General features: G+C 44.8%; 6 protein-coding genes across 7 annotated transcripts in view; 4 read left to right on the plus strand and 2 right to left on the minus strand.

Annotated features, from left to right (window-relative positions):
• Positions 1 to 334: 334 nt before the first annotated feature.
• Positions 335 to 12356, plus strand: slc6a4b (solute carrier family 6 member 4b; the record flags this gene model as incomplete). The annotated part of the gene is made up of 13 exons (XM_084457431.1): positions 335 to 557; positions 1377 to 1511; positions 1878 to 2097; positions 2365 to 2503; positions 2610 to 2744; positions 4299 to 4402; positions 9497 to 9624; positions 10234 to 10346; positions 10480 to 10611; positions 10764 to 10863; positions 10961 to 11061; positions 11641 to 11808; positions 12276 to 12356. 13 exons carry the CDS (start codon positions 335 to 337, stop codon positions 12354 to 12356), a joined length of 1779 nt encoding a protein of 592 aa, XP_084313557.1.
• A 7100-nt stretch (positions 12357 to 19456) lies between these two features.
• Positions 19457 to 26881, minus strand: ankrd13a (ankyrin repeat domain 13A). The gene is made up of 15 exons (XM_084456977.1): positions 26622 to 26881; positions 25688 to 25823; positions 24767 to 24891; positions 24306 to 24351; positions 24046 to 24189; positions 23768 to 23957; positions 23583 to 23649; positions 23392 to 23473; positions 23197 to 23258; positions 22937 to 23067; positions 22642 to 22799; positions 22405 to 22539; positions 21537 to 21697; positions 21368 to 21435; positions 19457 to 21272 (listed from the first exon to the last, which is right to left on the minus strand). Exons 1-15 carry the CDS (start codon positions 26718 to 26720, stop codon positions 21074 to 21076), a joined length of 1803 nt encoding a protein of 600 aa, XP_084313103.1. The 5' UTR covers positions 26721 to 26881; the 3' UTR covers positions 19457 to 21073.
• Positions 26882 to 27772: 891 nt separating this feature from the next.
• On the plus strand, positions 27773 to 43029 carry git2a (G protein-coupled receptor kinase interacting ArfGAP 2a). 2 transcript variants are annotated; one of them, XM_084457202.1, is made up of 21 exons: positions 27773 to 28049; positions 30520 to 30653; positions 31145 to 31257; positions 31533 to 31638; positions 31732 to 31818; positions 31904 to 32034; positions 32222 to 32316; positions 32448 to 32493; positions 32916 to 32967; positions 33059 to 33131; positions 33464 to 33561; positions 33713 to 33824; positions 33941 to 34083; positions 34410 to 34559; positions 36354 to 36602; positions 37499 to 37588; positions 39865 to 39947; positions 40114 to 40305; positions 40688 to 40822; positions 41426 to 41489; positions 41637 to 43029. In XM_084457202.1, the coding sequence occupies exons 1-21, from the start codon at positions 27998 to 28000 to the stop codon at positions 41847 to 41849; spliced, it is 2418 nt and encodes an 805-aa protein (XP_084313328.1). In that variant the 5' UTR covers positions 27773 to 27997; the 3' UTR covers positions 41850 to 43029. The 2 variants fall into 2 exon arrangements, with proteins under 2 accessions (XP_084313328.1, XP_084313329.1); XM_084457203.1 differs by lacking the exon at positions 40688 to 40822.
• A 311-nt stretch (positions 43030 to 43340) lies between these two features.
• Positions 43341 to 51228, minus strand: tchp (trichoplein, keratin filament binding). The gene is made up of 13 exons (XM_084457194.1): positions 51173 to 51228; positions 50762 to 50956; positions 50150 to 50360; positions 49193 to 49249; positions 48763 to 48831; positions 48019 to 48192; positions 47443 to 47555; positions 47270 to 47336; positions 46398 to 46570; positions 46195 to 46276; positions 45764 to 45949; positions 43891 to 44034; positions 43341 to 43702 (listed from the first exon to the last, which is right to left on the minus strand). The coding sequence occupies exons 2-13, from the start codon at positions 50950 to 50952 to the stop codon at positions 43670 to 43672; spliced, it is 1500 nt and encodes a 499-aa protein (XP_084313320.1). The 5' UTR covers positions 50953 to 50956; positions 51173 to 51228; the 3' UTR covers positions 43341 to 43669.
• A 443-nt stretch (positions 51229 to 51671) lies between these two features.
• Positions 51672 to 54701, plus strand: gltpa (glycolipid transfer protein a). Its single transcript, XM_084457201.1, has 5 exons — positions 51672 to 51798; positions 53345 to 53403; positions 53487 to 53620; positions 53735 to 53885; positions 54083 to 54701. The coding sequence occupies exons 1-5, from the start codon at positions 51696 to 51698 to the stop codon at positions 54263 to 54265; spliced, it is 630 nt and encodes a 209-aa protein (XP_084313327.1). The 5' UTR covers positions 51672 to 51695; the 3' UTR covers positions 54266 to 54701.
• A 2177-nt stretch (positions 54702 to 56878) lies between these two features.
• The window catches only part of trpv4 (transient receptor potential cation channel, subfamily V, member 4), a 14279-nt gene continuing 1676 nt past the window's right edge, over positions 56879 to 69481 (plus strand). The window contains exons 1-15 of the mRNA XM_084457192.1: positions 56879 to 57054; positions 58911 to 58992; positions 59210 to 59670; positions 60778 to 60953; positions 61851 to 62003; positions 64340 to 64480; positions 66000 to 66298; positions 66461 to 66640; positions 66855 to 67013; positions 67122 to 67214; positions 67473 to 67546; positions 68012 to 68177; positions 68289 to 68355; positions 68474 to 68784; positions 69272 to 69399. Of these exons, the coding sequence (XP_084313318.1) occupies positions 58984 to 58992; positions 59210 to 59670; positions 60778 to 60953; positions 61851 to 62003; positions 64340 to 64480; positions 66000 to 66298; positions 66461 to 66640; positions 66855 to 67013; positions 67122 to 67214; positions 67473 to 67546; positions 68012 to 68177; positions 68289 to 68355; positions 68474 to 68784; positions 69272 to 69399 (2417 nt within the window). The 5' untranslated portion in view covers positions 56879 to 57054; positions 58911 to 58983. The remainder of the gene's footprint in view (positions 57055 to 58910; positions 58993 to 59209; positions 59671 to 60777; positions 60954 to 61850; positions 62004 to 64339; positions 64481 to 65999; positions 66299 to 66460; positions 66641 to 66854; positions 67014 to 67121; positions 67215 to 67472; positions 67547 to 68011; positions 68178 to 68288; positions 68356 to 68473; positions 68785 to 69271; positions 69400 to 69481) is intronic.

Consider the following 69481-nt stretch of genomic DNA (forward strand, 5'->3'; position numbering starts at 1 on the left):
CCAAGGGTGCCTGTTGATTGGCCAGGTGGTAACATATGACGAGGAAATTATTTTATTATTTCACTAAAATTGTGAGTTATTTCAATGAAATTATATTTGAACCACAGCTTAGTCGGTATTGGCCGGAATTAGGCTACGTTATTAGTGGGTCTAGAATGAGTTTGTAGCCCACTGACACACTATGAAGTAGTCAGTGCTTCCAGTGCCTACTACTCCTCCCACTCCGACCTGTCATCGCCCTCTTTTACCAGAATAGTCTCTCCCTCTGAAGCTTTCTAGTTTTTTCAAACTTACTTCTACAGGCGGCGGACTGACTTTTGATTGTCCGCCAACCATGCCCCGCCAAGACGCAACGGCCCCAGCGGGTAGCCTCTGTGCCCAGGGGCCTCCAAACCCCGGGTACAACACCAACAACGCGCCCGGGACAGTCATCACTCAAACGGATTCAAGGGACAAATGGAGCAAAAAGATGGATTTCCTCTTATCTGTCATTGGTTTCGCAGTGGATTTGGGAAACGTTTGGAGATTTCCATACATATGTTATCAAAACGGAGGAGGTAAGAGTTTTTAATAGGCTACTGCTTTTTGCTGACCTTATTCGTTTGGTTTAAGATTAAAATTATATGTGATATTGGTAGGCTGCATTTTCAAGATACAATAGCCTAGATACCTTCATGTATCTCGACCGAAATGAACAAACGTCTGCATGGAGCGGTCAATGAGGAGCTGTCCATGGTGTTGAATAGTCAGACAGAAGTTACTGAACAATGTTGTGCACCGTTTATCGTTGGAATTAAAGGGTAAATTGTATTCTAAATAAATAAACAATTGGCCTATTTTCTGCTCAATTGAATGATATTGAGACATAATGTTTTAGTGCGATGAGCATCTGTAAAGTCAGAATAACTGCAAAGCGAGTTTCCCATGAATGATGCAGTTACAAGAGAGATGAATAGACCGTTTGAAAAAAAACAACAACAACTCTAAAATGGAATGTTCTAGGCCTATTTCTATCGATGAGTGAAGAAAGTGGCTACTCATATCATTTAGCCTGTCTTGTTTGCAAGACATTCAGACAATTTCTTCACTTGTTGGTCATTAATTTGCTGCTGCTCCACAAAAAATCGAATTCTTGCATTTTCTTTGGCAATTTTAATTTCAGAGGCCAAGTTAATCAATCAATAGCTTGAAGAGATATTGTGGTTGTTAGCTGATCAGGCTACCTGCACTTTATACTTATTGTGCTTTTAAAAAAAACTGTTAAATTGTGTTGTAACTTTTCTCTTTCAGGCTATCATTAGGCTATGTTATGAAAACGTCTATAGTTTACTTTTATAGAGATGAGACCTTAAATTACCCCCTGTGTCTATATGCAGGTGCTTTCCTTATACCCTACATTTTGATGGCAATCTTTGGAGGGGTGCCACTGTTTTACATGGAGCTGGCACTGGGTCAGTTCCACAGAACTGGCGCTATATCCATATGGAAACACATCTGTCCCATTTTCAAAGGTAGGCTTGGTCCATTGAACTATGTGTGTCCTTGACCCAGTTCACACCCAGTTCACATCCCAGTTCATATCCTACACCTGGGTAAGTTGTAATGGCCCGACACACCTTACAGTCATCAAATGTTCTTTCCAGGGGGTTCTCCCACAAAGCCAACAAAAGAACCCTTTATGGTTCCTGATGGCACCTAGAACTACAGTCGCACATATGCTACAACGTTCACAATGGCACACATAACAGTCGGTTTCTTAACAGAGAGAATTCTCTCTGTAAAGAAACCAACTATTAGCCTAACAGTATGTATCCAGGGCATTCATTGGCCTCTCACAACCCGAGACACCTGACTGACGCTTGTGTCCGTGCGTTCAGGCATCGGGTACGCCATCTGCATCATCGCCCTGTACGTGTCCTTCTACTACAACACCATCATCGCCTGGGCGCTCTTCTACTTCTACTCCTCCTTCGCCAGCACCCTGCCCTGGACCAACTGTGACAATGTGTGGAACACGGACAACTGCACCAACTACTTCGGCAGAGACAACGTCACCTGGACTAACTACTCCAGGTCACCGGCGGAGGAGTTTTACACGTAAGTGCACGTAAGTGAGAGTGCAGGAAAAATAACGGCAGAGAGACGTAAGACGCATTGTTTTACGCCGCTGCGTTGAGATTTGCGCGTGACGTATTTACTTGTGCTGCCTGAGAGCACGCTGCCCCAGATAGCAAGCGGATCTGGGCCATATACAGGCCAGATCTGGCCCTTGTGGCTTAGTTTCCGGCCCATATATGGCCCAGAATCATTACACATCCGCTTGCTATCTGGGTGTGATCTTTGTTTTTGTTTTTGCCACCACAGGAGGAATGTTCTTGAGATTCACAAGTCCCCTGGGCTACACAACGTGGGGGGCATACGCTGGCAGCTAATGCTCTGCCTCTTCCTCATCTTCACCATCGTCTACTTCAGCCTCTGGAAGGGGGTGAAGACGTCAGGCAAGGTAATACTGCGGGGTGCTGGAGCGCAATACCGCATAGTCGGTCCATTAACAGGGCCGTTGCGTAACGTCCAGTCTGGTGCCCCTCGCCCCCCTCTCTCCCTGTCAGGTGGTGTGGGTGACGGCCACCTTGCCCTACGTGGTGCTCTTCATCCTGCTGATCCGCGGCGCCACCCTGCCGGGGGCCTGGAGGGGGGTCGTCTTCTACCTCAAGCCCAAGTGGGAGAAGCTGCTGGAGACCAGCGTGAGTTCATGTGTTACATATAGGACAGATTTTCTTCCCACGTCGCAACACTGACCCTTGACCATCACTATGGAGGACGGTACTGCAATACTGAGTCTCAATGCAGACTAGTGGATGTTGGGGTTTGGGATCAGTCTGGTCCCCTGTGTCTGCTCTCTACCTTCAGTACTGTTGTCGGCTATGTGTGAGTGTGGGCTTTGGTTCAAGGGAATATGGATGAGATGAGATGCATAAATAAGCCACAGATCAGGATAATGAGATGCATAATTGGTTTAGTTTTTTTTTTTTTTTCCATTAACAAAGCCCTCCCGTTCTCTCTCACTCTCCCATACACACTCCCGTTCTCTCACTCTCCTTTTTCACTGCCAAATGCATGCTCCTCTTCAGATCTCGCTCTCTGAGTACAGCTGTGTGGCAACTGGGTTTCTATGAGGCCACCACGACCTTGCAACCTGACCACTGTCTGTCTGTATGTAGGCCATATTGATACATTAGAAAGCATTTTTGTTTTGTGCATATTACTTTAGACTATAGCCAAGTGAACTTGTTTTCTTGCTCAAATTTGATGAATATAAAAGAGACCAAAATCTGATTAGACTAGCAATCTTTGATTACCCCCACCCCAGTGACAGCGCAGGGCGAGAGATAATGTTTTTGGTGTCGTGTGTTTGTGCGTGCGTTTATCTGTTCATCAGGATTACGCAAAGACTACTAGATTGATTTTCACAAAACTCGGTGGAAGGGTGTAGCATGGTCCAATTTACAACCTCTTCAATTTTGGAGCAGATCTGAAACACGAGCCAGATCCACGAATGAAAACAAAACTTTGAACAAAGCCAGCTCCCTGTGTGGGGGTGCTAGAGACACAGGGTTTGGACTGGGGTGTGCGGGGAAGAGGCCGGAGTTCCCCCTGCCGGCTGTGACCTGAGGGGTGCGCCACAGGGAGCTGCCATCCATTCACCTCCAGTCATTTTTGGATTAGGATTACACAAAATGAAAACCAAACCTAGAAGGAAGCCAGCTACCTGTGTGAGAGTGCTAGAGACACAGGGTTTGGACTGGGGTGGGAGGTGCACCACACTGCCCCACGCTGGCTGTGAACCGAGGGGGGCGCCACAGAGCCGGCCAAATACAGCCACCCATTCACCTCCAGTCATTTTTACCTCCACCCCAGAGAATCACGGGGCAGGTCCATGAGCTGCTCAAACACGGCCCGGACGGCCATTCACTTCCATTCATATTTTGGACTAGGATTACGCAAAAACTACCAGACTGCTTTTCATGAAACTTGGTGGAGGGGTGTAGCATGGGACAATATAGAACCCATTCAATTTTGGTGTGCACAGAGCTACGAAATACATTCAGGAGCAGAGGTCTGTTCTCACTGAGCACCATTTCTAGTTTATCTCTGTGCAAGTAGTTAGACCTTAATGTGCGTTCTTGTGCTACGGACAATTCCAGTAATGTTGTACAAAAATAAATAATGCTATACGGAATTGCACCACAGGTCTGGTTGTTGTAATGTAATCCCTGTGTTCATGCTGTGCCCTGTAGGTGTGGGTAGATGCTGCTGCCCAGATCTTCTTCTCTCTGGGACCAGGGTTCGGGGTTCTCCTGGCTCTCTCCAGCTATAACCCCTTCACTAACAACTGCTATCGGTAAGAACCCAGCTCTTCAATCTCTACCCAGGGGTACTCAAATACAAATCCTAAGGGTCCACATCCCCCCCCCAATAATACAAAGGTCCATCTGTTAAGAAAACAATTTGAATACAAATCACTCCCCCAACCAGTTCACACACACACACACACACACACACACACACACACACACACACACACACACACACACACACACACACACACACACACACACACACACACACCCAACAAAGGTGAATCAAAGCACTTCAAGTCTTGTCTCCTCCTCTCCTATCTCCTCTCCTCTTGTCTCTTTCCTCTCCTCCTGTCTCCTCTCCTCACCCCCTGTCTTATCTCCTCACCTTGTAATAGAGAGGAATTCAAATCTATTTTTATTATTTCATGTGTGACCTCAGAACCTATGTGGATGTGGGTTTGTAAGAGCATTTATTAACACTCTTCCTATCCTCTCAACCTCCTCACCTCCTGTCTTATCTCCTCTTGTCTCCTCTCCTGTCTCCTATTCTCTCCTCACCTTCTGTATCCTCCTCTCCTCTTCTCTCCTCTCCTGTCTCCTATCTTCTCCTCCTGTCTCCTCTCCTTACCTCCTGTCTCATCTCCTCACCTCCTGTCTTATCTCCTCACCTCCTGTATCCTCTCCTCACCTCCTGTCTACTCACCTCCTGTCTTATTTCCTCACCTCCTGTCCAATCTTTTTCTGGAAAGTTCGCTTCAAAATTACTGTTTGTTTCATGGTGGCGTTTCAAACTGCCACTTCACAAGAGCTACCGTTTGTTGGCATATTGGTGCTCGTTGGAGGGAGGATGAAGGCATATTTTTTTGCTCCATTAATCTGAATTGTCTATTTTCACTGTCAACTTTTATTTTTGCCACCTTTGAACATGCCAGCTACACTAGAAATAACTAAAGAATAAATAATAAACTAATGTCAGAGTCTGGACTTTGAGGATGGATGCTCCTACCTTACTTCAACATCCAGTACAGCCCGTGAGAACATACAAAAACTAGCATCAAACATATGACACTGAAAAGTATTTATTGATTTAATAGGTGTGGCATACAATATTCTTATTAAAGCAGAGGGTAATGAAGAATTGCAACAAAATATATATAATACATGGAATATAGATCTCAGCATAGCCTAGATGTGGGGGAAAAGTGGAAGGAATGTTTAGGACTCACAATTAAAGTAGGCTAAGCAAGAACGAAAATCTACGTCTTATACAATATAAATTAATGACAAGAATATATTACCTGTCTAGTAGAGACACAATATATAAGTTTGATACTAGCTCCTGATAGATGTTTAAAATGCAGCATGCAAAGTGACTCCCTCATACATGGCTTTTGGTACTGTGAGAAAGTTAGAGAGATTTGGGAAAACATTGAGAGATGGATATCAAGAACTCGTAATTGTAAAGTTCCCATTTCACCATTGATTTGCCTCTTTCAAAATATCGAAAGCCTAAGATACCCGACCGGTTGGCAAATTCTATTCTCATGATCAGGCGCGGATCTATGGGTGGGCCTGGGTGGGCCTAGGCCCGCCCAGATTGACAGCTGGCCCACCCAGTCAGATTCATGAAAATACATATTTTTAAAAAATAAAAAATAAAATATTTTTAAAGTTTAATTTTCACTAACTACCTTGAATGTGAATAGTTTTGTCTTGGAAATGATTAAAAGTATGTATTAATACTAATAATATTCAACTTCCTCTCTTACGTTTACATTGCGTCAACCGTCTTTTTCGTACTGCGTAAGTTAACGTTACCTGATTGGCGCCGGCGGGCAGTTGTTCAGTGCGCGCGCTATGACGGCTAAACAGCTAACATTGACCCGCTTTCTTAAAAAGCCACGTCTGGAAGAGAATGAAAGTTTGGACCAGGCCTTGTCCAAAGACAGAGTGGAGGATCGTGGGGAGATGTGTGCGGGCTCTGGGGATGAAGAAGGAGAAACGGCCACAGCTTCAACATCTCGTGAGTGTAATGCTAACGTGAGCATACAAGCTGAAGCTCCACCGAAGCGACCCTCATTGCCACCGGCTTCTGACCCAGCAAACACGCAACGTCAGGGAGACGTTCATATCATGTCTTAATAACGTCCGTTGGTCCAGAACCCCATTTGTACGTCTGCTGGACCCCTCAATATTCAAACGTCTGGCTTGGACCCCTCTAAGACGTCTGTGGACGTGCAAAACGGGTCCAATATCTGAACGTTAAAAAAAACATTCACTCTGGCTCCTAATTGGATGTCTTTGGACGTCCGAAAAAGTCAAAAAAGACATCTAAAAGACGTCTTTTAGACGTGTCTTTGCTCAGTGGGGAAGAGGAAGTTCCACCGAAGCGACCTTCACTGCCACCGGCTTCTGAAGAGCTAACTGGTAGGCCTGCACCGTCAGAGACTTTTCCCCGCAACAAACCGGATCAAGACACGCCTGAGATCATCAATGTTGACTGGACGCTTAAACAACCTGACGCTCCTGTCGTTTGAAAGAGAACTAACAGAGACATTGGATCAGGACCACATCATCAGTCTCTTCAATTCAAAACCCAGACGACTCCGCCTTGTATAACCAACCGATAAGGTAGGCCATGGTTTCATATTTGAGTCTGGCCCGCTGTGGCTATGTTTATGATTGCAGGCACCCTCTGTGAGCGAGGGACTTCTGAATTGTGACAGGCTACTGTAGGCTATTGGCTATTTAATTTGTGTTTGTATGATTACAGCCCGCCGTGGCATGCACGTTTATGATTAGGAAGCCTCTGATAAGCGAGGGAGTTATTTAATTGTGGTTGTATCCCTGTCAGTGCACTAACGAGGGTTATGCAACATTTGTTATTATCGCGAGATGTTCCATCCATTCATCTGGCTGCTCATACATAGGTCTAAAACGTGCGGTGATGAGTTTCACTCAGGCCTACCCAGATTTTTCCAGGCCTACCCATCAGCCACTTTCTGTATCCGCCACTGCTCATGATTTGTGTTTAAGAAGTTAATTTTGCAAAATTGGAAAACTAAAGAAGCTCCATCTTTAGAAAAAAGGAAAACACTAATGAAATATTATTAGAGCATAGAAGGGACAAAGGACAGCAACAAAGAGAAAGAGTTTTATTAAGTATGGAACACAATCTATAAGCTTAATAAGGAGTGGAGTCGCGAAATTGGACAGCACTCATGGGAGTTTAGCGGTGTGTGTGGCTCGGAGTGTGTGTGTGTGTGTGTGTGTGTGTGTGTGTGTGTGTGTGTGTGTGTGTGTGTGTGTGAGCTCAGTCTATGTGTGTGTGGACGTGTGTGTGTGTGTGTGTGTGGGGTGTATGTGCTGTGATGTGGGGGGATATATGTTAGGGTGGGAGGTGAAAGTATATCACTGACAGGCCATGAAATTAACAGGCTGTTATATAATTATGGAAAATGTGATCAGCAAATTTGTTTATATTTGATTTGTTTAACAGCGACTGTACAGTACTGTAAACCCCCACACAATAAAATAATTATTAAATTATTATCAAATGATTGATCTCTGACATGTTTTAACTCTCACTCTCTGGTTGAAAGTCTCCTGCAATTCACATCCACTCTTCAACCTCAGGCTAACTATAGCGCTCACACTTAACATGCATTTTGAAGAGAGGGAGAGAACACCAACACACTCTGCAGAGTTGACCGTGGATATGTTGAGTGAATGACCTAATCCGGATGTCCCACGAACCGTTTCAGACAATGTGATTAAGGCAGGGAGTGGTGAGTCTTGTGTGGAGGAGACAAATGGGTGACAAGATCTCCTGAAGAAGAAATTGAATTGTAAGCTCCCTGTAAGACTACTGGCGTGTGCGTGGATAATGTCATTAGCAGAGCACAGTGGCACGTGAGGAACCAGTGTGGCACTGCTTCGCTAAGACATCATTGAATCACACTTAGGCAGCGTGAACAGTCCTCCCTGGGGTCAGGAGGTCAAAACGTTTTATCTCGATCAGATCCCATATTTTGTGATCCAGGATCAGACAAGTCAGCCAAATTTTGTTCCAGTTTTTCAAAGCAATATTCAGGATAGGATCACCTTGATCCAGATTCAGTCTTGTCAAGATGACCAGATCCTGTTTATCATGCCAACCTGTGGATTTTTCTCTAGGATAAATGAGAGACTCAGTGGTCGTGGAATGACAGATGCCATTGTCAACTACTTTTGAAGTTTAAGTTGATCACATGATGGAGTAGATAATTATTTGATGATTCAAAGTGTAATTTATGATTGATATAATATTTGTACAGTTTGTGATTGTAAACGTATTATTTGGTTGAATGTTTTGAGAGGTAGGCTAGAGGCCACTGTAAATGTAACGATGTAATGAAAAAGTAAACAAACATTTTCCAAACATTGAGCCTGCAAACAATATTATTTTAATTTACAAACTCTTATCACCTTTTTTTTTTTTAGATTGAAATGTATTTTGAAATGAATTGTATACTATATTGTATTGTGTAATCCACTCTAAATCCACCCTTGTACTGGAATCAAGGTAGTCCTGTTTTTTATATCAAAATTATCCCAATCCTATGTTAAAGTTTTGAACTACGCATTCAGGATGATGCGAACTAGTATTATCCTCATGAGGGATACTGCTCTACTGCTTGTTGCATCTTCATTGAGATCGTTATCACTGACATGGGGGCAGGACCACGCCACAGGGGAAGGTCTTTTCAGTGCAATATGTCTTGGTCCAGCACTATCATGTGTTATTACATAGATAGATATATACTTTAATCATCCCTGTGGGGGGAAATTTGCACTCTTTTTGTCAGGGTTGTCTTCAAATATCAAAGCTGAGGATATGAAGACTGTCCGAAAGGCTTTCATAACCAGGGGTTAAATTGGGTTAAGAAATAAGTGGAAATGAGTTATAAATCCATTAGATATAGTAGTCAGCTTTCAAATAGATTTATTGTGGATGAAAAATAACAACTGCGAAGTAACCTGTTTTGGGGATAGTTCAATTATCTCTAACCTCTTGCTGTCTGAGATTACAACAGAGCATGCTGTGTTTATTAAGTTTCTTTCAAGCACCAATGTATTCACATTATTGTCCACAGTGACGCCATAGTGACCAGCCTGGTGAACTGCCTGACCAGCTTTGTGTCAGGGTTTGTGATCTTCACTGTGCTGGGTTACATGGCTGAGAAGAGAAAGGTGGAGGTGGAGGATGTTGCTAGAGATAAAGGTTAGTGGCTGAGCCTCTTCTATTGTAATTAAATAGGGATGCACCGATTGCAAAATTCTGGGCCGATGCCGATGTTTAAAATAACAATCCGGCCGATGACCGATGCCGATGGCCGATGTTTATTTTATTAAATTTTTATTCCCCCTTTTGTGCCATGGAAACAAAGAAATGAAGTGTTTGGTTCCAAAACGTCAATTTTTATTTCACTTTAATTTGAAAGCAAACTACACGTGCGTTTGCGGTGTTACTTCTCCGAATCTGCAGCTGGGTAGGCTACGTTTTGCAACAAAAAAAGGCGTAATTGTTGCGACATAACATCGGCCACTACCATCGGTGAATGTCATTTTATTTGCCGATGGGCCGATGGCAGTCAACAAGGCCAACATCGGCCGATACCGATGTTCGGCCGATGCATCGGTGCATCCCTATAATTAAACTATACTGCACATGTACACTGTACGGGAATGATCATGTGATATTCGCTTTCATGGCGCTTTAGTATGGATGGAGGATATTTCTGAAACAGTGCGATAAAGCTTGTGTGGGCAGAGATTGTTTTTGTTTTAAAAAGGCTTGTATTCTCCTACCTCCCTTTCCTGTCTATCCCAGGTCCAAGCCTACTATTCATCACCTACCCTGAAGCTATTGCCAACATGATGGGCTCAACATTCTTTGCCATCATCTTCTTTGTGATGATGATCACTCTTGGGCTTGACAGCACGGTATGAATTAACTTTTAAGTGAACATATTCTCTAACATTTGGATCTTTACCATGACAATTATATAGTATGTGATGTGATGATCACTGAGCTCATATTGTATGCTTTCATATCCATCTTTGTATGCTGTGTCAGTTTGGAGGGCTTGAAGCAATCATCACTGCTGTGTTGGATGAATACCCAGAGTATTTGTCCCAAAGACGGGAGCTTTTTGTACTGGGCTTGGTAGTTGTGTGCTTTTTGGGCTCCCTCAGCACCCTTACTCATGTGAGTTACCCCTACAGCCATGCTATTTTCATTTTACAAAAAACTATACCTTTATTCAATTACACTGATTACAGTTTCTTGTTTCCTTGTCTTGTATTTATATTATGGATAGATGAGTTACTGTATCTGACTTGATATGTGTTTATTGGCAGGGTGGGGCCTATGTGGTCAAACTACTGGAGGAATTTGGTGTGGGCTCCTCCATCATTGCTGTTGGTTTCCTGGAAGCCATCGCTGTTTCCTGGTTCTATGGTAAGTAGCAGATTAGTGATAATTAAATTGATTTTTTTTTTTCTTCTATCACACGGCGCAGATCTGGTAGTAAACTCGCTCTTCTTCTTTATCGCAGGTATCCAGAGATTCAGTAATGACATCCAGTCCATGCTGGGCTATGCTCCTGGATTATTCTGGAAGGTGTGCTGGGTGGCTATTAGTCCAGCTTTTCTAGCGGTAAGGAAAACATGGAGGACAACCATTCATATTCCAATCAGTAGAAACATTAAGCTACACTGTGGGATCAACTGAAACTGCTTTTGTCTGGACTACACACCCATTTTAATGCAGGCTTTGTAACTTTTCCAACTTTTGTTTCTGTACTGTCTACAAATCTCTCACTCTTTGCCCATGTAACATAATCATCTTCTTGAATATGTAAATTCCATTCACCTGCATAACTCAATATCCCTGGCTCCAGTTGGCCTACAGTACATCTCTGTCTCTCCTGGCCTTACAGAGTTGACATTTTCAATGCCAGCTTCCTGTCTTCTCCCCTCTCTTCTTTATGAGATTGTCGAAGCTCTTCTATCTTATCTCTTATCTCCCCTGACAGTTTGTCATTATGCAAGAAAAAGAGTCAATGCATTTATACTTTATATTGAAATGGATTTTCCAATTCAGTGAAAATGGGCATTCATAAATGCAGGTTGCACACCACCATGACAGTGAGTGAGAAATTGAGAAGTGCACTATTGTAGCAGAGGTGGATTGAATGTGAGACTTTATATCATGGTCTGTTTCCTCTGCTCTCAGTATATCATCGTCAGCTCCCTGCTGAAGCCGCCCTCACTCACATTGTTTGACTACAAGTACCCAGACTGGAGCATCACGGTGGGCTACTTCATTGCATTCTCCTCCTTCATGTGGATCCCAATCTACATGGTCTATAAGCTGGTGTGGACCCCCGGATCCCTCAAACAGGTCAGACCAGCAAACAGGATTAAGGCATTCATGGATTCACATAGAATGATTTGAGGGACACACTTTGGGTTAAACGATAGATATGAAATGATAGCAGCTATTTATGACAGAAACACCTGTAACTAATAACAATGGTATTGTTGTAAAAGTTGGATGGGGGGCGCATTATAAATGAAATATAATATATAATATAATATCATATAATATCATATAATATCATATATCATATATCATATATCATATATCATATCATATCATATCATATCATATCATATATCATATCATATCATATATCATATATCATATCATATCATATATCATATCATATATCATATCATATATCATATCATATATCATATATCATATCATATCATATCATATATCATATATCATATATCATATCATATCATATCATGGCTCTATCATAAAGGTTTGGTGAACTAAATGTTCCATGTTGTTGCCCATAGCGCCTGGCAGTGTGTCTGAGACCGGAGAGGACGGTCCCAGACATCCACACAGACAACCTCAACATGACGCCCGTCCTGTAGGACAAACGCTGCCATCGCCAAGGACCCCCGGCTAGACATGTGATGTCACCACACGCTTCTGAACAAGAACACAAGCTCAGCAGATTCACATCAACATCATGGAGCATTCTTCCCTTGTAGCTCAATGGGTTCCATATAATGCTCAAATTATTTCTAAGAGGAAATATGATCAAGTGTGTTATGAGTTTATACTTTTGTAAGCATCTGAAAGGATCAGTAACATACAGTGAATACACAGATAATTCTGAACATAATACAAACTGAAAATAATCACAAAGACTTAGAGTATAAAGGTAGTAATATAACATATATAGCCAACAAATATACTTCGATAAGGCATTGAGACTCCAATACAAATTGCAGGCAGCTGATTGTTGCTTTCCTAAAGCAGCTATAACAGTAGGAATCTCATGATTATACCTGTATGCTTGATCACCATGCCAAGGATTTAAGACTGTAAGACTTCAACACAATGACTGCTCTTGCATGTTTTTATATGATGTACACTAAAAAAAAAGCAACCACACAACCTGCTGTTCATGAAAATTAGTAAAAAGTATGAAAGAGAAAACAGTACTATGGATAGGTTCATATCCATAGTACTGTTAATCAGTACCGCTTATGTCAACAGTTTTGTCATACAGTATACAACGTATAGCCAAATTCAATGTCATTTGTTGTGAGTGAAAACTTAAGTAAGACAAATATTCTTTGTGGTCGATGAATGGCTCATGTTCTAATATTTTTCAAACTAAATTTACTTTAAGATTACCCCAATAAAGCAGTGAAGCTGATGAGACCAAAAACGCTGCTGGAATAATACCAAGTGGGTTTCAGTGGGAAACCACAAAACAGGAAATAATGTTGCTGTGGTCTGCTTAGAATTTCATTAAAATAAATTGTAGGTCAAATAACAGGTCAATGAGGTATTCATGTCACCCTGAATTATTTTTCAGTGAATGCAAGCTGAAACAACCACTTAATAAAATATAATTATTCCTACGTGTTTGTTGAGCTGAATAACTTCCAGTGTTTTTGCCTTAAATATAATAGACATGTAAAATAACTGTATAGTCTGTATTGATATTGTGCCTCTCCAGACAAACATAAAAGTTTTAATTTTATTTTTTACTTGAAAAGACTGTTTGAATTTCATAAATAATATGATAAGAAGTAAAGCGCTGAATATTTTGAATGTTTTGTGATTCCATTTCACCATTTGACTCAAATAATTCAGAATTTTATCAGCTCCCTGTATTGGTTGGATGTGACAGCAAATGTCTCTATACTGTGCGTGTAGCTACATGTCATGAGCGCTGAACATGAAGGATATAAAGATACCGTATGTATTAAACAATGTTTTGTCTTTATTTGTTCTTCTAATAATGATAATCATGATATCAACAAATCCAAGGATATAATTCAAGATTAAAGCCACATCATACTGTATTTTGCATGATTTGCTGACGTTCCTGCAATAGGTCGACTTCACTGAAACGCTGACACTGTAAACATAGTGTAGAGAGGAAAACATGCTCACAGGCGTTATTTTTCATCCTCATGTAATTGTTATGACTGGTCTGGTGCCGTTCACCTCCCAGACATTTTAATTAACAGGCTGATTTACAATATCCAGAATCCATCAACATACAAGGGAATAGAACAGAGTCCACCTTCAAATGCTTTTAATGAAATGTTTTATTAAACAGAACAGTCCCCTCCTCCCAACCCATAGTTACCCACACAGTCCCAGAAAGCAATGCTCGATAGCATCAAGGACCTCTGGTATGAGGAGAAGAGAATATAAATGGGGACGCATGTCCTCATTTCCACCACGGGGGAGGCACATGATCAAAGCTCTTTTGTGTGGGCCACTGCAGCAGAGGTGCTGTTCTCACAGACCCCCAGGAGCATGAAAGGGAGGATGCAGCTCGGTAGCTCTTTTTTGTTTACCATCAGAGACCAACAGATTAGCAAACTTTACTGTGTACTGAGGAAAAACTGCTTTGGTTCGTAAATACAGCACTAGCTGTAACATTCTCTAAGTACATCACCCATACCCACCCGTATACTGGGCCATATACAGTATATATTTATATTTTATATATTTATATATGCTGGAACATTCTCTAAGTACATCACCTGTACCCAGATAGCAAGCGGATCTGGGCCATATACAGTATATATTTATATCTGATGTATTTACATATGCTGTAACATTCTCTAAGTACATCACCCGTATAAGCGATGACATGGAGAACTCTCTAGGCCTGTGCTCCAAACATAGAATAGTAACTGCATTAAAGGCAGAAACAGACTTCTGAAAATGGAGGAGGCCTTCTGAATGTGCAGAATGAACCATAATTACATGGAAATTGCTCATTTACAGTCAGTTCACCTCATTTCTACCATCTTGTTATATTCATCCAGTCCTTTTAACATAATCTAACTCAGAGGCTTCCTGTTCAATCTGGCACAAAACCTTTCTGACAACAAAAAAAAGAAAAAAGATTACAGTCACAGCTGGAAGAAGCCAAGAAGTCTGCACTTTCATCCAAACCTTAGCGTATCTGGTAGAGACGAGCGGGATACTCCCCAGAACCAATCATGGCTCTCGGGCTCATTATTAAGAGCAGAGAAGTGTTTGTAGTGGTGCATGTTTAATGTTCTCAACATGGTGGTGAGGGAAAGGCCACACATCAGTCATGCACAGTAATGATGTTAGGCTTTAACCCCAAGGATCTTGACCTTTATAACTATACCTTCTTTGACATTTAAGAGAGGAAGAATACTATGTGATGGGAGGAGCCAATATTAGTCTATTAAAATGTGATTTGTGTTTTGTTTTTGTTTGTAAGATGCTATTAGACCACCTGTCTGGAGATGACTTAATACCTGAGATCAGTCTCTTTTGTAAAGTAGAGCTAAGGCTGCAAAGCCTGTCATCTTGTCTAGACCTAAATGAAAAGACAAAGTAATTTCCTGTTTAAGATAAAACGCAATATATAAGGATAGGAAGATATAACATTTTAATCAAGTCAGGTGAATGAGAAACAAGTGCACAGTAAACATGTTGTCCCCCACCCATGATGTATCGCCCCATTTTGTCAATGAAGCAGTGGAGGCAAGTGTGAAAATGTAGGAGTCATTTGCAGGTTATTCTGCTGATAATACATTGATGCAAACTTCAACGGGAGCGCACAAAAAAAATCCCACAATGCTCTGGAAACATGAAGCATTAGCATCCAAAATGACATGAACAATGGAGGGCAACAATATCTCTGATGCGAGAGAAAACAAGTTACAACACCACCATTACATTTTTGCCATTTGTCTCCTCTAAGTATCAGTACCCCAATGTCACTTACCAAAAACATTTTAGAATGTTTCACATGAATGAATCATGCACAATAACTGTGTCATCGTTGTTGTTTATGAGCAGCTGGATTTGACACAGTTGGCGTTAGCTGATCGGCTAATCATTGCTAGTTCCATGACGTCCAACATCCCTTAACAGCCAAACACAACTGCATTATAAGTAAATACATTTCGCTTCTTAAAATGTAATCAATTAGCAACACTCAGAAAGCAAGTTCCAAGCATGAGAGAATTTGGTTCATTTAAATGTTTAGGCTTAGGCCTAGTACAATGTAAGCGCAAGTTTGTTTTTTGTTTTTTTACATAGCCTACTTTTAAATTGCGAATTTGAGCTCTTTTTAGTTTTCATGTTATCTTTATAAGTAAATGTTTATTTTACATTTATTTGCCTACATAGCATAAATCCAAATTTAAAATCACTTCCGATTTCTACGGGTAATCCCGGGAAACCTAGGAAATGGTCTGAAAAATCCCGGGATTTATAATCAGATAAATCCAGGAAATTCAGCAACCCAAGTCCAGACTGATCTGCAAGAGAAATGGAATGTGAGCATGATCACGTGATCAAGATGGTCTCACGAGGCTAACAATCGACTGATTTATTTCTGAACGCTGGAGGCTTTAGGACCCAGGAATACCACTAGGACCCGCCTCAAACTCCATCATTGTCCTTCCCCTGTACTCGATTTAATCCTATGATCATGTTTTATCGTCGCCTAAATTTTATTTTGTGTTTTCTATCCGTTGGTACATTTGTAAACGGTCAACCGCGTGACGCAAAACTGAAGGAAAGAGCCTATGTGGTCCTCCAGAATCAGAATTTGGGTAAGGTTTACGAATGACGATGTAAACAATTGCCAGGCCCGTGTTGATACAACGCGCACCTGCCGATGCCGAATAGGCTACTACATAAAGCCTGCTGAAAATGACGATGTTTACACCTTGATGCTTTCAATATCTACAAATGTTTTTAGACTAGGCCTATAGATAAGACCATTCAGAAAGGATATTTGCCTAAGAGTATCGCATTTCTGTATGTTTGTTTCAGTTCTACTGGTGAGCGTCTTCTCTGTCATATTGCTGGTGATGATCATTATGGCAGTCTGTGTGTACAAACCATTGCATCGACGGTGATCAGCAGTGTCACCATGAACACAGAACTCATCTCTCAATCAAGGGGATGTCCAGTCCAACTCAGTCAAGAGGGTCAGGATGGTTCGACAACTCAAGGAAACAACAGAAAGACATATGTCTACATATCCAAACAGGCTTGTAGGCCTATAGAGCCATTAATCAGATAGACCTATTCTTCTATTTTGTTCTATCAGAAACTGGACTTGGTACACAAATCAGAGATTTGGTAGGTGGGTAGGCCATTTCCTGTGTCACATGTTAATTTCGTTACCAAGATGCTGTATTACTGTTATTATCATTAGGCTTTTTTTTACATACTGCACATTTAACTGAAAGTCATTGTTTAATATTTAAATATGTATCTTTTATTGCACATTATTGTAGTATTTATTTGATTATCATTAACCCTGAGATGAGAGGGATATTGCACTGATGGTTCACTACTGTTCTGGTTCAACAACGATCAGGATTAAAACCTATGATAACATTCTTCTGTATGTTATTTTCATTAATATCTGCACAAATCATTTAACAGACACAGCATATGCCTTTCTGTGTAATTTAATGTAATAGTCAGTTATGATTCTTTATGATTTTTGTGCAGGTAACACTTAAAGAAACACAGCAGCTTTCGGGGAAATTACCTTATTTGCCATCTTCCCCAAAGTCAGATAAGCACTGAGACCCGTTAGAGCCGTTAGCCTAGGCTAACTGGTGCCAATCCACTTCTACAGTAGATAGATAGACATACATACATACATACATACATACATACATACATACATACCTACATGCACACATCCACAACACTCAGGAGTGCTCAGGCACTGTTATAGAGTCTGATGGCCGCTGGCACAAAGGAACGCCTGAATCGCTCAGTTTTGCACGTGGGTAGGATGAGCCTGTGTCTGAAGGTACTCTATCTGCCACAGCTCATCATAGATGGGATGGGAGGAGTTGTCCAAAATGGACTTCAGTTTGTCCCTCATCCTCCTCTCCACCACAGCCTCCAGAGCCATGCTCACCTGTTTGATCACCTTAAAAGCTGTGTGCTTTGCTTTTGAAGCGACCACGTGTCATATTCATTACAATAAAAACAGGATCTTGTTTCCCTAATCCACAGCCATGGAAACAGAGTGCACTTCTGGAACTGGTCCCTTCTGCTGTGTTAAAGTGGCGGTAGAAGGGATGAGGCCTTGCTTTTACTCATCTCCCAAGTCAGAGGGTTTGACTCACTCATCACTCTTTTCATCCTCGAATATATGATTTCATTTATCAAGTCTTTATTTAGTCATCTTTCATATCTGTTGGCTACTTGACTCAGTATCATGACAGTAAGATGTATGTATTTACTGATCTGTTTCACTCCACCACACAGTATTTTATTTCATCTAACATAGATTAAATGTTCAATGATATCAGGTGATAACCAACATAAACTAAGGCACTGGTGAGAGTAGTTGGACAATGCTGTATAGTCCTGGAAACACTTAATACACGCATCTTCATGAAGACTGGATGGACAAAAGCTTCTGGCTTCAAAGCAAGCCACAAATAGTATTCAGAATTAGGACTCCTACCACTAGCATCTTTATTCTATATCTGCACCATATCTGTATTTCGACTGCAAAGTCAGTGAAAATATAATGTTGAATTCAGTATTATTTATTAGAAGACACAATGACAGCTCAAACAATATCTGGAGAGATTTTTTTCTTATCATGAACATGATCATTCATACGTCTCAGATGATGAGATAAAATTATATTTTATTGTTTAACAAGCCTTTCCATTCTAATTTTAGCACTGATTCCTCCTACATAACACGGTGCCAGTGTATATTCACCATCATATTCTCATGGAATCCAATTGGATTACTGTTGAGATGCTCTGGTGCAGTACTCAGTCAGGATGTCAGGATCTGAATGAGTGATGACGGCTATATATAGCAAACAACAAAACATTCACTCATAATCTAACCTCAAACAACATGACATTCACTCATAATCTAATCTCAAACAACATGACATTCACTCATAATCTAACCTCAAACAACATGACATTCACTCATAATCTAACCTCAAACAACATGACATTCCCTCAATCTAATCTCAAACAACATGACATTCACTCATAATCTAACCTCAAACAACATGACATTCACTCATAATCTAACCTCAAACAACATGACATTCACTCATAATCTAACCTCAAACAACATGACATTCACTCATAATCTAACCTTAAACAACATGACATTCACTCAATCTAATCTCAAATAACATGACATTCACTCATAATCTAACCTCAAACAACATGACATTCACTCAATATAACCTCAAACAACATAACATTCACTCCTAGTATCTAACCTCATCTGAACCACTGGTGTCAGAACGGTGAAGACATGGCATTTGAGACTATGACAAAAATCAATCAAATCAATCCATCCTTTATTAGTTTTATAATCAATGAAGGAGCAGATAATGTGCTTCTGCTTGACATGGTAAAAACAGCACGGTAGCTACAGTTATACAAGAAAATGGCAAAAAGTACATTACAACCCATTTTTAAATAAAGTGCTTTTATTTAAGAAAGAGAACATTTTAAATCCAACAACAGTTGACAAATGTTTTCTTTACATGTTAAAAAATAAGCGTTGTTGCCAGCAAATGAAGCAGTATTCCCCAAAGCCATAGCTAACCGTGGTACAGTAGACTGTTCAGCAGTTTGGCGATTTGATCATATTCGCAATGAGCTCCCCCAGAAAACCAGACAAAGCAACGAATCAGAGATGCTATCAACAGTTAGTTATCAGTGTAAATAACACATGCATGTTTCCAACAACACCCAATCAACACTTGACACTCCTTAATCTCACATGGAAGGATAAGGCATTTCAAAGGTTCTCCTGCCTTCAACAGTTAGTAATTTTGGTCAGAGTGGCATTGCACAGACCTGCCACTGCCACCACTCCCCAACCAACCATATCTGTTAATGAACACCTGGGTTGCTACACTGACCTGACTTCCATGACTCATCTTTGAGTTCTGCTGCATTATTACCACAGGTCTTCATAGTCATAAATAAGTATATAAAAGAGAGCCCTAACAAGACTACTTTCAACCCTGATGTTTTTAGGTCTAATGGCCAGTTACATTTACCAAGTAAATTAATTTTCTGAATGGATAGGCAACAATCATCAATGCTGCAGCACTGGTAGTGAGTTACCACCTCTGAACTGTATGGATTCAACTCATGCACAGGCAGGCACAGTGGCTTCCGCTATTGCTTCTTAGAACTGAGGTGCTCATGGTTGATGCTGCTACTTTAAGTGGTAATTAATGAGTTAAAACAACCCCCAACACTGGCATCCTCTGTATGTAACAGAACCAGGTACCATGTAAATAAACCAGGTAAATAAAACCCAACTTCTACATGGAGCAAGTCAGGAACATATTTTTTGCAAGTCAGATATTATGCTTTTTTATATCTCCTTTCAGAATATTAACATGCTTCAATGACAGGAATCCAAACACATTCACACAGTGCAAGAGTACTCTTGTGACATCCTCCAGACATCTGGCAACAAATTGAACAAGGCCCCACATTATATAGTAGCACAGAAATATGAAAATGGAGTAGCAAGTCATAAATGACCACTTCCATCCTGGAATAATTCCACTGGAGTTGCAAAGCACCTAGAGACTGTAGAAGAATGGAACCCTGAGATATTCAATCTTTCAATCCGATCATGAACCGATCATACCGCTGTGGTGGTAACACTGGATAGTTGTTGCCAGTACTCTGAAACTCCCCCATCTTCAGAACCTCAACCCCTGGCAACACTCCACCCAGACAAATACAGGTATATCACAGGCTTGAAACCCCATCCAAAATCATTTCAAAGGCTACATGGATAACTCCTCTGGACGGAGGATTAACTATGCATTTTGTGGATAGAAATATACAAAGTAGTATGTTTTTAGACCGAAAATAGGTACCCAGTACACAGTTAACATAAATACAGATCATCTGAATTGGCTGAGTTACATGTCAAATGATTTCAGGTTAATGATTTCAGGTTGCATAGTGGACTGTATGGGAAGGCAGGTTGGGGCGATGTGGCCTTTTGTTGGTCTGGAAAAGTTAATGCGGTTATGGCAAGGCGTGGCCTCGCTCTTTATTCCCTCTTTATTCCCCTGCTACTTCTCAGTAAGCGATAACTTCAATATCCTCTCCAGCTCCTCTTCCTCCTGCTTCCTCCTCCTCTCCTCTTCCTCCTGTGCCTGGGCAGAGAGCTCCATGGCCAGACGCAGCTCTATTTCTGGGCTGGAGGCGGAGCCTGAGCTCGCAGGGCTGGAAGTGTCTCCCAAGTCCACTAGCACCCCCTCTGGGACGCTCCTGGAACAATAGAGGAGCGGGGTTTATTATACCGTGCACAAACCCCTGATCACACCAAAGCCGGTCTAATGCTCTGTACATTTGTAGTACTGTACCTGTCACTCTGGCTATCGAGCGTGGCTTCTGTATCGTTAGCGGCATTGGCATCATCCCAGGTCAATTCCTATAGCAAAACAACCACAGGTCAAACAGGTGAACGTCTATGAGGATGAAGCTGCGTGAACACGATGGACCTAACGAGGGAGGATATATATTGCTACAGACCCTGAACGGAAGTCTGCTGGACTCCAGTAGACTCTGGTGAATGGCGTACTGCAGGAGCTCCTCGTCGTGGCTGGACACCGGGGTGTGGCGGCTGCCCCCTCGATGGCGGTAGTGTGCCGGCACCTCAAACACGGAGGGACACACCTGGAACTGAGGGGGAGCTGGGGGGGACATGGGGAGGGAACTCCGGTTAGTTTCAGGCACATTCATACAAACTCGTTGACCGTGGCTGCATGTGACGTCACCCTAAGCCAGGAAGCCAGATTCATCGCGGAAAAAAGAGTAGTTTTCACGATAGTCTGGACTTCCAGCTTCTCAGAACGATTTGAGTTTTCAGAGGAAATGGGGCACCAATCAGGAGACTGCATTTTAACTGCTGTTCTGCCCCCAGTCCCTGATTGGCTCCCGTAGATGATGATCAGAACTACAACAGGAGTCCGCTTGTAGAATGAAGCAACAAACGATAACGCTGATGTTAGAAGAATAAACACAGCCATAAGTGCAGTTATTGCAGAAATAGACTCAATAACAATTAAAGAAGAACAAGCAGAGTTTCTCAGCGGAAAATACATTTTCGGCATACTTCTGACTGGATTTGGCAACAGTTTGATCATGTTTTGTTACGCTGATTGGCTAAAGGAGTTTGTCTGTCAAGGCAAGTACTCCCGCCCCCTCAAATCATTTTGGACGGCTGGAAGTCCAGACTATTGAGAATTATTTTAGTTTTTGCGATGAGTCTGGCTTCCAGACTAACGTCACTCTGAGGGAAGTTATCTTCCACCTCTTTTATACACTTCAGCACAACATTTTGACATACAAGTATGGATGCACTCACGCCCCATTGGAACAACCCTAGCTGTACGCTTACCTGCAGCTTCTCCGTCCTCTTCGGAGGGAGTGGGTGTGGCAGCCGATGGGGGCGTGTCTATTGGTTCCCCTGTACTGCATTTGTTGACATTCCCAAAGGTAATTCGGGCGTTGAGCACATGGAACAGGGGGATTTCTGTACGAGTACCAAAAAAAAACAATTTCACCTCTACATCAGAAAACAGTCTAATGAATAACCACCAAAGTATGGATCCGGCCCCAAAATTATTTAATCTACCTATTTTTACAGGAAATCCTGGAGGGAACTTGAGGGCGACAAAATCCCGTAGTCGTGCAAAATGAGTGCTGGTCCGCGCCATGAGGTCTATGATTGGCGTCACCTGCTCCACCAGGGAGAGAGGGTGTTCCTCACTCATCCACAGCGTGCCTTTAAACCTGGGAGGATCAAACGCACAGACAACACACATGACAATATTAACATTGTCTGCTAACAATATATCCGCTAATTTTTAGATCAAGTGAGAGAATCTAAATCTAGATCTTTCTGGTGGTCTAAGGGTGTTTTTTCGTACTTCTGTGTTCGGATGGTGAGCTCAATAGGCCTGCCGATGTCTCTATCCTCAAGGTTGAAGTCTGGGTCGAAATACTCCTCGGGTGTGATGGCAGTGGGGTTGGTGGCTGTTGCATACTCCAGGGTAAGGTCCTATCAGCACAAAATCAAACTATTTGATGCGTCTCAGTAGTAGTACTAAAAGGGGTTATGTCTCACAAAAAGGAAAAAGGCGTAATTATTCCTCCTGAGGAGTAGACCTGCTTATATTGAATGTCTTACCCCTTGTGCACTTATGTGTTGCTCAACAGTCCCCAACAGAGACTCCAGAACATTCCTCTCACCTAGGAGCAAAAAGGGTAATTTACATATACTGTATATTGTCCTGTGTTCACCAATACCAAACATCTCAATATTCTATCATGTCTCAGCCACATGTTCATCATATTCAGGATACAAACGATTAATCTCACATACTTTTAATCCTGGCCTTCTCCTCATCTGTAAGATGTTCTGTCCTTGTCCGGATCACCACATTAACATTGTTCACAGTGAAAACCTGCAATGAAAACAACCCATGATCTCACAGATCACCTAGAGGGAAATCTACAGTACTACAAATCAACACGTTGCTTTACCGGCTGAAAGACATCTATAATGTTTTGTACCTTAGATTCAAATCCATTGACAACTTCTGTTTTATCAGTTCTCCATCCCCAAATCCCAGACTTATTCCTGTGTAAAAACAATTTTATATATTTGGAAATATAAACCTTGCACATGCAGGTGTTTTTTTTTCTCCAAAAAACATACAGTAGTAGATGGAATGTAGAAAATGATGATGGGGCCTTGCCTCTCAAACGCAATGAGCTTGGTGTCCAGATAGGTATTGACAATGGGAGTGGTCAGTCTTTTAGCCACTTCCTGTTCAGCAGGTTGCATGGAGTCCAGCGTCACGTCCTCCATCTCCCTGGATATGTCGAAGCGCTCCGTGTCCACCACTTCCTCGTCATGGTTCACCTCCATCAGCTCCGTACAAGTATCTGCAAATTGGGGGAAAAAACCCCAATGTAAAACATTGTAAACATTGTCAAACGTCAAAGAGCTTAACCATGTCTGAGTATATATCACCGTCTCCTCTGAAGATGTAGCTTCGTCTGCCTCTGATCCAGGTCATGTTCTCAAAGCCCAGCAGGGTGGCGTCCACGCGCAGGCTGGCCCCACTCTTCCAGATCCGGCAGACGTCGCTGGGACAAACGCGAGATACGAGGGGAACTGGAAAATAATGAACAGGGTTAGAAAAATCCACCCATCAGCATATTTGAATGATTTTAGCCTAGACATCACACACTCGTATTGGAGGGAATATAATAGCAGGAGTAATAACTTACTCCAACTTGTGAACTCCCATTTCATTTCCATGTAGAAATCTGGGGACTAGGGGGGTGAAACACGGCGTTAGTCTTTCAAATGGTAAATGGTAAATGGACTGCACTTATATAGCGCCTTTCCACCTTAGCGGCACTCAAAGCGCTTTACAATGGCCTCTCATTCACCCATTCACACACACATTCACACACCAATGGCGGCAGCTGCCATGCAAGGTGCTAACCTGCTCATTGGGAGCAATTTGGGGTTAGGTGTCTTGCTCAAGGACACTTCGACATGTGGACAGTCGGAGCTGGGATTCGAACCACTGACCCTTCGATCATTGAACGACCCACTCTACCAACTGAGCTACAGCCGCCCCAACTTTCACTTTCACATTTCTGATCTGAGCAGCATGGATGTAGTAGTGAAAACGTGGCGGGCAGGGAGGAACAGAGACAGGGGAGGTTGAGAGGAGGAGAACCTTGCGGATCTGGCTGAGCAGCTCAGGAACTCCGCTCAGGGCAGTGGAGGCTTTGAGGTAGTCTCGACGCTGAAGGACCCGCTGCACCATCTCTGGATCTCCGGTGCTCACAGCCTCCTGAAGCACTGCACAAACACCATGTATGGCAGAGTGTTGACATGAGCATGTTTTGACTGGAAGGAACTATGAACACCCTTTGTGTGAGCTAAAGGAATTATATGAAGCTCTGTCTCGCTGATGCAAGGAGAGAGACTCTTACGGATTCAAGGATAGATTATGAGTGAATTATGAGATTATGAGCATATTATGGTGTATAAGATTTTACAAGGTTTATGTGCAAATTATTTTAATTATAATATTTTTATTATATAAATAGCATAATAATTAATTACGTTATTTATTTCATTTGGGGTATTATTTCAGTATGTTCGGGACTCTCATGGCCTAAATACGAGGGCTAATGTATCTAACCTGAAACAACCCAATCTAAAAAGCAAAGTATAGAGAAGAACATTTCTCTATAGGGGGGGGGGGGGGGGGGAATAAGAGCCCAAACAGACTGGAGGTTTTGAACTTGATGCGAGCTGCTATTGGGAGCCAGTGTAGAGAACTGAGAAGGGAAGTTGTGTGGGAGAACTTGGGGTGGTCGAGCACCAGGCGAGCGGCAGCTTTCTGGACAAACTCCAGAGGTTGAATGACAATGTATACTATATACAATGTGTGTGGCGTTGTGATGTGTGTGTGCATGCAGTGCGAGCCTACAGTACTATCAGCAGTCATGTGCAAGTAGTGCAAAGCTGAGCGATAACATATCAAGACGATGCAGCCACCAAAACAGATGTATGTATCGTATATAAGTGCAGGAAACACAAAGACAATTATCTGAATGCCAGTGTGTTGACATGAAAACAGACTGCCAACCTGTCCACCTTTCGGCGTTCTCTTTGGTAACTTCTGCACCATGTCTGAGGAGCACTCTCACGGACTCCAGGTGGCCTAATGACACAGCGAGGTGGAGCGGTGTCCTGCCTCTGGGGTCCACCGCCTCCAAGTCATTCTGAGGAAAGCAAGCAGAAGTGGCAAATAAATGTCCCAATCACAATACTGGACCTGAAACAGACAGGCTGCTTAAAAGTATAAAGGTTAAAGGTATTCAGCAAGATGACGATCTTCAACACAAGCAGGAAGTTGTCCTAGGGCTGTTGATGTCATGTTTATTTCAACAGTTAGTACTAAGCACAAGGCACGTAGTTACAGACAGTAACATCAGCAGATGTTTTCATTCTATTTTTATTTCTCCTGCTAGAAGATTAGATTATGTCACCTCACATACCACAAAATCAGTAGGTATTCTATTTGTAGATATCTGGCTAACGACTAGTGATTATGTTAATGAATTTATGAATTGGAATTTTATAGGATAGCATGATGATGTTGAGATGTAGCATCTCATTTTCGAGGGGAGTTAACCTCTCAAGTTGAGACAAAGGACAACGGTTAACGTTAGTGTATGTGTGTGTGTGAGTGTGCGTGCGTGCGTGCGTGGGTGTGTGTGTGTGTGTGTGTATGTATATATATATTTCTTGTAATTTTTCCTTGTAATTTAATTTTTATCTATTTATGTTATCTATGTATATTCTGTATCTATTCCGCTGTACCTTTTCCCACTGCTGCTGTACATTTTCCACTGTTGAAACCCCAAATATTCCCACACGGGGATTATTAAAGAATATTTTATGTTACTTTAACTAGCAGGCTAGCTAATGCTAGGCAAACTGAAGCTGGCATGTATTCTAAGTGAAGAACAATAAGAAAATGGCTTGTAGCTCATACAAATACAGAAATGTTCACAAACCTGAGTTAGATCGCTCTCTAATTTCCTGTAATCATTTTCCCAGACCAAGGAATGGAGTGGAAACTTAACCCTGAAATCTTCGTTGGCTACCGACAACATGATCTTCCTTCTCGTCGAACTAACGTTAAATTTAGCAAGCTAGCTTACATTTACAGCCATAGAAAAGCAGCACTAAACTATATAATTGAACAAAGGTTCAAAAATAATAATTAATGCATTTTTAGCAATTGTATTTGGCAGATTTTATGGTACATCGTGCATGCCAACTTTCTTCAAATGAAACTTTTGCAAAACAAGGAAGTGTCAAGTTGAGTCTATTTTAATAGGGGTGTTTGGAAACGAACGATTTATTGTATAATTGCATTTTGGTTAATGATCTGAACAGACAGAGGTCTTAATTTGCGATTAAATCAAAGTATTGCAGTTAAATGTACTAAAATATGCAGTACAAATCAATATTTTCCCAAACTAAAATATTCTTTCAGAAAATGGGTCATTCCAACATGAAGACGAATCCATTAATCGCAATAGCCGAGGGGACCTAATTCCACAAAAGTACCACACATTTAGCTAATGAACACACAATACATTCTACTTTGAATATGAATGTTATAAAACGTCATCGTCAAACGTCAAATAGTATAATTGATAAACCACACAGATTTTGGCCTGACAGCTGCAACGCGCAGCACTATCTTTGGCCCTGCGAGACTTCTCTATGGTGCTACTATGGATCATTCCTTTCTATTTTGCTCTCTCGGGCAGTCCCGCGGTGTACCGGATTGCTACTTTCAGATTGTGATTTAAAAACAAGACGAGCCGGTCAGTGATTGCTAACTGTTCTTCAAAACCCGTAGGATGCCGAACGACAAAAATAATACAAGTATCCAATATGCTACTTAGTTAGTTAGTAGATAACAAAGCTCGCCTAGCTCGCTCCGAATCCGACCACTTGACGTGACGTACGGTCTTGTCCAATACAAACGAACGGACCCATAGATAAAGGCAGTGAGCTGGTTTGAGCTTGGCTAGTTGACCACATCCATGGTTCAGATAGCTTGAGTTTCTGTACTGACAACAATCTCAAAGCTCGTTGTCTTGATTCGCTATCGAGGTGATCCAGCGACGCCGCCGAGCAGCGGAATCTAGCTAGTAGCTCCCGTAACGTTGCAGGCTAACCAGCTGTCTAGATGTTGCTTATTTCGTAGTGGTAGCTAAGCTAGTCAGCTAGCTAGCCACATCCCCCCCCAAAGCCATCAGATGAATCTAGTCAGCAGTCCTAGCTACTAGTAACGCTAGAGAGTTATCTATCTAGGTAGCTTCCCGGCTGGTTATCAGTTTCCGTGACCTTTAACGGCCCCTTTTCTTGGCAAAGGATGTCTAAACGCCTCAGGAACAGTGAGGTCTGTGCGGATTGCAGTGTCCCAGGTAAGTCTGTCACAAAATGAGCTCTTGACTTGCCATGATGATGCTGTCAGATATGTAATCAACCTGAGCCAGTGTCACAGCGTGGCTTGCCAGCATCAGTTTTAGCTGCCAGCTAGTTGGCGTTTTTGTTTTGGTGCTTTTTAATTAGGAAGACATTTAATTGTGGTATAGCCGGTTCTTTAATTGAAAAATAGTGCATTCCCTGTTTGTGGTTATTCTGTGGCACCTGTCAGAGGTGTAAATTGCATCAGTGGAGTGGCTTCCTGATTGGCATGCATGGGATAGTTTGTTGGTCACACTTCCGATGCCTTTCTTTAAAGTTCAGGACAGGGAATCGGGACTGGACAGATTGAGTGGTCATTGATAAAACTCAGTGCCCCCCCATGTTTGTATGCACACCTAGTCCCTCTGACTGTAAGACATCGGCAGGTGAAAGGCAGAACCACATCCCCATGTCATTGTGAAAACTACCCTCGAAATAGCAGCCTACATCCTTGATTGATTCACTGCTGCTTTGTTGGTTGCCATTTAGTGCAATGATGCAATCATTTTCTTATGTAGAAGAATGAGGTTGTGATGTCGTCCATTGAACACAGGAAGAAAAACAGGATGTAGAGTGAACTGACTGGAAGCTGAGAATGCAGATGCGCCTTAAGCTATTGTACTGTAGTAAGTTATTGCATTTCAGACCTACGTTTGGACTAACAAAGAGTGCATTAGGATCAAATGCATAAATCCAGTAAAATTAGCAGGACATTATAGTTATCTAGGCCTTACAGGTAGGCCTATTAGCCCTCAATTGTCTTATATCATGAATGGTAGTGTACTGACATCTGACCAGCCAATTACTGACCACCAGGCTCGCTCAGGGTCCAGCCAATTACTGACCACCAGGCTCGCTCAGGGTCCCTACACCAGCTGCCCTGGTATGCCCCTCTGTGTTGCTGTTAGGCTACCAGTTGTTGTTGGCGGTCTGAATATTTTTAGCGGTCCAGACGTGGTTTTAATTTAGCACCACTTGCATTTGTTGAGTGAAGAGCAGGCTCGTCAGACAGACTCGGTAGCGCTCAGCCCTCCTGGGGGGACAGGAAGGCGGAGACGGGCGGACGTGGGGAGCTGTGCGCTATGGACCAGGTGCCGGCGTCTGGCCAGGAGCCAGGAGCACCCCGCAGCTGTTAAACACACACCTCAGCTGTTGCCAGGGCGGTGCGACAACCCCACTGTCACTCATATCGTGAAGTCAGTCAAGCCGGTTCCCCTCTGTCTATTTGTTAGTTTGCTGATCTGCTGTTTGTACTGCATGAACACTCTGATGTTTAGTGTTAGCCATTGTGTAGGCCTGGGTGACTATGACCATTACCCGCCCACGGACTGTCCGTTTCCTCCCCAGAAGCTCAACCTGAACCAGTGTTAGCTAGTATCTCTTAGCTAGTATCTCTTGGCTACTCTCTTTGATGCTTTCAGTGGCCGTAGACAAATGCTCAGTGCTTCTGTCATTATCGCAACCCAACCCCTTCACTAGGCTACCCCACCTCGAGGGAGAGTACCTCCAGCAGGGTGTACAGTACCTTAGCCTTAATATGCATGCATGCGGTGTTTTAGTCTCCAATAGACTACAATTTATTGTGAGGCCTGTTGAAATCTTGCGAAATAGATGACTCTGTTGCTCAGCTAGAAGGGGTGAGATTTTAGGTGCCGATCGTTAACGCTGCCCGTATATGGAAATGTGTGGTTCGACTTCCCCTTTTCGCCGCTCTACACAACTTCACCAGACAGGCACCTACTGTAAATCTAGAGAGGATCTGGAGGTCAGAGAAAGACTCTGAAAGCTGGGCTAGATACAGTACAACTACAGCACATAAAATTGGAAAGCCTTTGTTTAATGTTGGCCACATTATACAACGACTTTCCACAAAGTGTGTGTCACAATACCGTCCGACTGGACTAAAATGCCTCTTTGTTGAAGTCAGTAATGTGCCCGAGGGTGAGTTCACTGATCAGGTTACATTATCCCAGCCTAAATACTGTGTCCTTATCTGCAGAGATCTAAGCAGGGCTGAGTCCAGACAGATAAATTCCAGGGCATGTCTGAGATGGCTGACCAATAGCTGACCAATGGAAGCATGAAGCCGCAAGAATAGCGGAGCGAGGGCCTGAGTTTGCAGCTGAGTGAAAAGTGAAGTGGTCTGCCAAAGCCAGCATGCCAGAGGTTGAATAATGGATGTGAGCAGTGGAATAAAAACATACAATGGATGTGAGCGATGGGGGGAAAAAAAACGTCACAAGGAAGGTGTCAGAAACGTAGGAGGCCGTCATGGCCGTTTATACAAACAGATCCGCAGACCCAAAGCTTCACGGCTGATCTAGCTAGAGGATATGAATGCTGACAGATGGGGTTTTAAACTCAAAATGAGTGACAGGTGGGAGTTCCAAAGTATTTAATGTCACTTATGTATTGTCTCTCTCCCAGAGCCGCGCTGGGCCTCTGTGAACAGGGGTGTGTTGATCTGTGACGAATGCTGCAGCGTTCATCGGAGTCTGGGCAGGCACAGCTCCCAAGTCCGTCACCTGACACACACGCCATGGCCCCCGACGCAATTACAAGTAAGGCTCTCTCACAGCTGGATGTAGCGGCGTTGGAGATGTACCCTGTTAAGTTATCCGTTCGCCCCTCTCCTCTGGATCTGGAGGGACGAGAGGCTTGGTTACAGAAGGGGGCTCTTTTCGAGTCACTGGCGTCCTGCCACTGCTGGATAGATGTTGAGATGAGGTCACTATCCTGGCACGCCATCAAGTGTAGTCACAGCCCTGCTTTATGTCTGCCGAAGCCTTCAGCCTCATCTGTGCTCAATAGAGAGCATTCGGGCAGAAGAGCAAGGCCTCCAGGCAATGATCAAGCTGACTCGTTGAATCTAGGGGCCCAAATCTCTCTGAGAATGATTGATTTTATCCTCGAATATTATGTGTATGAAGCATATATTCAACAGTTTTGTTATATATATATATATATATATATTAGAGATCTCTTGTTGCCTTTCAGATCACTGCTGCCTGAATCAATACAGTTCTCTAATTTCATATTTTCTGTTTCCCAGATGGTTCAAACATTGTACAACAATGGAGCCAACTCGATATGGGAGCACTCTCTACTGGACCCGGCGTCTGTGATGAGCGGGAAACGCAAGGCCATCCCTCAGGACAAAGTGCAGTGAGTCAGCATGAGTGTCCGACGCCCGGGAGTGTTGCTGAGGAGTAAAAAAAGAGACTAGTTGGCCTCCAGCTGCAGCTAAAGTTCCTGCTCGAATAGTCCTTCGAAAGTCCTTGAGAAGTTACTAAATAAGGAGGAAACATTTTGAATGAACAATCTCCACCTTTTATTAGTCAATGGTGAATTTGTTCAAACTGATCTAAACTTATCGTACCCCCCCCCCCCCCTCCCCTCAGGATCACTTATGTCTGAGTTGTTTCTTATCATGCCTACAGCCCAAACAAGACAGAGTTCATCAAAGCCAAATATCAAATGTTGGCTTTTGTCCATCGAATGCCCTGTCGAGACGACGACAGTTTCACAGCTAAGGACCTAAGCAAGGTGAGAACAGCGGCGGGGCTGAGGTCATCAAACGCCGCCCAAAACATCTTCGAACCTTTCCACTCATAGACAACGTTGCTTTTTCTTTTCCAGCAACTTCACTCAAGCGTCCGCACCGGTAATCTGGAGACGTGTTTGAGGTTACTATCTCTGGGAGCCCAGGCTAACTTTTTCCACCCGGTAAGACTCACTCTTCCACCAGTCTCCAGCCTCGTCTATTCCTTAACTGTCATGTTTGAGGGATTATATTCCTGTTTTTCTGTAGGAAAAAGGGAGCACCCCCCTGCATGTGGCTGCTAAGGCCGGCCAGGTATCTCAGGCAGAGCTGCTCACCGTGTACGGGGCTGATCCTGGATCCCCCGACACCAGCGGCAAGACCCCCATCGACTATGCAAGGTCAGGGGGTCACGAGAGCAAAACTGTTATTGACCATTTGACTGTAGGTTAGGGATGTTTATAATATGAAATTAGAGTTAAATGATATTTACCTGCAATATGAAATTATAGTCTTCTGTGTCTCAAGTTCTCATCTGAAATTTGAACCCCTACATATCAGTCATGTGGGCTATATTGTCGTCCTCAGGCAAGCGGGTCACCAGGACCTGGCTGATAGGCTGGTGGAGATTCAGTACGAACTGACCGACAGGCTGGCTTTCTATCTCTGTGGGAGGAAGCCTGGTGAGTGAGGAAAAAACACACCTGAATCTATCAGGCGATATGCCGTCACACCTCGCCTCACTATCACAGTTGTTCCTCAGTGTGTGTATTCAAGTAGCCGTGGTCCATCAGATCCCTGTGCTGTGTTTCAGACCATAAAGGAGGCCAGCACTTCATAGTCCCACAGATGGCAGACAGGTAAGGACTTACAAAACAGCACCGTTCAACATGACCTCATGCCTTCAGGAAAAGCTGCGTGCTTCTTGTCGTTAGGTGATGCAATCTAGCTCTCCGGCCTGTGCTGACATGTTCTTGGGTCCCTCCGAAACATCCATTATCTGAGAGGGAACAAGCCAGAGTAATTCACATACCCCAGCCGACTGCACATGAATGGTTGCAGTTAAAATATTATCTGAACCAAATCTCAATGTTTAGCCATTGCGTGGTTTAATGGTATTGCTCTGATAACGGAACCTAAATTAAGCATGTTGTCTTTTTGTCCATTGCTCTCTTTTGATGGATAAGGAATATGTAAGTATGTATCACATGATCAGATGTAACATTCCCCCTCACATCTCATTTTTAGACTAGAAACTAAGTGTGTATTTTTCTGTCAACAGCAGTGTAGATCTCTCAGAACTAGCCAAGGCGGCCAAGAAGAAACTGCAGTCTGTAAGTCTTTTACCAGAGATTTGTTTTCCAATGTTGTCTATTTAATCCCAACTACAGCCAGCTCACACGGCACCTTCTACCTCCGTTGTAGCTCAGTAATCATTTGTTCGAGGAGCTGGCGATGGATGTGTATGATGAGGTGGACAGAAGAGAAACGGATGCAGGTAAGCCACTGATTTTAGATGCAGTAGTGTGTTAGTGTGAGAGTGGGTGTGTGTGTGAGAGTGGGTGTGTGTGTGAGAGTGCGTGTGTGTGAGAGTGCGTGTGTGTGAGAGTGCGTGTGTGAGTGCGTGTGTGTGAGAGTGCGTGTGTGTGAGTGCGTGTGTGTGTGTGAGCGCGTGTGTGAGCGCGCGTGTGAGCGCGTGTGAGCGTGTGTGAGCGTGTGTGAGTGAGTGCGTGTGTTTCACAAAATTCGTATTCAGCATCGTCATTGAGGCTAAAAGTTCAGAGGGACCTGAGCCAAACCGGTAACAGCATGCTCGTGTGTCACATGCAGTTTGGCTAGCGACACAGAACCACAGCACCCTGGTGACAGAGACGACAGTGGTGCCGTTCCTTCCTGTGAACCCCGAGTACTCGTCAACACGAAACCAGGCAAGTCAGCCTCTCCAGTAAAGACACAGTAGCTGCCATATGCTCTTACTTGTCATTATTAAGGCTTTATTTAAGAAATATTGTCTCTTGTTTGATCATCTACAATATGAAGTTAATGCGTTTTGCTGATGATGATGATTATTTGCTCCAGGGACGACAAAAGCTTGCAAGGTTCAATGCACACGAATTTGCAACTCTTGTCATTGATATACTGAGTGACGCAAAACGTCGACAGCAGGGGAATTCTATAACGAGTCCCAAAGGTGAGTTATCAGTTTACCACCTGACAGTTTGCCACACCTGACATCTCGTTCACCGCATTCGAAAAAGGAAAGAAAGTGTTTTTCCTCATTCCATCCTCTCTCTCTCTCGTTCTCAGATAACGTGGAGCTGATCCTGAGAAGCGTGGGTAGCCGACACGGGAGCGAGGGCCAAGACAACGACCAGCCTGACTACGACAGCGTGGCCTCTGACGAGGACACCGACCAGGAGCCGCCGTCCGGCAAGGAAGACCGGACCAAGGTAACGTGTGTGTGTGTGTGTGTGTGTGTGTGTGTGTGTGTGTGTGTGTGTGTGTGTGTGTGTGTGTGTGTGTGTGTGTGTGTGTGTGTGTGTGTGTGTGTGTGTGTGTGTGTGTGTGTGTGTGTGTGTGTGTGTGTGTGTGTGTGTGTGTGTGTGTGTGTGTGTGGGTGGGTGGGTGGGTGGGTGGGTGGGTGGGTGGGTGGGTGGGTGGGTGGGTGGGTGGGTGGGGGACAAACCGGTGGACCAGGCCTCTCAACAACAAGTCATTGTTGTTTTCAGTCGGTTTTGTTTCGACTACGTAATAATGTCCCCCCTCGCGCCCGCAGAGCCTGGACTCGGAGCTGTCCGACGGGCCAATCACCGTGCAGGAGTTCCTGGAGGTGAAGAACGCTCTCTCCGCGTCCGAGGCCAAGATCCAGCAGCTCATGAAGGTCAACAGCAACCTGAGCGATGAGCTGAGACTCATGCAGAAAAAGGTACCCGCAGAGCTGCACCAATCAGATCACTAACACCGCGGGTCGGACTAGGGGGGGCACAGCGGCACAGCCTTCAGCAGAGCTCTGGGGCTGTTCCTCCATCACGGTCACCCTCCCCCCACCCCACCCCCACTGGTGAGCCAGGCTCTCTGACCAGGGCCTAGACGCCAGACCACCTGTCACCCCCCCCCTCCTCCCCCCCACACAGTTTTGGCCAGCATGTGATGATGTCGCTAAGTTTCGACGTTGGCTTGATTTGTCTTTTTTGAAACCTGTATAAAAGATAGACGTTCTTGCCCCACTTTATTTTGGGAAATATGTTCCCCCATTGCAGTAAAAGCTGTGTTATCTCACATAGTACTAACAGGCATGCTCAAGAGGCATGCTCAGCATGACGGTCTGCCTTCCCTCATTTGTATAGTGACTAACAGGATGTTTGCTGTTAATTAGGCCGTGTTTTTATATATGTGACCCTGTGTTATGATTGATTTATAATTGTTTTTCACCATCACTTGCAAAGTGGTTTTCACACTTAGCCAATGTAATCTAATCCAGTCATGAATGTGTGAGATAACACAACTTTTCCCTTCACACGGCTGCAGTTTACACCTTGTCATTTGTAAACGTCACATTGCTCTGCTGTGATTGAAAACAGAACCTTGAACCGATTGTTCCTTAACAAACGCGGAGCGTCGCTGAGATCAGCTCCATTGTGGGCTCACTGTTTGCATTGTGTATTGTGTCGGCTCCTCCTACGCCTGAGAAGGCTTTTAACAGTCAGCATGTCATGATAATTGCTCTAATTCTAGCTTTTGGTTTGAGGTGCTGCGGTTCAGAAATGTGTGTTGTTGTGTGCAGTAGTGAACTATATCCCTATTCCCAAATGCTTAAAACCCCCTCTTTGTGTTGCTGTTCTACAGTCATCTGTTCATGTGATGAGTGACTTGCTTTGAGGCTAAATGCTCTGTTCACATGATCTGCTAGCCAGTGACGTGAGACTGTTTTGTTTTTTACATTCTCTAAGTAAACGACTGTTACTTAGTTGAGGCTTATGTGGAATGAGCAAGCATTGTACAATATGAATGTCCCACTGGCGTTCCTCAACGGTTGTCATGTACAGTATGTGATTTAGCTGTGTGGGCTGGCATTGTTTTAACCTATGGCTGATTGGATAATTGTTTTAGCACATTCCCTGACCCTCCGTATGGAATTTCACACTCGAGCTTCCTGTGTTGTATCGTCAGCCTTCCAGGAAATAGCCTATTTCTCCTCATGACAGTGCTGAAGGTCACAGAGGCTCTTCCTGGTTTCTGAACGCTTCTCTGTCACTACCCGGGCATCTCTGGTGCCGCAGTGTGTATCTACTGTACGTTGCCTGGCGCTCCTGTCACCTCAGCTAGAGACTAGAGCTCTCTCTACCGTCCGGCTCGCCTGCTGCCGCCCTCTGTGCTTGCTTCACCCCTTGCTTCGCCTCTCGATTTGAGTTCTCTGACGCCTAGCATGAGTAACACTAGAAAGAGGGGGTTATGACAATTAACAATAACAATAACAACATATTGTTTCAATCATTCAGACATTATACTACTATTATATTATAGACTAGAAACACAGGTAGTTTGATATTCAGCATAGTAAACGCTGATACAGTATACGTGAAACGAGCATATATAGAGCGATTCATGGGGGAAATGTTGGAATAGCCGTCTAGTTTTTGTAAAGGACAGAGCAGGTCAGAGAGGAAGCTTGCTTGCCGAGGGAGCTGCTCTCAGTGTGTCGCTGACCTGTCTCTTCCAGCTGCAATCGCTGCAAAGCGAGAACACCTCTCTCAGGCGGCAGGTCACGCCCAATATCTATCAGGTCCCCAGCGGTTCAGACTACCCCGACCCCTCCAGCCCCTCGGCCCTGAAGCGCCGGCAGTCAGCGCGGGCCAGCCGGCCCATGTCTATGTATGAGACCGGCTCGGCCCTGAAGCCCTACCTCCCCAAGGGGGAGCCCCCCTACCCAGAGGACGCCCTCCCCACCCTGCACCCCTTCCCACCTCATGTAAGTAAGACCTGCAACCCCTGCCTCTGCCATTTTCCTCCCCCACCTCCAAGCCTCGTTCCTCACGTCTCTCCACCCTGTCTGTCTCTTGTCTCTGTCTGTCTTGTCTGTCTGTCTGCAACCTTCCTACCCTGGTCGTGCTGTCTCATTCTCTCACTCCTAAGTTAGTCGTTCTTTACCGTAGTGATACCTGGTACCTGCGATTAGTGGTCAGCCAATACAATGCCAAGCATGTCACACAGCTAGTCTCACCCCCACAGTATCTGAATGCCTTAACCCTCATACAGGACGATTATGTAAGACCTGGTCTTTCAAGGAGTGCTCTCTCTCTGTTCACTGTCTCCCAGGAAGATCATAAAAATCGTTATTTTAAGGTTGTGCTTATTCGAAATATTTCAAAGGTTTCTATGTCATTTCAAAAAAAGCATTAAACATTCCATGCAAATGTTTCCAGTGTTTATTCTCTGACTGTGTACAGTACATGACAAACTAACATCATCATTTATGGTTCTAATCCAACAGTGTTTTTTTCTTTTACGGTGTTTTCATAAATGTGATTAACCCCATACTTGTCACTTGTCAACATGTTTGCTCTATGTTTAACACGTATATAAGTTCCAGCAGGTAAGGCGTTCAAGGTACTGAATGATCAAATGACCCATAACAAGAATGGCTGTATAGTGAATACTGTTATTTAAGGACCTGTCATTATCTTGTCCATCACAAATGTTTTGGTGTTTTCCATTTTCACATCATTTTATTTTATTTTATTGTTTTCTGTAGTGCTCCCAAGAATGATCACTCAGGGATACTGCTCTTGGGAGCACCAACTACATTTCTCCACATTTTTGTTTTGTTTGATCTTTTTAAAACCTATGATTTGAACCCCTTTCTAGACGGGAAGGGGTGCTTTTGTGACCTCCTCCTCATCCCTCCCCTCCTTCCCATCCACCCTGTCCTGGTCGCGGGACGAAAGTGCTCAAAGGGTTAAGTACCTCCTCACTTGGTCCGTGCCTCGCGGGACAGCTGCGAATCCACCGGGAGCCCCTCGGCCTCCTCCTTCTCCTCCTCCTCCCCCCCCCCCACTCCTCCCTCTGTCCTCCGTACTACTACCCCCCACTCCTGCTGCATGAGCCGTCCGTCCGTCCGTCCCCCTGGGCTGCCCCCCCCCCCCGACCAGGAATCTCACATTGTTTTGCTGCTCCGCAACTCCCTCACAGAGCTGAGACCTTTGTGCAGAGGGGTTGATTGTGTCACCGTGTTCATGTGTGTGTCATTCCTTTGCACCACAGAGTCTTATGTCAGTCTCCTGAGATCCATTGTGTTTATTTTCCAATCAGGCCGCTACAACCGAAAGGCCGTAGACTCCTCGCATCTCTCAGTCCGTTATTTGGAGATGCATCTCACCTTACTCAGTGGTGTAGTGCGTTTCTTTTTTTAAATGGAGGAGCTCCAATGATGTCTTAATGACGTTATCGTTAGCGTGAACACGATCATCGCGATACGTTCGTTTTATTACAGCGTTCATATTGACGAAGGCATTGACGGAGAGGTTATGTTACATGAAAAGTTTGATTTAATCCTGTTTTAATATCATAATAATAAATTAATTAATTACTTAATTAACGGTATTATGCTAGAAGTGGGGGAGTGGCGCACCGCCACAACCAGCGACCAGCACACCCCTGCCCTCTAACCAGCCCCTGGCCACGCCCCCCCAGCGAGCCTCCTCCAGCATGCCCTCTCCTCCTCCAGTAACACCTCACCCCTCCGGTTATCCAGAGTTCCCCGCCGTCTGAAGAGACTGATCTCGTTAGAGCCGTTAGACACATCGGGAAAAGGACATCTACCTTTGCACCTGTACAGCATGAGCACACGCCCATACCGTAGGGCTCAGCCAATGGCTGAACTGTGCCGTGTGACTGCGTGGGGTGTGGCATCTTGCACAGTGGACAGGAAGAGGATTGTGTTTGGTCTCTTGGGGGCTTGTAGTGAAACTAAGGGGTATGTATAGTACGGTTTGTGACTCTTGGTTCGCTGACTCTGCGTGCTACTTCCTCTGAAAGCCGCTCCCTGTGCAGTGCCTCTGCTGAGATTGAAGGAAGTGCATGAACGCAGAATCACGACTGTACCGCAAGCAAAGGTTACTTTTCACACCTTAGCCTGGTACCGTGGCACAAATGCAAGGTTCAAATGTTTGACTCGAGATCAAAGTATAATGCATTTTCTAGTCAGGTGGGAATAGTACAGTAAATACACATTTGGTAAAGTATTGTTCCCTACAATCCCTAGTATTACCGTGATCGTCTTTTTTCCAAATGATTCATGTTTAATTTGTGCCATTGTACCGTACAGGGCTGCCTGCTTGGTTCCTAGACTGGTGTAGTGTGCGCTTTCAACCTGATTCTTCAGAACCTGGACTCACTCATGGTCAGAAAGTTCAACTATGTTGGATCAGAGCCAGGGAGAGGTGAATGGGTCACGGTTCTGAAGTAATGCTGAGCAGGCTGTTTCCTCTCTGACTTCTCTCCCTCAAACCCTTCATGTCCTCAGAACCCCTCGACTCCGCCCGTCATAGGCAGAGGCAGGGTGCAGCAGCAGCGTTTGATGCTTTTCCAGGGAACATTTTGTTTATTTGTGCTGCACTATGGTTACTGTTGTTTTGCAAAGCCGTCCATGTGTCCTTTATCTGGTTCTCAGGAGTTCAGATGTTGTCGTTCACGTTCTACCAGCCTCACATTCCATCTCACGCGGCGTTCATCCACCATCCCATCTGTCTAGTATCAACTTTGGGAATTACCTTACATTTGGGAGCTACCTTACATAGAGAGGGCAAAATAAACCATTTGAACCCCGGATAACCTCTTTTTACTAACCCTGACAATCAAATATATGAGGCTTCACATTGATATCCTTTTGTGCTTCACTGCTGCTTTTTTCGGCTTGTTTCATGCAAAGTTGTTATCTGACATTTTCCCCATGGTTCCATTTAAGTTAATCATGACCTTGTGTGGTATATTTTTGGTTGTTGGTGACGATACAAAGGGAGATTAAAACATTTGCCCTCCGATGTTAATATAAAACATGTCGTAAAGACACGTGTTTCGTGTATTTTATTTTTATTTTTTCAAAATATGTTGACAAAAGTTAACACTTTGCATTGAAATGATAACAGCATATCCTCGTCCTGTTTGCGTTGTCAGTGACATCACTACCCCCCGCTGTGACGCGGTCTATTACTCCCTTTCTCTCCTTATTACAGGCTACCAAGATAGAGAAGCAGACCAGCGTGCCTGATAGTGACTATGACAACACGACCAATGACTCTGAAATGGATGACTCGGGGTAGGACCCCGCCCCATTACAAACGTGTACACACACACACACACACACCACAAAGACCACATCACTCACAACTCACTTCAGAGAGCCATCGTTTAGCCCGAGTTGCACCCGAGGGGGAGTTAGTGGCGACGTGGCTGAGATTGGGGGGGGGGCGGTGTGTGTTCAGTGTGTTCAGGAGGGGCCGGCTGAGGAGCAGCGGCTGGCTGGGCGAGGGGAGCTCCATCCCGGAGCTGGACGACCTGGAGGCCGAGCCCGACCCCACCCTGCCCAGCACCGAGGACGTCATCCGCAAGACGGAGCAGATCACCAAGAACATCCAGGAGCTGCTCCGCGCCGCTCAGGAGAACAAACACGACAGGTGAGGGGGTTCCCCGGGGTTCACGTGGCGGACCGTCGCCGTCCGTCTACTTCCTGAGCGGCGGACCCACCAGCACCAGCCCACCCAGTTCCGCATTCCTGCTTCTCCTTTTTGTTGTTTTGTGTCGAGTACTTTCACTTCCTTGTTTCTCCTTTCAAAGTTCCTCATCAGTGTTTTGTTTGTGTGTTCTCCTTAGATCTTCGTTCTCTTCAGTATTTTTCACCTCCCTCTATCGTTTCCTTCTCCCATTTCTCCTTTTATGTGCCCCCTGCCTCAACCATCCTGCTCAACCATCCTCCATGTCCTCTCCTCCACACTGGTCTGTTCTTTCGGGGGGCTCTGATTGGCTGCGTCCTCTGCCCCCGTGGCGCCCCCGGAGCAGGCCGTGCGAGCGCGAGGGCGTGCGGAGGCTCAGGCACAGCTTGGGCTGCTTCAGCACCCTGGTGCCCTGGGCCGAGAAGCCCCCCGCTGCTCCCCTGCTGCCCCTCGGCCCGCGGGCCCCCGACCCCGCCTCCTGGTACTCCGGCCTCTGTCCCTGCCTCCCAGGCACAGTGTCCCCTCTCTCTCTCACACACACACGCACTCGCTGACTTGCTCCCTTTTTGTGGTGTGATTTGAGATGTCGACTCTTGCCTGTCTGTCGTCCTCTCTTTACTAATCTGACTTGTCTCACTCACTTATAATACTCTGTTTTCATTTTCTATGCAAACAAATCAGTACAAATCCTACTACACCCAAATGGCAAAATGCTGCCAAAGGGGTTTGATTTAGTGAATTAGTTCTAGAATGCCCTATAGTAGTTTTTTGTGTGTTTTTACCCTATGTTTTATCTCTGAAGTGTAATGGCTGCCGTTCAATATCAGTAGATAGTTCTCTGTGTGGTAGAACCGAGTAACCCAATGCTAACCTGGGATTGCAGTGTTAAGCATATAGTATCGAGTTTTGAATCGTGTTTTGCTTGTGCTCCTAACCCAGACTAAATATTTAGTCAGACCAAATGTTTCTACTTGGGAGGGAGGGAGGGAGGGAGGGAGGGGGGGAGCATTTATTTCCTTTAAATTGAAACTGAACACTAGTCTGCCTTATTGACCCCTTTCTACTTTATGCCTTTCCTCAACAGCTTTATACCTTGCTCAGAAAGAATACATGTGGCAGTAACGGAAATGGCCGCCCTCTTTCCCAAGGTAAGCTCTTGAGTATTTTACGAAGTTAAATTAAATTATACCATTACAGGCTTGGAACAGTTCAACCCCTTCTACTCTTGTGTGAGTTATTTTCTCAGACTCCGACCTTTCTACGCACCGAACATTTGTGTGTCCGCCCCCCTGCAGAGACCCCGTTCCGAGACCGCGAGGGCCTCCCTACGCCTGCTGACCTCCAGTGCCTGCCGGCTCCAGAGCGAGTGCCGGAAGGCCACGCCCCCGGACGGGGGCCCGGGGCCCGACATGCAGCTGGTCACCCAGCAGGTCATCCAGTGCGCCTATGACATCGCCAAGGCAGCCAAGCAGCTCGTTACCATCACCACCAGGGAGAACAACAACTGACCGTCATCACAGCCATCATCACAGCCATGGCCGCTCACTGTCCACAGGGTGTCGAACATCTCTGTTGATTTATTGTATTATTTTAGCTTGTGTTTTTTTAAAGCATCATTTATGCATTTTCTGTTGTTTTTTTAAAATCCATATTGGTGATATTTGCATGTATTTTTTATTTAAAGACATGTACAAAATGTTTTAATATGTGTTTGCAACAGATAGATGTAGCCAATATTGGACAAAGCCTGAATTAAGAAACTGTTCTTACTCTGTGAGAGGCTGTATTGATAAATTTGCCTGTAAGAGTTCAGCTTATCTTGAGCTGTTGAATGAATTGAACAGCACAGAACCATTGGACAACTGTTGAGGAATAATCTAGTAGTGTCTGAACTGCACTGGTTTCTTTGTGAATATTCTTTATAATATTTCCTCGTCTCCTTTTCTAACCATCTTAGAAATATCCTCCAGTTTGAAAACCCAAAGCTAGGTGGCGCAGAAGTTGGTTAAGCTATGAATAAGCCATAGAGCCGAGTCACCACTACTACCGTACCTTGGAGTTTTAGAATAGTTTTACCTGAATCATTGTACTGTATGAATAAACATACATGATAGATCTGATTAAGTGTCAAGACGGTTCCATTTGCTACATTTCCAATAGAGGGAGGACTAATGGGAGATTTGGAACTGACATTAAACCCCATTTATGCACCTTTTTCTATCCCTGCAATGCCAATGTGTATTCCTTGGCTAAGTGTAATTGCTTCCATTTAATAATGCACTTAGTGCATCTATCTATGCCTATTAGTCAGTGAATGTGTTGAAGCACTTGTTCAGGGGCTGAATTATGCTCTTCACCAGCAATATGTGGTGCTTGTGTTTAATTATAGTGATGTGGTCTTTTTCGAAGTAAGATGCTAGACACAGCACTGTACAGTATGTGTGTAGTTGTGTGTGCTATAGCAATGTTAGTGCTGTGACGATAGCTAGATGTCCCAGAGCTAACAATCATTTCACCCTCTTCCATATGCGTTTGTGCTCCTTCCTGTTGCTGCTAGGTCTGTATTTGATGTGCAACTAATGGGATAGTTCTGTAGATATTCCTTGTAGATATCTCCTGTATAACTGCGCAACCCAAGGGTCATCATTAGGACATGGTTCAGAGCTCAACTTGAAAGAGATCAAGTAAACGTCCCTCTCTGCTCACCTCCACCTCTGAATGGATTCCAAACAGAGACGTCAGTCATGCAGACGTTTATATCTGCAGTAGGGTAAAAAAAAAAAAAAAAGCCTTTTATTTTCTAAATAAACTTAATTTATAATTATAATCTAATCACCGTCTTGTCTTTCTTGGTGTTTACTTTTAGCTTTGCATTGCGATGGGCCCCATGTATACAAAGAAGGGTGATGGTTTTAGGATTTATTTTTTATTTTTTATACAAGCAATACAATCAATACAAATACAAACAATACACAATAATCCATTGAAATTTACCAGCACCAAGATTGCAGCACTATCCCACACACCATTTTGTAAAAAAATCAACATTCAAACTCAACTTGAGTAAGTTGACATACTAGCTGTGATGTTAGGATTCCTGATAAAGGCAGAAGTAATTTAGAAATATTTACAATCAATTTCATGTACAAACTTGGCTACTTAAGTATATGATAATGCGTCATGGCTGTTTTGGCCCAATTTCATGTACAAACTTGGCTACTTAAGTATATGATAATGCGTCATGGCTGTTTTGGCCCAATTTCATGTACAAACGTGGCTACTTAAGTATATGATAATGCTTCATGGCTGTTTTGGCCTTGCACAGTCCTCATGTCCAGGCTGATCGAGGTCTGCTCCGAACCTAGCAAAGGAACATTGTGTCAGTATCAGGTTATATAATGGGTGAAACATGTATAAAGTATTATAGCAAACAGCCATTGAGTGGTTGGTGACAACCTTTTGTACAACTCAACCTCTATGCTCTTCTACTAACTGCTGTTAGTTAATTTTCAGACCCCATTAACTTGGGTAAACTAGAGCTTATTTTACCTTGTCCTCGTATCCCTGCTGGGCCATCCTCTGCGTCTCCAGCCTCAGTTGCTCCTCCTGGAGCCTCAGGGCCTCCCTCTCCTCCGCCTCCTCCTGCTCGCTCCTCTGCTGCTCCTCCCACTGCTCCTGTCGCCTCTGCTCCACCTGCATGGCCAACACAATCAGCCACACCAGTATGACATCACAGTACAGGCCAACACAATCAGCCACACCAGTATGACATCACAGTGCAGGCCAACACAATCAGCCACACCAGTATGACATCACAGTACAGGCCAACACAATCAGCAACACCAGTATGACATCACAGTGCAGGCCAACACAATCAGCCACACCAGTATGACATCACAGTACAGGCCAACACAATCAGCCACACCAGTATGACATCACAGTGCAGGCCAACACAATCAGCCACACCAGTATGACATCACAGTACAGGCCAACACAATCAGCAACACCAGTATGACATCACAGTGCAGGCCAACACAATCAGCCACACCAGTATGACATCACAGTGCAGGCCAACACAATCAGCCACACCAGTATGACATCACAGTACAGGCCAACACAATCAGCAACACCAGTATGACATCACAGTGCAGGCCAACACAATCAGCCACACCAGTATGACATCACAGTACAGGCCAACACAATCAGCCACACCAGTATGACATCACAGTGCAGGCCAACACAATCAGCCACACCAGTATGACATCACAGTGCAGGCCAACACAATCAGCCACACCAGTATGACATCACAGTACAGGCCAACACAATCAGCCACACCAGTATGACATCACAGTACAGGCCAACACAATCAGCAACACCAGTATGACATCACAGTGCAGGCCAACACAATCAGCCACACCAGTATGACATCACAGTACAGGCCAACACAATCAGCAACACCAGTATGACATCACAGTGCAGGCCAACACAATCAGCCACACCAGTATGACATCACAGTGCAGGCCAACACAATCAGCCACACCAGTATGACATCACAGTGCAGGCCAACACAATCAGCCACACCAGTATGACATCACAGTGCAGGCCAACACAATCAGCCACACCAGTATGACATCACAGTACAGGCCAACACAATCAGCAACACCAGTATGACATCACAGTGCAGGCCAACACAATCAGCCACACCAGTATGACATCACAGTGCAGGCCAACACAATCAGCCACACCAGTATGACATCACAGTACAGGCCAACACAATCAGCAACACCAGTATGACATCACAGTGCAGGCCAACACAATCAGCCACACCAGTATGACATCACAGTACAGGCCAACACAATCAGCCACACCAGTATGACATCACAGTACAGGCCAACACAATCAGCCACACCAGTATGACATCACAGTACAGACCAAAACAATCAACCACACCAGTATGACATCACAGTACAGGCCAACACAATCAGTCACACCAGTATGACATCACAGTGCAGGCCAACACAATCAACCACACCAGTATGACATCACAGTACAGGCCAACACAATCAGTCACACCAGTATGACATCACAGTGCAGGCCAACACAATCAGCCACATCAGTATGACATCACAGTACAGGCCAACACAATCAGCCACACCAGTATGACATCACAGTACAGGCCAACACAATCAGCAACACCAGTATGACATCACAGTGCAGGCCAACACAATCAGCCACACCAGTATGACATCACAGTACAGGCCAACACAATCAGCCACACCAGTATGACATCACAGTACAGGCCAACACAATCAGTCACACCAGTATGACATCACAGTATAGTTAACAGTACAGCTGGAGAAAGGCGCCCACGCGCACAGGGCCTGTCAGGGGAGTGACGGGCGTTTCAGAGTGCCAGCCCCACCTGTGCGTTGATCTCCTGCATGCGTGCGGTCCTGTGGCCCTCCTCTTGCTCCCTCTCCAGCCGCCTGCTCTGCTTCTCCAGCTCCAGCTCCTGGAGCAGCTCCTCGCGCCTCCTCAGGGACTCCTCCTGAGCCTGCCGGTTCTCCTGCATCTGGAGCTCCAGCTGCTGCTGCCTCCCCGACAGGACCTGGATAGAGACCAGACCACATGGCGCTGGCTGTTCTCTTTCAACACTTCTTTATCCAAACAATGGAATAACAAGGAGAATAACAACAACAACAGATGATGATGATGATGATAAATGAATAATAATAATAATACATGAACAATCTTCATAATAATACATTTTTACATATAATTCAGTCTAACATGAGGGTTGGCAGTCCCCCATGTTTTATCCCTGACCCTGCACCTCCTCTCTGGCCGTCTCACCTCGTGCATGAGGCGCTCCCTGGCCCTCTTCTCCTTCTCCCACTCCGCTTCCCTCTGCTCCCACACACGCTGCGCCTCCTCTCTGTCAGGAAATGGCACACAGGGATGTGAACACATGAGCTGCCCTGAGGCCGAAGCGCACAGGCAGGCGACGTGACCCCGCCCCGCCCCGCCCCCTGACCTGCGGGAGTCCCGGCTCTAACCTGTACAGGACGTCGAACTCGGCCTCCCTCTCCCTCTCCAGCTGCAGCTGCTCCTCGATGACGTGCTTCATCCAGGCGGCGTCGGCCACAGCCCTCTCCCGACGAGCGCTCTCCAGCCTGCGGTCGTCCTGCTCCCCATCCAGCAGCGCTGCCAGGATCCTACGGTCTGCCTCCTGGTGGAGGAAAGAGGCAGTGCAAGCAGTGGTCACTTTGGGTAGGGGGAGCCAGCTCAAAAAAACGGAAAAATGGTAAATGGTCTGCACTTACAGTATAAAGCGCTTTTATGCAAAGCACTGTACAATTAGTCTGACTCAATGGATGTAGGTTTTGGCAATAAACCTTGTCATTCGTTGTCACACTGCCCAATCAGTGGCGAGACTGGCGATGCAAATTAATCTGATTGGGGACGAGAGATTCTCTCGGCACCAATCAGATTCGATCCAGACTATTTTGCAAGAGCAACGTCGCTGCGTCCGGGGCTGGCTCCGCCCAAGACGACTGTGATTGGTTTAAAGAAATACGTTTTCCCCCCCCTATTGCAGAATGGTAATATGTCCAGCCAGACCTGTCTCCGGCGCTGGCACAGCGTAAACGAAGTGTGGAGATGGGTCTGGCTATGTGAGACTACTGTACAATGGCCTCTCTCATTCACCCATTCACACACCAATAACTAGCTGCCACGCGAGGTGCTAGCCTGCTCATTGGGAGCAATTTAGGGTTCAGCGTCTTGCCTAAGGACACTTCGACATGCAGCCGAAAGGAAGGAGCTGGAATCGAACCGGGAACCTTTCCGATTCTCAGGCGTCTACCTCCTGAGCTACTTGCCGACCCACCAAGCTCATATGGGGGAACGGTGAAACAGCAGAACATACCAGCTCCTCCTGGACTTGCTGGGCCCTCCTCTTGAGCTGGGCACGGTACTGCCGAACCAGGAAACGCCTGAGTAGGTGGAACAGCATATTAGAATAAAGCCCTGTAGCCTGAAACTGTCTCGTGAGGTTCATGCTCTGATTCCCCTTCTTCCTTGAGAGAGCTTCCCTCTCACCCCATCTCAGATTTCTTCCGACACTCCTCCACCTTCCTCCTCTCCTCCTCCAGCCTCTCCAGCTCCCAGTGCTGGGACAGCAGCGCCTCCTGCTCCCGCTTGAGACGACTGGCCTGAGAAAGACACACAGCTGCTCACACATGATGCTGGGCCATAGCAAAAACACACCAGTATTTGCCATGTCTCTCCTATGATGCTTTTTTAGCCTCTCTTACTCTGAAATGTAATTGAATGTAATGTACTGCTTTATAAATGTTCTTAGCCGGTAGATAATCATACTCCAGGAGCTTGCTCGATCGTCTTGTTGAGAGGGGTCAGGGAAGAATTTTTACAGCTCACTTATCTGGCCCCTGGGTGATTACTGTTTTTTTGCTTCCCTCTGGAATATGTAGGGGTGGGTCGTATGCCCACCTCCCTTGTTCTCTGTAAAGCGCATTGTGTTGCCGGTATGTCTGGGTATGAAATGCGCTATACAAATAAAGCTTTGATTGATTGATTGATTGATTGAGTACTGGCTTGTACGGTCTCCATAGTCTGTTACAGTCTGTGTGTGCTGTACGGGCCAGACCTGCTCACCTCCTCCTCCCTCAGCTTCAGCTCTTCCATCTGTTTGCGGAGTTCCTCTGCTCTCTCCCGCTCCTCTGCCCTCCTCTTCTCCTCCGCCTGCTCCATCCTCTCCAGAGCGTGCCGTCGGGTCCTCTCGTACTCGTTCTCGAAACGCCTCTTCTCATCCTGGGCTGCTGTCTCACGCTGCAGGTTCCAGAAAGACGCAAGCGTAACTTGTGTGAGCACAGTGGCACTAACCCTGCGTTTTAACAGCCGGCGATTCTAGGTGATCAAAATCGCCCAGTGGGCGTTTCCTTCCTCCCGTGTGTCGTCATGGTCGAATGTTACCGTAGTTCAAACGTAAAAAAAATGTAAACACAGCAACACATGAATTTGATTGGTTCTTGTCGGGCGATATCGCCTGAAAGTTCAGCATTTTTCTACTTTTTCCACGTCGCCACTCCGCCCACATCGCTGAACATCGCCGGCTCTCATAGACATATAACGCACTTCCGGCAAGTGAGAGCAGAGTTTTTACTCAAGAGAGGAGACATTGTAAGCCTCAATGTACTGCATAATGTAGCTAATGAGACCCACGTTACGACCATTTCCAAACAGAGTCCATTTCACAGACATGATACTGTACTCACAGATGAATTAATTACTCATGACTGTCTTGAAATGTAATGCCCAGTCCCGAGTTAAAGTTCACTCACGCTAGAGAACATATTTGACAGAGACGTGATACAGGATGCTACGACATGGGTTACCTACCTGCTTTTTCTCAGACGTCTGTGCTTGCCATTGGCTCACAACGTGATCTTTATGCAACGCCGACTCCACCTGTAGACACAGTAAAACCAATTAAGACAGAGACTAGACAATGAGACTGATCAACCTGACCTAAACGGAACGGACTCCCAAATATTTAATAGTCTGAATTCAAGCTGGGAGTCAGGTTTACAGTCACGGAAACAACTGCATCACGAGCCCTATTAGTTCCCAGATCAAATGCCCCTGGACAAAGGCCGTGTGTTGTATTGAAGTAGATCTGTTTAGCTGTATCAGACACTCTTTAGTCATCACAGTCATCTGGACTGTGACCTCCAGGGTATATACTTGGGCCCTAGCTCTCAGTTTCCAGTGCTACTCATGCAACAAGATATGCCTCAGCTCAATACGTTTTAGCAAGCTAAGTGCTTACCTTCCGCAACTCTGGGTTGTTTTTCTTCCAGTGTTCCTTCAGCAGTTCTTGTGCGAGCTGTGTGGAGATACAAACCATTCACTTGAGAGAGTTCACGCACTAAAACCTGTTATAGAGATGAGGGCTCTCAGACGAGGACCAATGCAGCATCAAATAAGAGAGTGCTGGAGCACACGGGTCCTCTTCAAAAACCTTATTTGGTACACAAATCCCTGACGTTTTGAAGAAGACACTGCGATGTCAAAACGTCAGTGATTTGCGCCCTAAATAATGTTTAAGATGATCCATGTGCTCCAGTACTCTCCTATTGGATACAAAACAACAAGTGATACATTCAACACGAACTATAGTAAGTGGTCAATGGACTGCACTTATGTACTGTAGGGCTTTTATCCAAAGCACTTTGCAGTGGCCTCTCATTTACCCATTCACACACACATTCACACACCAATGGTGGCAGCTGCCATGGAAGGTGCTAGCCTGCTCATTGGGAGTAATTTGGGGTTCCGTGTCTTGCCCAAGGACTAGGGATGCACGACATATCGGCAATCATATCGATATCGGACGATGTTAGTCATATACATCAGTATCGGAAAACAGGGCAGATGTGAAAAACCAGTCATTATTTCTGTATAGATACAAACTGTAGATATGTTTGCGAGTTTTTCAGTACTTGATTATCATAGAAACTTGTTTTTATACAGATTATATCGACATCTGTAAATATTGGTTATTATCGGCCATGACAGCAATGTTAAAATCTGGTATCGGTATCGGCCAAAATTTCATATCGGTGCATCCCTACCAAGGCCACTTCCGATAGGTGGACAGGAGGAGACGGGATTCAAAACTCCACCCCCACAATCATTGGACGACCCGCTCTACCTCCTGAGCCCCAGCCGCCGCCCCTAAAAACCATGCTTATGTGTTACAGGGGAATCCTTTATGGGCCTCTACCCTCTTCCTTCGTTCCTCTCTCGCTGAGCGGAGCTCCTCGGTCTTCTGCACCAGCTGCCTGGCCAAGGCGTCGCCGTCGGGTACGACCTCCCGGAGCTCGGCCTCCAGCTGGTCCCGCTCCTCCTGCAGCAGGCTCCTCAGACGCTCCCTGCGCTGCTCCAGACTCGCCCTCTTCTCCTCCTTCAACCTCTCTCTGTGATATGCTGACATACTGAAGGGAGTTTTTAGAGGAGTCAGAATGTTGAATATTAGCCTAATAACACCATATTATTGACCAGTGGCACAGACACACATTTCAAACCATAGGACGCACATACACGTGAGCCAACTAGCTATACTGATGCTGGTGCTCTAGTGATTGCCTAAAATGACGCTCTTAATACAATACACGCAGTTCAGGAGGCGATGGTGAGTTGTTTAGATCCACAGAGATTCATACAGTCACGTTACATTACTGTTTTTTTGCTTCCCTCTGGAATATGTAGAGAGTGGGTCGTATGCCCACCTCCCTTGTTCTCTGTTAAGCGCATTGTGTTGCCTCTGGGTATGAAATGCGCTATACAAATAAAGCTTTGATTGATTGATTGATTGATTGATACAGTAACGTTGTACCTTTGCTGGTAAGACTGACGAGAACTCCACTCTGCCTGTTTACTGCTGCGCAAGTTCTGGTCTCTGAAGTACTGGGAGTGCATCTCCCACTGCTGGCGCCCCCGGGCCTCCTGTTCCCGCTGCCGGACCATCCGTCCCTCCAGAGAGCGGACTCTGCCCGGCCAGTGGGCTGAGAGGGTTGGGAGAGCCATGGATCTAAATGAAAAAGGGGGAAACGTATAAACACATCCGAACAAACGTGCATAATATGGGCAACTGCCCTAAAGAGGTTGGAGAGCTGGCGCAAACTTACCTTTGTATTACGCTCGCTCGCGTTAGCTACATAGCTAGAGACATTGCAAAGTTTGAAAGAATGTGTATCGATATTTTGACATACCTTGCAAAACTGACACGACTCACGTATATACGTACCATTCGTTGTTCTATACAATAGCCTACTATGCAGTTCAGTTAGCAGTTGAGGAAATCATTGCACTGCTTTCATGGATTTTCCCTAGTAACAGTTCCTAGTTACGCTACGGGACGTGATAGGGGACAAACCAGACTCGTTCTCCGCGCCCGACAGTGCAAAAATGATATGATGTGCACAAGTTATGCTTAATGTTTTCATACAGTACCCTCAAATGTAGATCGTTCAAACACAAGCTCAACCGACCTTATTAATCCCATCTATATTTCTTTCAACTAAATCAACATTTAAAGAATTTTGCATGAATGTGCTAGTTGGAATGTTGTAAAGCTCATCCCCGATTGGTTCACTGCCAACTTGTTGATGCGAGCATTCTGAATGGTCAGCTGTGTTGCGCAACACACTGGCTATTCGCTCGGAGTGCTTGGAGGGGAGAGGCTGGCGTCGCAGTTCCGGGTTGTGTTACAAATCTGTGTTTTTACTATTCTGTGCTGTCAGTGTGACACTTTGTGTTCAAACTGCACGATGGCTCTTCTCGTGGAGCACCAATTCAAACAGCTGCCAGCCGACAAACAAGTGGACACCAGATCATTTTTGGAGTCAGTGTCATATCTTCCGCCATTCTTTGGTGAGTAGTGTGATTAGTTGTTTCCAGATTGTTGTGACACTTGAAACAACCGTTTGGGAGATATCTGAGTGAGCATGTCATCCCAGTCGAAAAATGATGTCTGGATTGGACTACTTGCAAGAAAGTATCAATCACGCTAATCAAATATTTGTGACAACTGTCCTTGAAGGCAGGTCAGTCTCGCAGTGTTACGTGTCTAATAACAAACAACTAGTTTACACGTTTTTAGATTATTATCCCACCTCTTGTTGCTCATGAGATGATTTTTTTATTGATGCAATTTGATGACATTTTAATATTTGTAAATAAAAAAAATGCCATATACATTTGCTTCATTAAAACTTGATTTTTTTTTTTATTATCTGGGGATTTCTTCAACTTTAATTAATGCATTGCCAAGTGTGTGAGGCAATCCGTCAAAACACCTCTGTAAAGCTCATGCAAATGCCACATTGGATAATCTTTTTTGGATCATATTACTCTTCATCAAGCTGGCAACAAACCTTCTGCATGCATAATTTAATTCACTGGCCTCGATTTTAAGTTGTGAAAATTGATTAGAGTGGTGTTGTGTTCCCCTGGTCCATTCACCAGCTTCATGGTGCACCAGGGCATCTTTGTGAGGCTTCATTCTGTATTCATATGTCTATTGAATTTGCTATGTGAAACCTTTGAGAGGACCCAAGTCTGGTGTGGATATTAAGCTCTTTCCGTTTTGTTCTCATTGTCTCACTTGACCTATCAATGTCTCTGCCAACTTTCCTTCTAACCATCAGCTCAAGAAACTGGATAAGTCCTACAGCTTCATTTCCTTTTGTTTGAGAGTTTATCTAATTAATTCATCCTATAAATTTAGTTCTGTGTAATTCTTTCCTACAGAATGTCCTCCAAATGTTTATTACTGCCCCATGCTGCTGTGTTTCCACAAGATGGAGCGCTACAGCTGGGACTCTGCTTTCATTACATTCTCTGGAATTTACTGGGCACTGCGCAGTCACAAAAAGTGCCATGTGTAAAGCTATAGTATACAGAGAAAGAGGGAGAAGGAGGGAGAAATAGGTGGCGTTGTAGCCTACAGTATGGAAACTGGAAACAGAGATTAACTGGGATAATTAGGGCATTCAGGATAAATAGATAAGAGAGGCGGGCTTCTTTCTAAACGGATCAGTACTTTAGTGTAACTAGAGAGGACACTGTCGCCACCCGCACAATGGACATCACTCTGTCATGAGTGGTTTTCGGTGCAGGCCGTGGTCTGTCAGTACACTCCGGCCTGCGTGCGGTTGACACTTACACGTCACCCAGAGCTCATTCTGGAATATTACTCAGCAGTCCATGAAGTTGGTTCTAGCTGCTGAAGAGAACAATGTCAACATTTAGCAACTAACAGAATGGTGCGGAGCAAAATCTTGGCACAACAGCTTACCACACAGACCGCAAGAGCTTTACATACTTGATCTCTCAGGAATGTACATGTTCTTTTAGCACATTATACAGTATGAAGGGTTTAACTTCATGACGGAGGGCTATTCACCTCTCTTCTCAGACTGCCTTGGCTCTACTATCTTTGCTCCAGTCAAGGCTGACGTTGCAGGCAACATCACAGTAAGTACAGCTCCCGTTTGACAAAGATCAACGGCCATACTGGTTATGGTGGATCCATAAAGAAACATGTTATCTTTCTTTAGAAAATCAAGGCGGTCTATGATACCAATCCTAGCAGGTTCAAGACCCTGCAACTGATCCTGGAGGCTGAGAAGGAACTGTACGGGGCGGAGTGGCCCAAAGTCGGAGCCACCCTGGCCCTCATGTGGCTGAAGAGGTAGGATGACAGATTTCGTGTCCATGGGCGGGGCTTTTACAAAGCTTGAGTACACACAGCAGTAACTGATGTGTAACTGACCTTTTCAACCTTTCCTGTGTCCTCATCTGCCAGGGCACTAAGGTTCATCCAGGTCCTGCTACAGAGCCTGGTGGATGGAGACAAGGATGAGAATAACCCAAACCTCATCCGTGTCAACGCCTCCAAAGCCTATGAGCTGGCCCTCAAGAAATACCACGGTTGGCTGGTGCAGAAGCTCTTCAAGGTGAGCCGTACTTCCAGTTCACCAAGAGATTTAGAGCCAGAGATCTTTTGGAGGGATATATTGTTATCCTTTTTGACTTTTTGTCTTTATGATTACTCATGTACAGCACTTTGTTGCAGCCATGGTTGTTTTTAAAGCGCTCTATAAATAAAGTTGAGTTGTTTTTTTTAAACTGGCATGTCTGTCTCCCCCTGTAGGCTGCGGTTTATGCCGCCCCCTACAAGTCTGATTTCCTCAAGGCCCTCTCCAAAGGACGGGAGGTCAAGGAAGAGGACTGCTTGGAAAAAGTCAGACAATTTCTAACCAATTTCACCGCTACTGTTGATGCCATCTATGCGATGTACACCAAGATGAATGCTGAGCTAGAGTACACGGTGTGACCAGTGATCTTCCCCCTCGTTGAGACTGTTGCTGTACATGCAGTTCAAGCCAAAGGGCTCTATTTTGCTGATGCAGAGCAATGAGAAAACCTTAATACAGAGAACAGAGGGGAAAGCAGCTCAACAAAAGTAGAATATGTCTGTGTGGAATGTTTTGCTTATTGTTTACATAAACATATGATTCTAAGTCATTAAAATATGTTTTAAAAAATCAATATTTTATTTCCACAGCAGAGTATTCTGAATATTGTGCTTGGTTTTAGCAAAATAGGGCCCTTGGTCTCTGGATTCCTCAGTGGGGTCAACACATTTTGGGGTTGTTTTTCTGAGGTCCAGTGTTGTGGTACACAGAGCACACAGGTGCTCTTTTCAGCCCTCATCTGAGTGCCTTTTCAGCCCTTTCTGTTGCTTGTCATTAGTTCATGCTCTAAATCTTTGTAATTTGTTTTCAAAGGCTTCATTTTCCTCACAGGGAATAGCTTTGAAAAAGTTAATGTGCACTTTGAGAGAATTGATAGAACAGAGGGCTGTTGAGTGAGAATAACTTAGAGAATTACCAAAACCAAAAAGGTTGTATTTATTATCTTTACTATCTTGATTGCTATTGTCATGATTGCAATTTAATATTTATTGACTATACTAAACAATGTGACATATTTATTGGATGTAAATTATATTACTTGAAAAGCATATTTTGCTATTCTAATACCTTTTTTTTTATTTTTATGTTGTAATAGACTTACTGTAAAAGGTCATGACTTGTGAACCTACAAACAAACTCTACATTTCCAGTCCTCAGAGTTTAGTAATTGGCACATACAAGTACATTCTGAATGATTGTTTGTATCAAAGATGTTCAATTGATTATTTTCTTATCTTTGGTAAAGTGTTTCTCAAACATGGACAAGTGTTCAGACAAATGTTATCTTAAATGAAGTGTTTGGAATTAAAATGGCGACATTTTGATATTCAGGTTGCTTGTTTAAATGTAATATTGTATACAGTATTGTTGAAATGGACAATGGCACTGTGGTTTTTCTCATACAGTAGTTTCATTGTATTATTTCATGTTGCAGTATTCCATAGGATTAGTAAACTACATTTGTTTCAATGTGAGCAGTAACTCACGGTACAGAGTTAAGTCATTTCAATGGCTACAGTTTCTTTTTGAATACTGCATACCTAACTGTGCCTTCAGCTGGTGATCATGGGTTAGCTCATTGGCCTATAATGTAATTAGAAGCAGGGCTGTCTCTTAAGCAAAACCAGCAGGTCCTTCCTAGACATTTTTAGCTTGCACCATGACCTTTGACTGATGTATGTATGCTATCTTTGACAGCAATGTTTTTTTTTTCCACAATACCTTCTCAGGTGCTTTTGAAAGATTTTATTTGAGTGATTTTGACTGTCCTGCAAATGTTTATTAAGTATATTTACTGTAAACAGATAATGTTCATAACAGGCAAGCTGTCCTCCTTATGTGGCTTGTAACCTAATTGTGTTAACCACAAGTAGAATATTATAGCTGTGTTTAATAGTCCATTAGTAGTCCAGTTAATGTGTCCATTTTATAGGGTTAATGTGTTTCAATTGAGAAAATGTGAAAGTTCTAAAAGATGCCATCTGACTGAGAGTGGGGAAGTTAAGGATGTTGAGAACAATTTATCATGAAAGTTAATGAAGATTTTATTACATTAAAATGTGTTTAGCTTTAGAAAGTATAGAAAGCAAAATTCCCCCAGCAGATTTTGCTCAACATAAAAATGGAGCCTACCTTTACTCAAGTAAAAAAAGTATTTTCTTTTAATCACTCAACATGTACATAGATGTTTTAGGTCAAATGTACTATCAATAGCTTCATGCATACTGTATCCACCAAAGCTGATGAATGTCAATGTTGTTACTGCTGTTTTACATTGCTAACAGTGACTGCATATGACTGACTCCACTGTGCCTTGCATTGGACCTGCTTTTATCTATCTGGGTAGCTATACTTTCAGATAATAGTTGATGGTACATTTATTTCAGCCATTATGCTGACTTGCTTGTTTGTTTCTAGGCTATTTATTTAGTCCAAACTGATTTCTCTTGAGCCACTCAGAGAAATGTTTGTCTCTAACAAAACAATACGATTTAATTGCAGTGAATTAAAATCACTTATTTTCAAAATGATTGAAAATAATATTTTCAAAATAAACAATTGTAAAATATTTGTTTTATTTCCTTGCTTGATTATTGTTTTGTTTTTTTGAACACTGAGAATCCCCGTATGTGAGCGTCATACACCCTGTATTCCACGCGGGGGCGCTGGTTTCCTAACCTCCAGATACTCAGGCGTGTCACTGCTTCCACTCAGCAGTGGAATGCAGCCTACTGAAGGAACAGGTAGCCTAAGTAATTTCATGGACCCGTTATAACAAACCAGAAGCGTTTTCACGAAACTTCTGCTTTTTGTGCAATAATTTCACAATAACCTGTTCATAACCAGGAATGTAGCTAAGACTATATAGTTTAGATGCATGTTAGGTCCAGTCCACCACACCCTGAATAATTTTATAAGAGCGTCTCTTGTTTGGATGGGCGGTGGTGTGGACGAATGGGCACCGGAGCATGGAAGGAGAGCAGAGGTGTAGTCGGTTAGTCGGCTAGTTATCACTGGACGCGCTCTGGAGCGAAAAACATACTGGATCTATTCGGAAAGTTGAATTAACAGTTTAACAACCAGCAAGCTATTTTACATTGAACGAAATGAACACTTCATAAACATTTTGGAAGGTGTATTTGCTAAGGTAAGCACACTTCTCCTTTTTATGTATTTATGTTCTGCTGTTCCCTTTTAGACAGTGATATTGCGTCAAGTGTCGTTCAAAAGTGTACATCTGAGCGTCTGAGTCGACCTGTAAATCAAAAAGTTGTATTGACATAGTACCCATGACAATTATGTCCAAAATGTTCAATAGTAGTAAAACTCATCCATGTCTCTAACCTCTGGAGTCTTACTTTTGTCATGCAACTTGACAAGCATGCATCTTCAGGAATGTGAAAGTTGTTTTAGCGGTTGCCTAGTCTAGGGTTAAAACCAGGCCAGGTCCAGCCTGGCTTATGTGCGTGGCTGAAATAGCTGTGAATTGAAATAACATGAAATAATCTGATAAATTAAGATAGGTCTTATCGCCTGGACACATCAGTTCCAATGCTTCCAATGTTAATCCAGCACAATAAGAGCGGGATAGCCAGTTAACTCATGAGCTCACAACAACTAGCAGCAGCTTCCATAACATTAATGGTAGCGGTCAGTCGCTAAAGCAGTTACACTGATAATTCCTGTAACGTTAAGGGATACAAAGTTTGGAGTGAAAGGATGAGCGTGTGGAGGTTTGGGGTATAGTCCCATAAAGTCATCCCCACCGGGAACCCCGGTCTCCCGGGTGGGAGTTCAATGCTCTCACCATTTCTCTACTTGTGCAGTGGAGATCGGCAGGTTAGTTTTGGTGTCCTTCTTCCAGTCCCTAGTGTGGGTTGGGGTTAGAATAAGGGTTGGGACAGGATCTGACCTATAAGGGGTAAAGGTTGGAGTGAAAGGATGAACATGTGGAGGTTTGGGGTATAGTCCCATAAAGTCATCCCCACAGGGTCTTGAACCCCAGTCTCCCGGGTGGGAGTCCAATGCTCTCACCACTACTCTACTTGTGCAGTGGAGATTGGAGGGTTGATTTTGGTGTCCTTCTTGATTCTGGTGTGCTGGGACTACTGCCTCTTGTGGTGCCAACAGAGAGATGCAGGCCAACATTGTCGGGAGGGAGGGAGTGATAACCCAACAAAAGCTATTCATGGGTACCAAATGTAGTCCAAGATCTGCCATATTTGTGCCCTACACAGGTGTGTCAATTTGTCTGATTGGCTTGGATTCTATGCACTAGAGCCAATTATCCCACTTGATACACCTGTGGAGGACACAAAGATGGCAGGTCTAGGACTACATTTGGTACCCATGAATACTAGGTGCGCTGGCTTCCAGCCATGCACAATAACTGGATATTCTCTGCCTTAATCTCTCAAACTGTTTGCACTCAGATAGACCGACCCCCTGGCTTCCTAAAGTCTGGATCATGTCAGGAGGAGGTCACACACATGTCTCTGAGCTGAGGGCACTATTTATTTGCAAACTGTTGGAACACAGTAGTCCCCTACATGTCTTTGTTAGTCTATCCTACACCCCACGTCAACAGAGTTGCCCTAACACGTCCAAACATTCCAGCGTGACTCATTCATTTGTCTGTTTTGAAAGTTTATTAAAGGAAGGCCCCCATTGTCCTGCCCTTTTCACTCTTACCAGTAAATGTCCGGTGGAGTGGACAGGCCTGATAATCCCGTGTGTTTGAGTGTTCATCTGTGTTTCCTCTGGCTGGACCCCAACCCCCAGCCTGACTGTTTGTGTTGCTACTTCCTTGGCAGCCTGGCTTGGCTAACGTTTTCATGTCAACCCCAGATGCTAACAGAAGACTATATCACAGCCAAGGTGTTATAAAACAGTGTATGTTCTTTAATGCCTTGTCTTTTTTTAAACTGTTTTCTGGAAATTCCATGATGGGTTTGCGTGCTGAGTGAGTGTGTGTAACCCAGATTATGTTTTTGGGCCTTACAGCAACCCTGCATGTTTCCTGGTCACATCCAGTTTCCCCCGAAGAAAGACCTGGCAGCTCACTGTGACGTAAGGGATGAATGAGGTACGGGAAGTTAAGTGTCCATCTAAAGGAACCATTTGTATACAGCACATACAGAGACTGTACAGTAATTATAGTGTAATAACTACGTTATTTAGCCCTGTCAGTGTTCGATTAGGTCTTGAAAAGGCAACACAGTAGCAATGCTTAATACTATGTTCTCCTGGCCCGTAGTAGTCAAAGAGCATGGTGTTTTGTTTTGACCTTGTGACGTTTCCAGACCCGCTTACCTGCCACTTTGTTGCGGAGGTATCGGGTCGCCATGACAGAGACCGACGCCCCTCGCTCCACCGCCAATGAGAACGGCCCGTCTTCAGAGGGAGGGGATGGTGGAGACGCCCAACAGCGGGAGAGTGACACCGCGTTCCCTCTGTCCGACCTGGCCCAATTGTTTGAGAGCAAGGATGGCCCGTCCCCATCTCAACAGGACCCCGGCCAGGACCCGACCCAGGACTTGGCGCGGCCCGGGCAGCCAGGGGACAGCAGACAGAACCTGCGTATGAAGTTCCACGGTGCCTTTAAGAAGGGCATCACCAACCCCATGGACCTGCTGGAGACCACCATCTACGAGTCCCCTGTGGCGCCCGGGCCCAAGAAAGCCCCCATGGACTCCCTGTTTGACTACGGCACCTACAGACACGCCAACAACCAGAAAGGACGCAGGAAGAAGCTTCTTCGTGGGTGAGGAAGGGCCTCTCTCTATCTCTCTCTGGTTTAGAGTGGATACACAAGCCATTATTTGTGGAAGCTCCCACAGTGACAGGAGAGTCTGTGATGAGCCTAAATAAAGGCATACCGTAGCGTACGTACTTAAAGTTACAGTAGGAGAGCAATATACAGTACTGTATCTCTTCCAACGGGCAGACCACACCAGAGGGAACTGGAGATACTACTACGCCTGGGGTTAGTACCTTGGTACTAAAGCTATCATTGATCAAAGCTATCCCTGTTTGTGATTTAACTTTTACAGTGTGCTTTCACTCCTCTTTATTAAACATACAACATGGTGTGGAAAACGTTGCTCATTTAAAAAAAACTAACTTCAGTTGCCCCTGTGTAGACAGAGGTGTGCCCCATGTGGAAGTACACCGCCCAGTCCTCCCCCACCACTACCTGGCCTCTCTTAGGTGCATTCAGGGATCTAACAGAGACTGTGTTGTTGCTTCCTCTACAGCCGTTAGCTGAGGTAATGTGCAGCCTGTATGTCGGCTGCTCAACCTGCCCCAAGCACACTGAGCTCTATTTATTAAAGACGGCAGGAGACCTTGAACCATCCTCCCATCCACTGTTAATAATCACTATTCGTTCTTATAGTCAAATGAGTCACTTTTTCACCCATTAGACAAAGCATGACATGTAACCTGAAAGGGGATTAGGGCTGGGTATCGACTTGAATTTCAAGAATCGATTCCGATTCACAAGGTTCAGAATCGATTATCACGATTCAATTCGATTCGATTCAATATCGATTCGGTTAGTGTTACTAAAACCTTTTTTTTTTTTTTTTTTGCTGTAACCTTAATTACATGACTGCCAAGTTATGCAACACATCAATACTAGGGCTGGGTATCGATACTGATTTCCAAAAATGAATGAATGAATGAATCATTGAATGAATTAATGAACTATTCATTCCTTCATTTATTCATTCATTCATTAAATAAAAGATCGATTTTGGGATTCATGAATCGATTCTGAATCATTTGATTCAGAATCGATTCAGAATCGATGAATCGATTTTTTAAACCCAGCCCTAAAGGGGATCTTGTTGTGTTTCTATCTACACAGTAAGAACGAGATATCCTGTGATGAGGGCCCGACCTCTGACCCCCCCAAGGTGCTGAAAGTGTTCAACCGCAGCCTCCTGTTCGATGGTGTGTCGCGGGCCGATCCGGGGGCCTTGGCCGGCCTGCTGGAGTACCTGCAGGCTCACGAGAAGAGGCTCACCGATGAGGAGTTCAGAGGTTAGAGCCCAGAGGTGGGGGCCCACCATTGTCAAATATCTCCTGTCTGCCAAAGAAGTCCTGTCAGCTTTCACAACCAAATGCTGAAAGGTCAGAGATCATGTATTACACTTCTGAAAAGGTGCTTTATGTGGAAACACTCCACACACATAACATTTTGATTTGGCTTCTTTGGTGTCTTCACACAAAGTTATGGTGCAAAGATACTCAATTTGTGCAATTTGATACTCAGTATGTGCTAAAAAGAAAAAAAAATGGAAACACTTGTTCTAGGTTTAGGTGCACTACTTTTGTGGTTGAGAGACATACTAATACGTTTGTATGAAATGTTCTTTTTATTAATAGTTAGTTCTTCTAGTTAGTTCTTCTAGTGGTGTCCTTAACCCTGATCTGTGGATTTTCCCTCTGTCCTTGCGTCTGTTGTTCTTGGCTTCATCCAGTTCAGAGGAACCCGTTATTACATCAGAGGCTTTGTCCTCTGGGGGGGGGCAGGTCTAGGGACAGCTTCCTGTAGGCGGTGGGGTCGGGATGGAGGCTTTTTGGGGGCGTGTAACAGGGAGCAGAGAGAAATCACAGTAAACTGAGAGAGGCTCTGAAGTCATTCTTAGGTAAATAGACAGGAGTCGGCTTACCGACCTCCATTTTGAACAGATCTGTTTCTCATGACTGGTTGGAAGGGATGTCTCCATGTTGCATTTTCTTTCCTTATCTTATCTATATGATGTGATTTATTACGCCTGTCGTATCCTCTCCCTATTTTCATACCGTCCTCACAACCTCTTAACTGTATCCTACTCCTGGGAAAAAAGGAGATAGAGTTCGATCATGTGACATCCCAATGGACACTTCCTTTCCCATGACACCATCAACCTCTTTCCTTTTTTCTTCTTCTCTCAGAACCGTCCACGGGAAAGACGTGTCTGCCCAAAGCCCTGCTGAACCTGTACGGTGGTAAGAACGCCACCATTCCTCTGCTGGTGGACATAGCGGAGCAGACGGGAACCCTGCGAGAGTTCATCAACACTCCCTTCAGGGATGTCTACTACAGGGGTACGGCTTCTCTCAGCGTACATCCAGAGATGATGATGACACCAGTAGCTGTCCAAGTACTCCCTCCAGGTGTGCTGCTGTGTAGACGCCCCCAACACAGAAGTCTGTCCTCCCCTGTCGTCATACAAAGAGCCCACACACTCTGGGCTCCAGTCCGGCATGGTGACACACTGTGAGACCTCTGTGTTCATAGGAAAGTTGGAAGTGGATGTTACACGTCTTTCATTCCACAGGAAACAAAATGTACGGCAGCACACACCACCAAGTTCATACAAGTATTGCATATCACGCCTTAAACATGGTCTCGATACTATAAAGGAGCATTTAAAAAGATTAGTCAGGATTTAAGCAGGATAAGGAACTGGAACTGTCCACTATTTCACAATCCTAATTACACAAACCATAATCCTTATTACAACACATGAAGGCACTCCTTCAAAAAAACACTTTTTATAAAAGATTAGTCACCTGAAATCCTGATACCTGGAAAATTGTCTGCACTCAAATATCATCCTCTCTCTGATCACTATTTTAATAGTTGTTCCCCTGCTTGCTTTCCAGCCGAACCTCTTGATTGACACTCAGTCTATCAGTACAGCTTATTACCTCTGCCCCAGCGACAGCGCAGGGCGAGAGGTAATGTTTTCGGTATCGTGTGTGCGTGTGTACGTTTTCACGATAGAGCCTGGACTTCCAGCCGCCCGAGAACGATTTGAGTTTTCCTAGAAAATGGGGCACCAATCAGTAGACTGCATTTTAACTGCTGTTCCGCCCCCAGTCCCTCATTGGTTCCCGTAGATGATGACAAGAAATACAACAGGAGTCCGCTAGTAGAATGAAGCAACAAGCGGTAATGTTAACATTAGAAGAATAAACACTGCCATAAGTGCAGTTATTGCAGAAATAGACCCAGACACGGCCAGGCTGGCCATTCAACGCCATTCATTTTTTTGGACTAGAATTATGCAAAAAAGTACCAGACCGCTTTTCATGAAACTCAGTGGAGGGGTGTAGCATGGGCCAATTTAGAACTCATTACATTTTAGAGTAGATCCGAATTGGGGGTGGGTCCAGGAGTCGCCCAAACATGGCTGGCCATTCACCTCCATTCACTTTTTGGGCTTAGCCTCCGAAGTGTTCAGTATGAATGGGGGGAATTGAAACGGCCATATCTCAACCTGGGAAGGACCTTGAGACACAGGGTTTGGACTGGCATTGAAGTATCAACCTAATGAATTCAGCAATACCAAACGTGTGAGCGCACAGAGCCACGAAAATAATTCATGGGTGGAGGTCTGTGCTCTCTGAGCACAATTTCTAGTTCATAATGTAATGGAAATCTGCACCTAATTTGAATTTTAATGGTTAGAATACGATTTTCACACCTTAGTCCCACATCGTCCACCTCCCACAGTAGTGAAGTAGACAGATGGTGTTTGCGGAGGAGCCAGTAGTAGCCATATGGTTGCCATACCGCTGGCTCAGGTCCCCTTAATGAACATACAGAACAAGCAAGATGGAATGTGTTTGTGTGTGTGTTTTGTTTTGTTTTGTTTTGTTTGTCTTATACGGTTCACAGTTCTGTAGATTAGGACCTAAGTCTAATTTGTTGACCTTTGAAAAGAAACACACACACACACACATATATATATATATATATATATATACATACATTTAAAATAAATATATATTCATGAGATTACCAGGAGTCATTAGATATCATATATATATACATTTAAAATAAATATATATTCATGAGATTACCAGGAGTCATTAGATATCATATCATCATGGGTGGAACAAATGAGTTCTCGGAGATAAGGAGGGGCATGTATGTACACATAGTGGAACTGGAACCCTGACAAAGAACCTGGTTAAAAGTCATAGTTTGTACTGTTCTGTTGCTTAATTTAACGACACCAATCCCCATTAACCACCACTGCTTTATTCCCAGTCAAATAAGAATGGAATAGAAAAATAATCTCACTGGCGTACCTAACAGTGAATCTACTGCCTGGGAAGATGCACTGCCAACCACATGTGCCTCATATCCTGTATATCCTCCAGGCAAACACATCACCTATTTCACACACAGGGAATTTCCATTATATTGCAATACCCCCGCAATAACCATCTGTATGATTGCAAGTTACACAGACTGCATGTGCCTGTGTGTGTGTGTGTGTGTGTGTGTGTGTGCGTGTGTGTGTGTGTGTGTGTGTTGACTAGGTGTTGTGTGGCTTACGTTGACAGGCCAGACTGCATGTGTTAGTATGCCTGTGTGTGTGTGTGTGTGTGTGTGTGTTGACTAGGTGTTGTGTGGCTTACATTGACAGGCCAGACTGCGCTCCACATCGCCATCGAGAGACGCTGTAAGCAGTACATGGAGCTGCTGGTGGAGAAGGGGGCAGATGTGCACGCCCAGGCCAGGGGGCGCTTCTTCCAGCCCAGGGACGAGGGCGGCTACTTCTACTTTGGTACGGCACAGGAAGTTCCCTGTACTGTCCGTAGAGATCGCCTGAGATCATTGGTCTATTTGCTGATCTATTTATAGTAACACATGTGCACACAAGACTGTTACAGATGCCATTCTGAATGGGAAAGTCATTTTCTGTGCCTCATGGATTTGTAATGATATCTTAGTTGTTTTTCCATCAGTGCGCTCTGGTTTCTGTCGCTGTGATGTCACGTCAGTGCTAGCTCAGATTGGCTTTTAGTGATGCATATAAAAAGTGGTCACAAGACTGTTCAAAGGCCCAAAGTCTGTTCAAAGCCCAAAGTCCAGTAAATGTTGCGGTTCAGTAAGCTAACTTGTGGGAAACAGTCACTGGATCATGTTTTTTTTATGCACATTGAATTTCCCCTGGAAAGTGGCCTCTGTTGCCACAGTGACATCAGACCCCACCTTTCTCTTTCTGCGTGGAGGGTTAGGGCTGGACAGACATGGTCAGGATACCCCTGGAGGTCCAATGGTAAACTTGTACACCCACCCCAAAACTAGTCTGAAGTCATATCGTCATAAAGAATCATTTGGTGCCACAAAGGACAAGAGAAAACATGATGTCACAAGCTCAACGAGTATCCTGACGGCATCCCAGTGAAAAGTGTCTCTGTCTTGCTGCCGAAGAAAAGCAAACATCCTGTCCACATGAGCAAACCCAGCCATACTAACCACAGAGGTTGCTGGCCAAGGGTGCGTTGGCCTCTGACTAAAACGACACACCCCACACTGCCCTCTGCTGGTAGGAGAACCTCTCACGCCAGCCTCAGTTCAACCCACAGAGAGACAGAGATGCTGGTAAATTAAGAGGTTAACTGGTTTGGCAATATTTTCCCCAAGATGCCCTCTGTCGTTTGTCGATTAGGGTTATTGTATTGACGCGATACGTTCCGCGCTCATCACCCGGTAGATTCCATTGGTGCTGAGCGCACCTGTCGTTCCCCCATCGTTGTGCGTCCGAGCACGCTGGGGGTAATTTGCTGCGGAGCTTTGCAGTGAGGTGAGCAGGAACCTGGAGGAGCTGTGGGTTAATGTGATTTAGTGTTCACGCTAGTGTTAGTGTTCACGCTAACACAAGCACCCACACCAGCCAGCGCAGGGGAGCGTTTCCATGTGAGGTGACGGAGTAATCTGTCACCCATGGCAACAGCCCATTTTCAGCTGCTGTTTTTGGCACACTGGTCTCAATGGGCCCCTCCCTCTGACAACTGCCAATTGTGCTCTTTTCATTGCAGTGGTTTATGTCAAATTCTTGATTTAGTGAGCTTCCTCCCCGCAAAAAAAATAAATAATAAGGTTGGCTTAATGTGTCTCAGATTTGGGGTTGCCCATGACTGAAATTCGTTTGTGTTTGTGCACGTGTGTGTTTGTGTGTATGTACGTGTGTATGTGTGTGTGTATGTATGTATGTGTGTGTGTGTGTGTGTGTGTGTGTTTGTGTTTGTGTTTATGTGTGTGTGCGCGCGTGTGTGTGCATTTACCGTCTGTGTGGCCAGGCGAGCTGCCCCTGTCCCTCGCCGCCTGCACCAACCAGCCCGACATGGTGCGCTACCTGACGGACAACGCCCACAAGAAGGCGGACCTGCGGCGCCAGGACTCCCGGGGCAACACGGTGCTCCACGCCCTGGTGCACATCGCCGACAACACCCGCGACAACACCCGCTTCCTTACCAAGATGTACGACCTGCTGCTCATCAAGAGCATCAAGCTCTACCCAGAATGCAACCTGGAGACCGTGCTGAACAACGACGGCATGTCGCCGCTCATGATGGCCGCCAAGCTGGGCAAAATCGGAGTAAGATTGGAGGAGGGCCGGTCATCACGATCTGACTCGTTATCTTCCGTTAGACCAGGGCGGAATGCGCCGCGACAAGTACCCACAATGCATAATGGTCGCCGAGTTGAAAGATGAATTCTCATTGGTTGAATGACGAGTGCCCCCGCCCCCCCCCCCCAGGTCTTCCAGCATATCATCCGACGGGAGATCAAGCAGGAGGAGGCGCGCCACCTCTCGCGCAAGTTCAAGGACTGGGCCTACGGCCCCGTGTACTCGTCCCTGTACGACCTGTCCTCGGTAGACACCTGCGGAGAGGAGGTGTCCGTGCTGGAGATCCTGGTCTACAACAGCCGCATCGAGGTCAGTCTCGCCGGCCGCGCGCCAGGTCGCATTCGCGTGACGTACTGTAGGCCCACTTGTTTGTTTTTTTTGTAGAAAACGCTGATATTTTTTACTCAGAAAGATGCTTGTGCTGTTTATAAGGTCTTTTACAAGATATAAAGACTGCAAGCGACCGAGTAGCGAACGTTCTAGCGGTTACTGACTGACTTCTAACCCCATTTCCTGTTTCCAGAATCGCCACGAGATGCTGGCGGTGGAGCCTATCAACGAGCTGCTGAGAGACAAGTGGCAGAAGTTCGCCGCCGTTACCTTCTACATCAGCGTGGTGTCCTACCTGGTCACCATGATCATCTTCACGCTGGTGGCGTATTACCGTCCCGCACAGGGAACGGTGGGTTTAAAGACGCTTAGCCGACGCTAAAACATTAGCTGGTATCGGTGCTGCTAGCCGTGCATGCGCTTAGCGGCCGGGCTTTGACTCTGGTGTGTCCCTCTGCAGCCTCCGTACCCGTACATCACCTCTACAGACTACCTGCGGATGGCGGGGGAGGTGGTCACCCTGTTGTCTGGGTTGTTCTTCTTCCTTACCAACGTAAGTCTGTATACACGACAGCTGCATCATCACACTATAGAACCAGACTTCCTGTAGTGTTGAACCTACAACACAATGTCTGGGAATGCGTAGGCGAGTCTAGAGGCTGACCCGTGTGTTCGCCGTCTCCCTGTCTGGAGAAATGACGCTCCCACTCTCACTTTTCTCTCATGCCTCCTGTCTCCTTATATCCTGGCCCCAAATCTGCACTGTCTCTGCTGGCATTAAGAAAATGTCTCTCCCCCTTGATCTCTCTAGATTAAGGACCTCTTCCTGAAGAAGTGCCCTGGGGTGAACTCCTTATTTATTGATGGCTCCTTTCAACTGCTCTAGTAAGACTCTCGTCCACTCATCCTCCTCCCCCTCCTCCCTCATCTCACCTCTGCTGTAGCTCTCTCTGACTTTTACCCTAGGCTAATTCAAATCCTTTTAATTGAGTCGTCTAATTAATTCCCCCCCACGGTCTGTTTTATAGTTTACATCTTCTTTAATTAAACCCTCGATCCAAACAGAGAGCAGAGGATGTCGAAGCTGCTCGGGAGTCTGTTTGTTTAAGTCATTAACATTGCCTTTGCAAGGTCGACATCTTATTAAATGCCAAGTGACACACCCTTCCGCACTCAATATGCCCTCTATCATGTCGCAGAGGAATGAGACCTGTTGCCTGGAATCTAACAGCAGTCTCTCCTCTCCTCTCCTCTCCTCTCCTCTCCTCTCCTCTCCTCTCCTCTCCTCTCCTCTCCTCTCCTCTCCTCTCCTCTCCTCTCCTCTCCTCTCCTCTCCTCTCCTCTCACTAGCTTCATCTACTCAGTGCTGGTGATAGTGACAGCAGCTCTTTACCTGTCTGGTATCGAGGCCTACGTGGCTGTGATGGTGTTTGCTCTGGTGCTGGGATGGATGAACACTCTGTACTTCACCAGAGGCCTGAAGCTCACTGGCACCTACAGCATCATGATACAGAAGGTCAGTAGGTCAGTCCCTGACCAGGGACATACACATTAAACATCATTATTTGTACCTCAAAACACTGAAGTACATGTAAGCTCTTCCATTTCTCCTCTTTTGGGGCGTCAGATTCTCTTCAAGGACTTGTTCAGATTTCTGCTGGTCTACGTGCTCTTCATGATCGGATATGCGTCGGGTAGGTTCACGGTTCACGACTCGGCGATTCTCGCCAAAACACGGCAGCCCATTCAGAAGATGACCACCGCCACCCGTAACAACCCCACCCCCCCCCCCCCCCACTGTCTCCCCCCCAGCCCTGGTGTCCCTCCTGACCGTGTGCCCCCCGCCAGGGACAGACTGCCCCGAGGAGGGCGGCTGCCCCACCTACCCCCAGTGCCGTGACACCAACACCTTCAGTAACTTCCTGCTGGACCTGTTCAAGCTGACCATCGGCATCGGAGAGCTGGACATGATTCACAGCGCCCGCTACCCCGCCGTCTTCCTCATCCTGCTGGTCACCTACATCATTCTCACCTTCGTCCTGCTGCTTAACATGCTGATCGCCCTGATGGGCGAGACGGTGGGCCAGGTGTCCAAGGAGAGCAAGAACATCTGGAAGCTGCAGGTAGACGGACAGAGTTAGGGCTGGGTTTAAAAAATCGATTAATCGATTCTGAGTCAAACGATTCAGAATCGATTCATGAATCCCAAAATCGATCTTTTATTTAATGAATGAATGAATGAAGGAATGAATAGTTCATTAATTCATTCAATGGTTCATTCATTCATTCATTTTTGGAAATCAGTATCGATACCCAGCTGTAGTATTGATGTGTTGCATAACTTGGCAGTCATGTAATTAAGGTTACAGCTAAAAAAAAAAAGGTTTTAGTAACACTAACCGAATCGATATTGAATCGAATCGAATCGAATTGAATCGTGATAATCGATTCTGAACCTTGTGAATCGGAATCGAATCGATTCTTGAAATTCGAATCGATACCCAGCCCTAGACAGAGTTCAACATCATTCATCGCTCTACGGTTCGCCGTTCATAGTAGGAGGCTTGAGTCTGACGTCGCTACGCGTTGGTTGATGTTATGTGACGGCAGTGGGCGACCACCATCCTGGACATCGAGCGCTCGTTCCCCGTCTGCCTGCGCAGGTCCTTCCGGGCCGGGGAGATGGTGACCGTGGGGAAGAACTGGGACGGCACGCCGGACCGACGCTGGTGCTTCAGGTACACGCCGTCGTTACTGTATAGTTCAAGCTCAACGTTTTTTTTATTCGTCACATGCAACATCATACCGGTACGATGAGCG

Source organism: Borostomias antarcticus (assembly GCF_949987555.1).
Source record: "Borostomias antarcticus genome assembly, chromosome: 23".
Lineage (NCBI taxonomy): Eukaryota > Metazoa > Chordata > Actinopteri > Stomiiformes > Stomiidae > Borostomias > Borostomias antarcticus.

Excerpts from the sequence above, each read along its gene's own strand:
- ankrd13a (XM_084456977.1), bottom strand. The coding sequence starts at position 26,720 with ATGTTGTCGGTAGCCAACGAAGATTTCAGGGTTAAGTTTCCACTCCAT. Across the intron at positions 25,824-26,621 it reads TAGAGAGCGATCTAACTCAG|AATGACTTGGAGGCGGTGGA; the intron begins GTTTGTGAACAT and ends TGCTTTCCTCAG. Across the intron at positions 24,190-24,305 it reads ATGGGAGTTCACAAGTTGGA|TTCCCCTCGTATCTCGCGTT; the intron begins GTAAGTTATTAC and ends ATTATTTTCCAG.
- git2a (XM_084457202.1), top strand. The coding sequence starts at position 27,998 with ATGTCTAAACGCCTCAGGAACAGTGAGGTCTGTGCGGATTGCAGTGTC. Across the intron at positions 28,050-30,519 it reads TGCGGATTGCAGTGTCCCAG|AGCCGCGCTGGGCCTCTGTG; the intron begins GTAAGTCTGTCA and ends TCTCTCTCCCAG. Across the intron at positions 40,823-41,425 it reads GCCCCCGACCCCGCCTCCTG|CTTTATACCTTGCTCAGAAA; the intron begins GTACTCCGGCCT and ends TTTCCTCAACAG.
- tchp (XM_084457194.1), bottom strand. The coding sequence starts at position 50,952 with ATGGCTCTCCCAACCCTCTCAGCCCACTGGCCGGGCAGAGTCCGCTCT. Across the intron at positions 48,193-48,762 it reads AGACGTCTGAGAAAAAGCAG|CGTGAGACAGCAGCCCAGGA; the intron begins GTAGGTAACCCA and ends TGGAACCTGCAG. Across the intron at positions 46,571-47,269 it reads AGCAAGTCCAGGAGGAGCTG|GAGGCAGACCGTAGGATCCT; the intron begins GTATGTTCTGCT and ends TTCCTCCACCAG.
- gltpa (XM_084457201.1), top strand. The coding sequence starts at position 51,696 with ATGGCTCTTCTCGTGGAGCACCAATTCAAACAGCTGCCAGCCGACAAA. Across the intron at positions 51,799-53,344 it reads ATATCTTCCGCCATTCTTTG|ACTGCCTTGGCTCTACTATC; the intron begins GTGAGTAGTGTG and ends CTCTCTTCTCAG. Across the intron at positions 53,621-53,734 it reads GCCCTCATGTGGCTGAAGAG|GGCACTAAGGTTCATCCAGG; the intron begins GTAGGATGACAG and ends CTCATCTGCCAG.